This window comes from Cannabis sativa, chromosome 1, assembly GCF_029168945.1.
Source record: "Cannabis sativa cultivar Pink pepper isolate KNU-18-1 chromosome 1, ASM2916894v1, whole genome shotgun sequence".
Classification (NCBI taxonomy): domain Eukaryota; kingdom Viridiplantae; phylum Streptophyta; class Magnoliopsida; order Rosales; family Cannabaceae; genus Cannabis; species Cannabis sativa.
This window is the reverse complement of record NC_083601.1, coordinates 37,776,822-37,848,910: the sequence shown is the minus strand read 5'-3', so window position 1 is coordinate 37,848,910 and position 72,089 is coordinate 37,776,822. Positions and strand designations below refer to the sequence as shown.

General features: G+C 27.9%; 4 protein-coding genes across 7 annotated transcripts in view; 2 read left to right on the top strand and 2 right to left on the bottom strand.

Moving 5' to 3' along the window:
* Nucleotides 1–1,120, bottom strand: part of LOC115706634 (polygalacturonate 4-alpha-galacturonosyltransferase) — a 5,929-nt gene extending 4,809 nt beyond the window's left edge. The window contains exons 1-2 of the mRNA XM_030634345.2: nucleotides 656–1,120; nucleotides 410–573 (exon numbers count right to left, since the gene is read on the bottom strand). Of these exons, the coding sequence (XP_030490205.2) occupies nucleotides 410–560 (151 nt within the window). The 5' untranslated portion in view covers nucleotides 561–573; nucleotides 656–1,120. The remainder of the gene's footprint in view (nucleotides 1–409; nucleotides 574–655) is intronic.
* Nucleotides 1,121–37,850: 36,730 nt separating this feature from the next.
* On the top strand, nucleotides 37,851–50,040 carry LOC115704294 (agamous-like MADS-box protein MADS3). The gene is made up of 9 exons (XM_030631507.2): nucleotides 37,851–38,184; nucleotides 38,331–38,537; nucleotides 41,479–41,557; nucleotides 42,580–42,641; nucleotides 42,903–43,002; nucleotides 47,176–47,217; nucleotides 47,391–47,432; nucleotides 47,552–47,709; nucleotides 47,822–50,040. The coding sequence occupies exons 2-9, from the start codon at nucleotides 38,356–38,358 to the stop codon at nucleotides 47,916–47,918; spliced, it is 762 nt and encodes a 253-aa protein (XP_030487367.1). The 5' UTR covers nucleotides 37,851–38,184; nucleotides 38,331–38,355; the 3' UTR covers nucleotides 47,919–50,040.
* Nucleotides 50,041–52,243: 2,203 nt separating this feature from the next.
* Nucleotides 52,244–54,782, top strand: LOC115706706 (probable fructokinase-7). The gene is made up of 7 exons (XM_030634419.2): nucleotides 52,244–52,665; nucleotides 52,752–52,984; nucleotides 53,074–53,286; nucleotides 53,378–53,575; nucleotides 53,656–53,796; nucleotides 53,919–54,035; nucleotides 54,445–54,782. Exons 1-7 carry the CDS (start codon nucleotides 52,581–52,583, stop codon nucleotides 54,571–54,573), a joined length of 1,116 nt encoding a protein of 371 aa, XP_030490279.2. The 5' UTR covers nucleotides 52,244–52,580; the 3' UTR covers nucleotides 54,574–54,782.
* Nucleotides 54,783–55,480: 698 nt separating this feature from the next.
* Nucleotides 55,481–67,301, bottom strand: LOC115706939 (MADS-box protein SOC1). Of its 4 annotated transcripts, XM_061114429.1 has the most exons (9): nucleotides 66,868–67,174; nucleotides 66,335–66,370; nucleotides 66,023–66,232; nucleotides 58,650–58,731; nucleotides 56,979–57,046; nucleotides 56,760–56,859; nucleotides 56,479–56,520; nucleotides 56,192–56,233; nucleotides 55,481–55,974 (listed from the first exon to the last, which is right to left on the bottom strand). In XM_061114429.1, exons 3-9 carry the CDS (start codon nucleotides 66,202–66,204, stop codon nucleotides 55,783–55,785), a joined length of 708 nt encoding a protein of 235 aa, XP_060970412.1. In that variant the 5' UTR covers nucleotides 66,205–66,232; nucleotides 66,335–66,370; nucleotides 66,868–67,174; the 3' UTR covers nucleotides 55,481–55,782. The 4 variants fall into 4 exon arrangements, with proteins under 4 accessions (XP_060970412.1, XP_060970409.1, XP_030490578.1 ...); XM_061114426.1 differs by lacking the exon at nucleotides 66,335–66,370 and having other exon boundaries at nucleotides 66,023–66,236; nucleotides 67,174–67,301; XM_030634718.2 differs by lacking the exon at nucleotides 66,335–66,370 and having other exon boundaries at nucleotides 66,868–67,064.
* Between the last annotated feature and the right edge of the window lie 4,788 nt (nucleotides 67,302–72,089).

Here is a 72,089-nt window from a genome sequence, read left to right as displayed (position 1 = left end):
AAACTTCAAACCCAATAATCTCAAAATGAACTCAATGCCACCAGGGCAGCCAATCCAGGTTACCCAGAACAAACAAGGCAATCAATCTCTTTCGAAAAAGCCCCACCTAAACACTTTCCAAGTTGAGTATTTCTCAGCTTAGTCCCAAATCAAACCCAGCACGCGTAAAATTCAAATTAGTCTAATATTCAATTCTTACTTCCGAAGAAAATCGTTAATGCTTCCTTAAGCAAAATGAGATTGCAACTGAGACCAGGAATCACTACCCGCATTCAAATCCAAAAAACGTAATTTCAAGAAGGACAATAGGAAACACAGACACCAAATAGAGCAACATAATTGGATCTACAAATCTCATCAACCTAAATCAAAATATTAGGCAGAAAAAAAAAGGAAGTCGAGAACTGACAAGAAGAGGCGTGGAGCCCACGGCCGAAGAAAAAAATCAAGGGCGCGAGAAGCATCGCGAAGAACACAAGAATGACAAAAGGAAATCGAGATCCAGCACCGCCTCGGCCCCTCAGGGCGGCAGCCGCAAGCGTTTGCCGCCTCGAACCCATAGTGGATCAGAACCTGCAATTACAACTGAAAGAATTAAAAAAAGCAAACCAATCTTCAAGAAGAAGACAATTCTAGAAAGAGAAATAAAACTTACCAGTGGAATGAAGACAATAGAGAGAGAGGTAAAGAAAGAAGTGAAGAGTAGAGCAGTAATCGAGAAATGCTAGTCGCAATCGGAATCCATGGGTTCTTCTGAGAATGCAGTTGAGTGATAAAAGAGAGTCAAATAACCAATTGGCCTTCGTCTCTGACTCTATCTCAGATTTCAACTCTCCCTCTTCTCCAACCCAAGAACCACAGTTTAAGCAGAAGAGAGAGAAACAAACACCGATCTTTTTTATTTGCGACTATTTCGCTTTCAGTCCCTTAATTTTCTTTTTTTAATTTTGTTTAATCACGCTAATGATGTTCCTCATAACGGCAATTTGAAAGACGACGTCGTTTTCGTTGTAATTACATGTAAGGCGCCAGCTGAAGTCCACACCACTTGACACTCCACTCTACACACACACTTCTTTCTCTTTTTCTCTACCTTTGCTTTTAAGTTTTAATTTTATCATATCCTCTATAAATAAACTTTAAATAACATAAAATAAAATAAAAGTAATAATGTTTTTTTAAAGGCATTGATCCAATTAAAACCACTCTAGTGCAATTTTTTAAGGAAAAAAAAAACAAACACTAGTGTTTCTAGCTAACATTTTGGTAGGGTCGTATGGTCCTATTAATATAAGCTTACTTGTATCTATTCTATAATTTTACAAGCTCTATAATTATTTTTCTAACTTGTTAATCATCGTTCTATAAATTTGTCGGCAACAATTAATATGGATAATGACCCCTTAATTATCTTTGCTTTTTTCTTTCCTAAATAACTACCTACATAGGCAAGTAAAACAATATAACATTGTTTTCTTTTCTCAAAATAAATAAAAAAAAAAAACATTCTTTTGTTTTTCTTTTTTCCGTGTGCCGACATTTTTCCAATGAAGACAAATTAAATGTTTTATCATTAACTATATTTAATTTTCTTCCTTGTTACCAAATCAATCAAATTTTAGTCTTCTTTTTTTATTACCACGCAAAAAGAAAGAAAAAAAGAACAAAAGCAAAACAATATAAAATTTTAAGAGGAAATAAAAAATAAAAAAATAAAATTATGTCAGCATATACCTAATTCTAAACCCACTACATTCAAAATATTGATGTAGTAAAGGTAAAATATTGTTATTGGGTACCAGTAATATCTAATACCATTACATATGTTGTCTTGCAATTGGCTACCAATATGCTTAAACAATTATGATATTAAATTATATAGAACCAATACTTAATTGAAACAATAACAATACCTATTAAATTATATGGAACCTTCTTTTTTGATAATCAAACTCTGGTGCAGGTGCTTTTTGAACAATATTCTCCTCATTGGATGCTTCATTACACTTTCAACAAGGTCATCTCAATGGCTGAGAATAGGAGTGCGGTACTGGTGTGTTGGACTCCTCGAATTAATAATATGGCAGCCCATGCTCTTGCGAGATGGGATTTGTCTCATGTTTGTAATGGTTTGCTTCGGTTTTGAGAAGTGAGTCCCCATGTGCTCACTAAACTTCTAATTTCGGTTTAATAAAATTATGTTTTTCAGCAACCAAAAAAAATAAAAATAAAATAATAACAATACCTATTTCTCAAAGATAAAACATAAACATTTCAATTGGCTAGTGCCAAATGATACACAATAAGTAAACTAAAGTGGTGTCCACATCATGTGACAAGTCGATACGCAAACCACAATTCAAATCAAAATTTGTTTTAATTAATCTACCAATAAGTGAAGTGTGTGAGCAACTGATATTAGAGAATCCAATAAATATATTTATATACGTTGTAATTGTATATAAAAGAAATTAGAGCATAATCCCTAAATCTTAAAAGTAAAAAATCGACTTTAATTAAAGCTTAAACTAATAAATTTTTCTTCATTGTATTAGACAATAAACATATTACACTAATTACATTTTACTACTCAGAGTCAGAACTGTAATGATACTATAAAAATGTTGTCCATCAGGTGGTTACAGTTTTAAGTGTAAATGACACTTTACTGGCAACCCTTCACTATTACATATATCCATATCACTTATTGAATCATATACTTTGTGGATTTCTACTGCTATAGATTCTGCCACATTTGATTTGTCTTGCTTTCAAGATTTAATTTCAAAAGTTGTTATATCAAGATTTAATTTGGTTTATATTTTTTATTATTTTTTTTATTTATTTAAAGTTGTTATTTCTCATATTAAGAGAAGTACCAATAAAACTGCTAAGGTGACAAAACATACTACAGAGCTGGATATGGTAATTAATTTTGGTCTGGGAATTTTTCCATTCTCATTTTATAAAGGAACAATGTTGATTTATAATAACAATGTTCATTTTATCTGTTAGTTTAGGTCTTATTGTTTAAACTATACAAAGAGAGGAAATTAATACAATTAAAAACAAAACCATTTTCTCTCCATGGTCTTTCTCTTTAATAATAAAAGCACATGAAGGAAGTTTTACTGTTACAGCTATTTTGGACTACATTTTCTCTATAGATTTGAGTCATAATTAGTGTTCATAATTCTTGATTCTTATGGTATGTAAATAAATGAATAAGTTAAAATCAAGGGATACAAGATTGACGATTGTACCTCCCTCCACAATACAATTACTTTCCTCCCTTTCCTTCATGTTCACCTTCACCTTCACAATTTACAAGATTATTTAGGGAAACTTACAAAAAATACTAGAATTTAGGTTAATTTTTACAAAAATACTGTCACACAGAAATTTTTACAAAAATACTGTGTTTTATAAAACACTAGTAAAACACAAAGCAGAACAGCTCAAAACAACAGTAGAACACCAGTAAAACACCAGTAGAACACCAGTGAAAACTTAACACAGTATACTGCAGTATGAAACTTATAAAAAAACACAGTAAAAAAGTAAAAAATACCGTCTGGCAGTATTTTTGTAAAAAAATAGCAAAAGTTAGTACACCATGTAAATTTCTCATTATTTATTCGATGGCCCAATTAATACAGACCCTAATGAGCCTTTTGGGCCCTTAGTATTTCAAACATGCAGCTTAAGCTTTATTTTCATGGGTGCGGTATTACTGCAAAGTGGCAAGTTAGAAATACTTTTTTCTTGTTTTCATTAATCAGAAATATCTTTATATTATATTTTATTAAAAAGTACCAACTTTTGTGAGTGAATTTTCTAATATATTTTTACTCTCTACTTAAGTTTAGCATATAATTTACATCAACTTAAAGGCTATAATAAGAACATCATATATTGTAAAAAATACAAAAATAAAGGTAAAAATTAAAATAATTAAAGTATTGTGGATATACAATATAATTTTGTTGATCAATAATATTGTGGTATTTAAAGAGTGCAAGAGCAAAATGTTATCTTTTTTTTTTGTTTTGTTTTTGTTTTTGTTTTGTTTTTTTTTAAGAAAAAAAAAAGTTGTTTGTGTGTGTGTTTTAACGGACCAACGCCTTTCTCCAAAAATTAAAATAAAATGGACCAAACTCTTTCTCATTGGTCTTTGCTAAGACGAGTTCAACTATTTAATTTTTTGGGCCTTAGGCCCTTTAAAAGTTCTCTTCAAAACTATAAGGAAGAAGAAGTTGAAAAATACCCATTTTTTTACAGGGATAATTACATAAGGTACTATTAGTAAAAAAATTACATTTTTATATTAAAGATTTTTTTACATTTTTACGGTTTTTCATAAATATAACACGAAAACAACAAAACAACTACGTGAAAAATAACATCAAAACAACAATAAAAAATAATACAGATAACAAAAATCACTAACAAATTAACAAGAGTATAACATAAAAAAATCGTATTTTCTGTAAATAAAATCAAAAAAATTGTTAAAATATTTAAAATTTCGTGAAACTGTATTTTTGTAATTTTTTTTTATTGTTTTTGTGTATTTGTGAAATAATCCTTTTTTAATATATTAAGGTGGCGTTTGGTAACACTTTTTTAATCAGTTTTTTGTTTTTAAAAGTAGAAAAGTGAAAATATTTTTCAAAAACATGTTCTATAAAACTGTTTTTTACTTTTCAATTTTATAATTAGAAATCAAAATTTTAAAAACAAAAAGAATCACTTTCAATATTTTTTTAAACAGTTTTTTTTCTTAATCAATCTTTTAGATTAGGACCAGACCCGGACCCAAATCCCCTCCCTACGGCCCTGGCGCTAAACCCGACTTTTGACTTGAACCCGAATCCGACCCCGGACCTAAACCCGACTTAAATAAAATCAAAAAATAAAAATAAAAATAAACTTTATAGAACACACTTTTGTTTTCTATTTTTAAAATTGAAAAACAAAAGTGGTTACAGAACGCATTTTTGTTTTTCAAAAACAAATTTTTTAAAAACAAAAATTTTACTTTCATTTTGTGATTAAAAAATTAAAAAACAAAAGTGTTACCAAACGGCACCTAAGTAAATTTACCTTTAAATATACATCTTTTTATGAGTATTGTACCCAAATTATCCTCACAGACTCGCGTAACTAAGACATAATTTCAAATGTAATAGATTTGTGTTTTTTTGTAGATGGATGAGTAGGTTTGTGGGAAAAGTTGGAGTAAATTTTTTATTAGAGAAGAATGAAAACTATCGTGAAGTGATAGGGGTAAAAGTGGTAGAATAATTGAAAAAAAGAGCTAAACATAATAAATTTTGAAAGAAAGAGTAAAAATTAAAAGTATCAAATTAAAAGAGGTAAATAGTATAATTTCCTCAAACTATATAACATTTACCGACCCAAACAAAAGAAATTAGGGGAGCGAATTAGTTTATATAATAATATAATAAAAGAATAATTTGGGTGTAAAAATTTAAGTTTAACTTTCAGTTATGGATGAATATTTAAATTTAATTTTTTAGGGTAATAAAACTTAAGTTATATTTTTAAAATTTTCGTAGATACCTGACCGTTAAGTGTCAAGTCACATGTCATTTTTTTATTAGTTTATTTAAATAAAAAATAAAAATTTAATGACCTAGCAGACTAATCAAGGACTGTCATGTGGCTATTCACTTAACACTTAATGATTAGGTACTTACAGAAGTTCCAAATATTTAACTTAAGTATTATTATCGTCAAAAATTAAACTTAGGTATTTATCTATAACCAGAATTAAACTTAAGTATTTACGCCTCAAATATTAAAAATAATAATAATATGGTATTACATGACAACAATTAGAAAGAAAAAAAAAAGATTATTTTAGAAATACATAAAACAACAAAAAATTATAAAAATACGGTTGTACAGAATTTTAAATATTTTTACGGTTTTTAATTATTTACAAAAAAATATGCTCTTTTTAAAGTTTTCATGTTATTTATTCTTGTTTTATTGTTGTTGGTTTTTTGTTATTTTGTATATTATTTTTATGTTGTTCGGATATTATTTTTCTGTTACTTTCATGAATTTTTTTTATTATTTTTATAGAACACGGTAAAAATGTATTATATATATTTTTGAACTTAAAAGTGTAAAAATGACCAAAAATAGTATTTTGTTAAATTTTTCAAAAAAAAAAAAGTAAAACTTATTTTGTGTATAAATTTTAAGGGAACGTCCAGCGAGATTGAGGTTCGAGCCGAGAGCAAGGTTTGGTGTTTGCGTCCAAGGTCCATATGCGGGATTATATTCTAAAATATTGATAAATAAAAATACAATAACTATAAATAAAATAAATTGCTTAAATAAATTTAAAAATTAATATTTAAATAATGATTGCAGAATACAATCTTCTTTATGAGCCCAAAAAAAGTGTTCAAATTATTATTATTATTATTATTATTATTATTATTATTATGGCATTAGCTATAATATTATCCACAAGGTTAATTAGAATTTTTGCCCCTAAACTTTGACATGTACCACATCATGCCCCTGAATTTTTAAAGTCATTAAAAATGCCCCCTGAACTATTGAGATTGTTGGATTTAAGGATTTTTTTTCAATTTTAGTAAAAAAGTCTAACATGGATGAAAGTTCAGGGGCATGATTTAATACATGTCAAAGTTCGAGGAGCATGATTTGGTAGATATCAAAGTTCGGGGAGCATGGTTTAAGACATAAAGAATCGCTGAAAAATAGTAAAATTGAATGAAATTAGATAAAAAGTCTTTAAATCCAACAATCTCAATAGTTCATGGGGTATTTTTAACGACCTTAAAAGTTCAGGGGCAAAAATCCTAATTAGCTTAATTTTTATTTGATTTGTTTAGAATAAAATAATTTAAATTTTCTCATATACTTCTATGAGGTTAGTTATAACTACAATAATAATGTTTTTTGAAATCCTTTATAGCAAAGCGGGAAAACGTACCATGCCACGTAGGCTCCTTATAAAATGAAGCTATATTGTTTAAAACTCAATAAAGTAAAATTAAGGGGAAGGGAAAAAAATTACCTGCTTCACTAAAACATAACATATCTATAAAAATTTAATGGTAGCTAATTACGAAAGAGGCAATAAGAAAAGCTTATTGATACAATGATACATACTTTTAGAAGATATGTTGATAATGTTTTTTATCTAATTATTTTTTTTTTTCTAAACTTATGATATTATTGCGTCTTTTAAAATATACAATTTATTAATATTTTTTTCCGATTTTTTATATTTATTGAAATTTAGTCCTTCCATAATTTTAGTTTGAGTATTTTTAAGATACATGTTTATAAAATAAAATAAAATTTAAAAATATATTTTTAGAAATATAATTTAGATTTTCTAAATAAACTTAATTTTTTTCCTTTAAATTTTATTTACTAATTTTTAATAATTTTATTAGGTTTTTTAAATAATTTTTTTTTAAAAAAAGAAATTAGTAGAAAATTATAATTTTTAAAATTAATTTTTTTAAAAAATGGCATAATTTAGTAATAATCAAAGTTCATGAAATTTACGAAGTAAAAATACTAACTTTTTTAACAGCAAAAAAAAAAAATAGAACATTATAAAAGTAGCATGATTATGTACCTCTTATATTTTAAGAGAAATTTTCAATAACAACCATATATTTTAAGAGAAATAATTATATTAAAAACTCATGGGTGAAAATATTAATTATTCTTTTTTTTTAATATACTAATAAGTTGCATTAATATCTTAAACCCGATAATAACCCACCAAAAATTAAATAGCTTTGGGCATCAATTTAAAAAGAAGGTGCATCAAACCACATCAATAAAGGAGAGCACAAACAACTAACCTCCAAGATCACTTGAGGCATATCTATTTTATATAAAGTGTGCCTATATAACTGAAATTCTTAGTTTTTGAGAAATTTATGGGTGACTTTTAATTTTTATTTAATAAAATAATAAAATATTATTTATATATAATAAAATAATAATAAAACAAATCCCATTAATATTTGAACTGATATTTGGGTGACTTTTAATTTTTATTTAATAAAATAATAAAATATTATTTATATATAATAAAATAATAATAAAACAAATTCTATTAATATTTGAACTGATATTTGATGCTAAATATTTGAGAATCACAACACATTTAAAAAAAAAAATAACCCGGGATTTGATACTCTGAGACTCTCAATTAAAAAAAAAAAAGTAATATGCTCATCAAATTTGTATTTATTTTTAAACATGGTGGAAAAATGAATTATCTTTCATATTATTCAACAGAGTAAAACAAGTTTTATATTGGTTTACTATTCAACAACTTTGTCAAGAATTCTTGTAAGTTGTAACCACAAAATTGCCAAGTCAAACCAACACTTTCATTGCAATATTCACAGACTAACTACAAAATTATTTCATAGCATTTACAGAACCGCACACCCCCAATCATCTTTAATATGGACGTATCAGAAGCCAGATCATTAACCTAAATTGGTTAGTTCTATTATATTTTGGAACAAATCGTCTATAATATAAAAACCCATCATACTTGTATCTTGAAACATTCTTCAGGAACCAAGATTTTAAAACACAATTGTTACCTCCTTAAGGTCAACCCATTCCCAAGTCTCATTTGCTGTATTTATATCATAGACCAAAGTATGCCGGCCCTGTAAATAATAAGAAAATCAAACGTAGTTTAAATCTCAAGGCAATAGAGCCTTTTCCGTTAAATCTCAAAGATACATAAATATGCAAGATAAAAAAGCCAATCTAAGAAGTGGGTGCCACGTTAAAGCTAAGGAAACATTAAGCAACTGTTAGGCTTGTTTTACAATTTATGGTGTTTTAAAAGAACATATCGAAACAGAAACACATACAAAAACCTCCACATCATTTAATTTTTTTAAGGTAGTGTTCAACTAAGAGATCTAACGAGTTTCGCCCCTTCGCTAATGACTTCTAAGAGTTCAAATTCCAGTATTGTATAAATCTTCAATTTGTTCTATTTCTTATATTAAATGAAATTTTGCTACTTTTTTTTTTAATTTTCAACTTTATTGTTTATATATTATTAGGGACATTCATAGAAATTAGGGTTTCTTTGAAATATACAATTAATAAGTATTACTTTTTGATCATAGTGTGTTTTCCATGGCTGAAAACCTCAATAATCTCTATCATTTGATATCAAATAAAATAAAATTATCATGATGTATACATTATGGTTATTTAATGAGTAATTAGTGTGTTGAAATTGTCAAGTTGATATTTAGAATTGTTTATAATTGAATTGTTTATTTGTCAAAATTAATATTAAGTATATTTATATGTTTATAAGTTTATCTATTTTCTCTTAGATCAATTATGCTCATATAGCAATAGAATCATACTCATATAGACATGCTATTTAGATTTTGTAATTTAGATCTTCTTAGTCATTATTTAGTTCACTTAAACCTTTTCCGATTATGCTAACTGAAATTTTGTTTCTTTTAGGTACTTCATTACAAAGATCTGTATTACATGTAATGTTTATTTTTGACTATGAGGAGGTGGATTTCTTTATTGGGAAACATATAGCGTGACAAATTATTGTTCATATATTTAATAATTTTTTTTGATTAATGAGATTCATATATATAAATGTGTATATTGAATTCTTTATTCAAATAATTATTTTTTATTTTTACGTGATTATTTATTGTTCTTTATTCAAATAATCTCACCTAATAACTAATAATGTTTTTTCTTTAATTTTTTATTGTATCACTTTCAAATAACATAGCAAAAAACTAGCATAAATAGTATGCGTGCCTCGCACGTAGTTTTTGCTAGTATATGTATATATATTTATAAATTTATGAGCTTGGTATTTGAACCACCATTGGCAAAAAAAAAAAAAAAAAAACGAAGGACACCACCTGGACCACCCCTACTTTATTATTTTTAGTAGGGTAATTTGCGGCTAAACTGTTAGACTATATATATAGTGTATGTAATATAGCATATATATGATATGAAATGCGGAAAATAAACTGTAATCATATCTATAATATATGCAATGAAAGGATCGATGTACCTCCAGCCATTGATCTTTGAGCTTCAATCCCTGCGATAGCTTCAGTATTGGAGTTCGGGCTTCCTCGCTCTCTCAACTCTCTTTAGATGGAATTTCCTGAATGAATTCGAATGAGTGAGGAGCTCGGGGACCGAGACCACATATTTATAGGTGAGATACTCCATCGATATCTGCGCCACATTAATTGTCAGAATATTTTGACAATTAATTCAGGAAATCAAATCAGGTAATGAATATAGAAATCTGACCATATATAGAATATTACATAATTGATTTTATCCAGATTTAATGAATATAAAATATTCATTTATCAGAAAATCAATTATTTATTTATTTCCTTAAATAGAAAATTATTTCCTTAATTAGAAAATAACTTCCGTATATAAAAATATTCTAATATTCTCCCACTTGGTCAGCATTTAAACTAAAATATTCAAACCCAACGTTCCTCATTATATAATAAACATACGAATCATAGCGACATGTCCTCATTATGAATCGAGTATTATCTTCCATGTATTACAATACATTTATTATATAACAATGTACTTTATGTGGCAATGTACTTAAGTGAATAAACCCTAAACCTTATGTTTATTCAGGTCCTCTGAAATTTTTTTTCTCAAATGTAAAATTAAGATGCGCATAAATATGAGAAAAATCAAAATAAGAGTTTCATTAATAATAACTTTATTTGTACAAATTACATAAGGGAACCAAGTCCCATGTTCTCTACATGATCCTTGAATTTATGAGGTGGCAAGCCTTTTGTCATAGGATCGGCAATCATCAATTCAGTGCTAATGTGTTGAATGACCACTTTATTTTCCTTAACACGTTCTCTAATAGCTAAGTACTTAATGTCGATGTGCTTGCTTCGACTTCCACTTTTGTTGTTCTTAGCCATGAAAAACAAGAATTTGAATTGTCACGAGAACATCTTTAGCGGCCTTGCAATGGAATCAACCACTCTAAGGCCGAAATGAAACTCTTTAGCCATACACCATGTGATGTAGCCTCAAAACGAAACGAACTCGGCCTCCATAGTAGAAGTAGCGCAGTCGAAAGTTTGTTTGTTACTCCTCCGAGACACGGCTCCACCGACAAACATAAACACGTAACGAGATGTAGATTTACGTGAATCGGTGCAACCGGCGAAATCGAGTACGAGTAGCCAACTACTTCTAGATTGTCGGTTCGTTTGAACATCGGTTTGTAATCCTTAGTACCACGAAGATACCTCATTACTTTCTTTGCGGCTTTCCAGTGGTCTATCCACAGGGTTACTACCGAAATCTTCCTAACATTCGACGAATAAGCAATGTCGGGTCTTGTGCACACACGAGCATACATTAGGCTTAGGACGAAGCATAAGGAATGTTCTTCATTTGTTCTCTTTCAAAATCATTCTTTGGGCACGGCTCAAATTTAATTTATCACCCTTCATAATTGGAGCAACGCTCGGTGAACAATCTTTCATATGAAATCTTTAAAACTACGGTGATGTAAGCTTCTTGAGATAAACCTAAGATACCTCGGTATCTATCTCTATGAATCTTAATGCCTATGACATTGGATGCTTCACCCATGTCTTTCATCTCAAAGTTCTTTGAAAGAAATTGTTTCACTTCACGTAGCAACCCTTTATCATTGGATGCAAGAAGAATATCGTCCACATATAAAACAAGAAAACGAGATTTTACTCCCACTTTCCTTCGGGTATATGCATTGGTCCATGACATTCTCTTCAAATCCAAAGGAAGAGATGACATCATGAAATTTTAAATACCATTGGCGGGATGCTTGTTTTAATCCATAGATGGACTTGAGCTTGCATGCAAATCCGGACCTTCACTGAGGAGAATCCCGGTTGTTTCATGTATACCCTCCTCTCACAGATCACCATTCGGAAAGCGGTTTTACATCCATCTGCTCCGGCTCTAAAATCAAAATGAGCAACTAATGCCAAGATGACTCTTAGGGAATCTTTCTTTGATACGGGAGAAAAAGTCTACGTATAGTCAATTCCTTCCTCTTGAGTGAATCCTTTAGCAACAAGTCTCGGCTTTGTACCTCTCGGTGTTGCCTAATGAGTCTTTCTTAGTTTTATAGACCCATTTGCGGCCAATGGCTCTCGCCCCATTAGGCAACTTTACAAGTTCCCGGACTTCTGTTGCACCTCATAGAATTCATTTCATCATCCATAGCATTGTACCACAATTTTGATTCTCTTGTTCATAGCTTGTAGAAACGTTTACGGATCATTTCCAATTCCAATATCGGATTCTAATAAATACACAACATAGTCTTTATAAATCCTTGGTTTGATAGGTCTAGTAGATCTTCTTAAGACTTCACCAACGAGCTCTTGGGGAGCGACGGCGGAGTTCGGCGGGTTGTTCAACGGTTGTAGGCAACTCTTGAACATTTTGATCCTCTTTGGATTATCATTACCAACTTGTGGATCTTCGGTGATTGGTAATGGTTGTTCAACATTCGTTTGAACTATAGGAGTGTTAACCATTATCAATCTTGCTTTTGAAGTGGAAGGTTCGAAGGATCTTTCTCGGGACCTAAGTCCTTTGATTGATCACTCCCAGATCAAGGCATTCTCGAAATTTTGCATTCCTTGATTCCACAATTCTTGTGCTATGAGATGGACAATAAAACTTGTAACCTTTAGACTTTTCGGCGTACCCTATAAAAAGAATCGCTTATGGTCCTTGGGTCCAATTTCTTCTCTTGTGGATTATATATTCGACTTCGGATGGACATCCCCAAATGCGTACATGATTCAAACTTGGTTTCCAACCTTTCCATAATTCAAAAGGAGTTTTTGAGGCTTGCCTTTGTTGGAACTCGGTTTAATATGTACACGGATGTCTTTAATGCTTCGATCCACAAGGATTTAGGAAGGTTAGAGTTGCTACTAAGCATACTCCGCACCATGTCCATTAATGTTCGGTTTCTTCTTTCTGCAACACCATTTTGCTCGGGTGTACGGAGCAAGGTGTAATGGGCAACAATCCCATTTTCTTCAAGAAACTTCGCAAATGCACCGGGTGCTTGTCCATCTTACGTGTATCTACCATAATACTCACCTCCTCTGTCTGATCTCACTATCTTAATTTGCTTGTTGCATTGTTTCTCTGCTTGACTTTAAATATCTTAAAGACATCTAATGCTTCACTTTTATTATGAAGTAAGTAGATATACATGTAGCGTGAGTAATCATCTATGAATGAGATGAAGTATTTCGACCATGTGACTCCATATACGGACTACATATATCGGTATGTATGATTTCTAATATTTCGGAACTCCTATGGACACACCGGTTTTGACGGACTTGGAGGTTTGCTTTCCCTTAATGCAATCCACACAGTATCAAAGTCGATAAAATCTAAGGTATTGAGTACCCCATCTTTTACCAACCTTTTAATTCTATCGATAGAGATATGTCCCGATCTAAGGTGCCACGATGTACGGGAATCCTCTTTCATAACACATCTTTTAGTGCCGGCGTGAACATGCATAACATTATTAGTGGTATTATTTTGTAAATTAAAGGCGGTAAAGACCATCGGACAAATACCATTTCAAACACATTCAGATTTATAATATAAATTAAAATATTTGTACGAAAATGTAAAGGAAAAACCAAAGGGTATAAGTCTTGAAGCTTGAAATCAAGTTTCTAGAGAAACTTGGTACATAAAAGGTCTTTTCTAACTTTAAAATAAAACCATTACTTAAAACTAAATTGCATGTTCCAATAGCTTCCACATGTGAGCCCATCTTGTTTCCGGATAAGATGCTTTGCTCACTTGCCACAGCTTCCTTAGATTTTGAATATCTGCAAGGAATTTGTTATGTGAATTGTTGAGCCAGGAATCAATCCACCATGTGTTAAGATTAACATTAGCCATATTAGATTCATAACATACTAAGGAAATTGGATTACCTTTGTCATCCATCCATTTCTTAGTGAAATTTGCCTCCCTTTTAGCATGTCCCTTTTGTTTACAAAAGAAACATTTGATGGAATCTTTCTTTATGGCGGCCTTGGGAGCCATGGGCTTTTTCCCTTTGTTCTTTTTGAATGGCTTGCGTTTCTTAGGTTGAGTGGTCGGGTGAACACTTTCTCCTTGCTCTGTGGGAGCTGGCTTCCTCTTGAACACACATGGTCATCAATTCATTGATAGTCCATTTTCTTTATGTGTGTTGTAGGAAATTTTGAAAGGCCCATCTTGTGGAGGAAGATTGTGAAGGATGTAATGAACCAGGAAGGTATCAGGAATGATAACGTCGAGTTTCTTCAAATGAGCAGTGATGTCCCTCATTTTAGAAATATGTTCTCGAACTCCTTTAACACCGGTGAGTTTTGTGGACGAGAACTCTTGGATGAGGTTGATGAACGAGGATTTATACGAAGTGTCAAAGCTGTTCATCCATAACTTTGATAAAGTCTTTCACCTTCTCGGGTGGCTCCACCGATCCACGCATTCCCATAGGAATTGGACATAATGAACATGATGCGAGAGACGATTAGATTGCTCCCACTTTTCACGCGGTGCAATCTCGGCCGGTGCTAGTATCGGTGATATGGTTGGTTCATCTTTCCTTATTGCATAATCCATGTCGGTGCAAGCTAGGTGGAGCGAGAACTCGTTCCTTCCGGATTTTGAAGTTGTCACTCCTAAGCTCGGGGATTTCTTAGTGATTTCGGCATATTTAGAGGTGGATGAAATAGGCAAGAATAGGATTACAAAAAATTTAGATGTTAAAAGAATTGAGGCTTTAATGAATTCATGTTTTACCAATGTAGAAACATGATGAATATGAAAATTTTATTAAATCTAAAATTGCATGTGGGCTAAATTTTAAATCTAATAAAATTGTATGAACTTTATGATAGATTTAATGAAGTATTTAATTTAGAAATAATGGAGGAATGAAATCTATCTTTAATTAAAATTTGTGATAACACTATTAATTCAAATCCTCATAACTCCACTGTGGGAATAAATTAAGAGAATTTAACTTAATATATTATCCTAATTAATTATAAAAATATAATAAAATCCCTGTGGGGTAAAATTATTATATCCAAATAATTAATTACAAGTTTTGTCCATTAAGGTGAATTTTAATTAATATATAATTTTATATAATTAAAGATGCTACGGCTACTCCCTAATTATAAAAAATTATATTTTCACTTTAGACATTAGGTATTGGGCTCTACCTAAAAGTAATTTCGTTATTAACATAATAGACAATCAGCGAGATTAGTGCTCAGTGTGGTCGTCCAGAAGATCATTAAAAAGCAGATTAAGATATGAGCATTTGTCCCGGGTTCATGTTTTCTTATGTCAAACCACAAAACTACTTACGTTTTATTCATATTTTATTCATTTTATAAAGTTTTATGAATATTTTATGAATAATTTTATGAAGTTTTATGAAACTTAATTGCTAAATAAAATATTCAACCTATCTTAATGTTTGAATATTTCTAAATATATCTAACCTTATAAAAGGAATTTATGTAGAGCATTTAAATCATACAAATCTAAATTAATTGCATTAAACATAAATTTGTCAATTAAATACAAAATAATACAATTAATGTATGATCATTAATTAAATGCAAATTCCTTAATATGAAATTAATGGCAGATTTTTCAAAATTAATTTAGACAATAAATTGCATAAATTTGGTAATATATAATTAAATGCACAAATTAGCACAATTTTTACATGCCTAAATAAATCATGTAATAAATTACCAAATTTAAATAAATTTCCATTTTCAATTTATATACTATATATATGTATTAAACAAAAATGGAAAATTAACTAAATGCAATTTATTGACTAAATTAACACACAAAAATAGGAAAATAATTAATATTCCAAATAAATAAAAAATTTATCAAAAATTCGGAATTATTCCTTTTTTTTTTTTTTTTTTTTTTTTTTTGAAAAATCCATCTTTCAAACGACATGTCGTTTTTGCAAAGAGCTACGACACGTCGTTTTTTCCAAAATTTGAAGGGCGAAAGAATGCAAACGACACGTCGTTTTCACCTTGTGAAAAACGACATGTCGTTTTTCATAACGACATCGAAAATGAAGCCTTTCAAACGACACGTCGATTTTGAAAAACGACACGTCGTTTTCTGGAAAACGACACGTCGTTTTTTGGAAAACGACACGTCGTTTTTGGGCAAACGACACGTCGTTTTTTGACAAACGACACGTCGTTTTTTGACAAACGACATGTCGTTTGTGTCGTCTTCTCCAGCCAAGACCGGTCGAATTTGGCCGTTTTTTACACGCGGGTCCGTCGGGCAGGCCCGAGCCGATCGGAAATTACGTTTCCAGACGACCAAGTGCGTGTTTTCAAATCTAAAATGTTCTAAATCAAATAATAAAGAGATCCACATAGATTTTATGCACGAAAACACGAAAAAATATATACTTTAATATCACGAAACTAATCGAATTAAGAAAAAGTTTTAACTGAAATTTTTTTTCATCTTTAAGTTTTTCAATGGATTTTCAATGCTTAGATCGATCTATAATACTATACGAATATAGTAATGTATATAGAATTCAAAATAAACACCGAAAAATGAAAAAGGAAAAAACAAAACCATGGACCGATCGTGATTATATATACGCATGTATATATATATATATGCATGTATATATCACATAATAAAAAAATGAATATTATGATTATTATTATGTGACAAAACATATATATAATATACGATATATATATAAACATATATAAATATAAAATATATATATATACACGTACGAGCGAGTATGAATGTATGAGTATATAATATATATGTATATATGAACAATAAAAGATATATATATATATATATGTATATATTGATTAAAATGTATATATAATATAAATGGTATGAATATAAATATATATATATATACGAAGCAGAAACAAATATGTATATATATGAACAGTATATGTATGTATATATATATATATGAAACTCAAATAAAATCGAGCGAGATAAATCACTTTCTGATGCAGTATATATATAGTGTATGTAATATAGCATATATATGATATGAAATGCGGAAAATAAGCGTAATCATATACTATAATATATGCAATGAAAGGATCGATGTACCTCCGCCATTGATCTTTGAGCTTCGATCCTGCGATAGGCTTCGGTATTGGAGTTCGGGCTTCCTCGCTCTCTCGGCTCTCTTTAAGATGGAATTCTTTGAATGAATTCGGAATGAGTGAGGAGCTCGGGGGCAGAGACCACTATGTTATAGGTGAGATACTCCATCGAGCTCTGCCACATTAATTGTCAGAATATTTTGACAATTAATTCAGGAAATCAAATCAGGTAATGAATATAGAAATCTGACCATATATAGAATATTACATAATTGATTTTATCCAGATTTAATGAATATAAAATATTCATTTATCAGAAAATCAATTATTTATTTATTTCCTTAAATAGAAAATCATTTCCTTAATTAGAAAATAATTTCTATATATAAAAATATTCTAATATAAACTTCCTAAACTTTTAAGTCTAATACGATCTAACTCTTATACTGGAAAAATTATTGCTGCACTTCCCAACTTCCATAATCGTTTTGCTCTGTCAACTTTAGTCTGTTAAGTGTCAAAGTAGACTATCACTGTGTACACAAGTATACACGTAGTGATTTCATTAGTCTACCTAATTTTAATAATTAAAAATTATAAAAATAACTTAAAATATAAAAAAATTAAAATCAGAAAAATTATTTTCTTCTTCTTTCTTCTACATTCTACTTAGGAACCTAACATCTATTCTAATCAATGTTTGTAAGAAATCTATTAAACCCGTCAATATGGTAATGAAATTAACCATGCATGCATGTTAGGATCTTACCTACTAGTTACCACGAATCCCTTTTCTAGTCATTGTGAGAACTCCCACTGTGTTCTTTAGGTTAGACTGCATACAAAAAAATCTAAATACATACATTTGTTCAAAAATATCTAATCGAAAAACACAGCAAAAGAAATCAACTATACTGTAAAGACTTCATTTTGTTCTCATTGAACAATCAAAAACAAACAAAAATTTCAAATTTTCGTTCTATCGAAGCCTTGCTTAGATCTCTGTCGGAGGTGCTCTGTTTGGCTTCGAGCAGAAAGAAACAGAGAGAGGGACATCGTAGGGAGAGGGAAAGGGCGAGGAAGATTCAGATCTAGGGGCCTTCAAGGGCAGGGAACATTGTGTGAAGTCTATTTTGGCCATAGAGAGCAGCATTCACTACAAAAAATGTCACTTTTACCAGTACAGTTCGCTGCTGTGTTGGTAAAAGTAACTTTTACCAGCGCGCATTTCACAAACTGCACTGGACATTTGCAGTGGCTAAAATCTAACTTTTACCAGCACATTTACGCGCTAGGAAAAGTCTTTTTTGCCAGCGCTTTTCATTTTATGCTGGCAAAAGTTCTAATACCAACATTGATTTGCCAACCCCCTTTTACCAACACATCATAGGTAAATTCTATTTTACCAGCGCAATACTAACTTTTACCAGCACAAAAATGTGCTGACAAAAGTGACATTTCTTGTAGTGATTGTTGCGTTTGGCTCTGAGCAGAGAGAGTCGAGAAAGAAAGGAAGAGAAAGTGGAAAACTCAAGGGAGAACCAAACATTGGGGTCCCCAGAGTCTCGCGAGCTTTTTGGTGTGGTCCTCGTCCGTTGATTGTGTCTTGGATGGTTCACCAAGCCCAGGCAGAGAAGAAAGAAGAATAAGAAAAAAAGGAAAAAATAGAATAAAAATAGAAAAAAAAAATATTTTTTTCTAATTTTTTAGAAATTAGGTGGGCCAATAAAATTTCGCCACGTGTACACTTGTGTACACAGTCCCAGTCTACTGTGGCACTTAACAGACCAAAGTGAACGGAAGGAGTACAGAGCAGAACGATTATGGATATGAGAGTATAGCCATAACTTTTTAAGTATGAAGGTTAGATCGTATCAAATGTAAAAATTAAGGAGTTTGACCGTAAATTATCCTTTTTAGTATTATATTTAGAAGAGAAGATACAAATGGAATAATGCTAAATTGACACAATTTTTGCGGGTTGGAGTTGCTTTAGTATACCATATTTTTTCGGCCATATATTGTTGATTATTTATCTTATTTAACTGTTATTTGATATTTGTTTCGACTACACTTTTGTTGGCTTGTATAAGATAATTTTTTTGGAAGCTCTTTTTTTTTTAATACAAGAATCAATTTTATTGCCGAAAGTCAAACAATACATTAAGGAAGAAATTTCTTCCAACTAAGAAATCTTATTTTCTATCTTAAGTGAATAAACTCATCATGTGTTGCGGTATTACCATTTTACATTACATGTTGTAAATATACACCAAAAAAGACAGATAATAAAGACCTAGCTAATAGATCCAATAAACAATCCCACCCAAAAACACTCTTAGAAAAAGAATAAACTGAAATCACGACAACTTTAGAATCACTCTCTACAAAAAAAAAATAAAAAGACCTAGCAATATGAACAACTTCAGGATCACTCTACTTTTGGAAGCCTTTTTATTATGCTAATATATAATCTTTTGAGTTTTTGTTTCTTCTATTTTTTTTAAGAGCAGATAGTATTTTTGAGTTATAATTAATATAATAAGGAAGAGGTTTCAATAGTTACATTTTTATTGTAACCATCATGGTTACATTTTTTTAAGCCATTGGATTACTATTAAATGGTTGTGATTAATTTGAAAATTAAATAAAAACAAATAATAAATAACTTGTAACCTGAAAGGGACCTAATCATTTATTTCCTTATAAAACTTTAATTAAGATTAATTATATTTTAAAATTAAATTAATTATAATTATTAATTAATTTTTTGTAATTTATTACTATATAAGGATCTTTTAGCAATTTATTTTTCTATACTTAAATTATTTAAAATTTTATAGCAAAACTTTTTATAATTTAAAATTATACACATATAATTTTATAATTTAAATTTTATTATACTTGTAATCTTAATTTTAAATTATTACACTTAATAATTTAATTTTTTTTATTTAAATATTTAAAAAGTAAAAAAAAAGAAATAAGTTGAAGGATTTTTGAGAAAAAAATGACTGCACTTGTTATCGATTGATTAGCTTGAGGCCTCATACTTAGTTCATATAATTGTAACAAAATAATTAAATATCATTTAAAAATAATTAATTATTTGAAAATTTATTATAAGAAGAGAATTTTAATTTGTGTCAAAAGAAGTTTAATTTTTGTAAAAAAATAAATATTATAATTAAATGGCTTAATTATTAAAATAATTCAAGTAAGAATTTAAATATAAATATTAATTGCTAAAAGAGGTCTTGTTAAATATTTAATTAATTATTTTAAGAAAATAGTTAATTATAATTAATTAAATCTAAAAAATGAAGGTCTACCTGTTAGTAACCTGCTATTACAGGTTAAAGAAAAATGTAATTATATGGTTACAATAAAAATGTAACCATTAAATAGTCACCCAATATAATAAATAGTTGCCACCAGATCTAAATGATTTGTGATGTTAAAATTACTTCTAATTCATATTACTAAACAAATGAGATTTATGTTGGATTAAGTAACAGAATACTAATATAATTGAATTAATTTGAGATAATTATACATTTTAGCACATTTTAGCATATATAAAACCTTTTATTTTAAATATTAACTACTAAAAAATATTATTTTACTGTGTAATTACTAATTATTTTATTAAAAATTTATATAATTACTGTATCATATTCAAATACATTTTTTTTTTAAAAAAAATATAGTGTAATTACACAGTTAGTTTTAAAGGTACTTTAAATGTGACAATTTGGACGTGTAGAATAATTAATTAATTTTTCTCCCAATAAAAATAAATTTAATTATTTTAAAATAACTCCTAAAAGTGGAGTTTTTCCATTATGTCCTCTCCCAATTTTGCAAGATAGTCAAGTAATTTTTTCTGGGGCTGTACTTCTGTTAATGCTAAAGTTTTAGTTTTCTTTTTTGCTTAATATTTTAATTAGATACAATCTCTCTTATATAGTTTCCAATTTTAGAAAGTATTTTATGCTGTTTTCACACGCCACATTGAAAACGCAATATGAGATTCTGTTTCTTGCCTAATTAATATATTTGTCTAAATGAAGAAAACAGCAATATAAATTAATTTTTTTTGAGATAATATATATAAATTAGGTTTAACTAACTAGATTAATTCATTTTAGAATTTAGTAGTGATAAACATAGGTTAGTAGTTTTAGATTTCTTTACAACGTGAAAGTTTCAAATTCGAATCTCTCTCTAAAGTTAAAAAAAAAAAATCATTTTAGAATTTTTTCGAAATTATTTTTGTACTGTGAGCAACCACCGACTAGGATCGAGGCAATGTTATTGTATGGAAATTGTGTTAAAACAATGGCCAAATCACTATAATTACTACCTAAGTATTTTATGTAAAGGAAAAACGAAAAGAAAAAACAAAAAAGTGAAAATGAAACTGTTACGGGGGTTTTAATGAAATCATATTAACTTATAAAATGAAGTTTTATTCTATGACATGGGGGATGGATGGAGCACATCCAGTTACTATTTAGCTAAATACTTCATGATCAGAAAGTAGATTTATTTTTTGTCTTTAATGTGTGTCAAAAAAATAAAAAACAAACCCAATAAACTTGTGTAACAACAATCAATTCTAATTTCTAAAAACACTTAATAGATTTTTTTAAAAAAAGTTTGGACCACTTGTTTATAATAATACCTATGAGTTTTTGACCTAATAGTGTATAGTTGTCTTGTGCAATGGTTACCCATTTGATAAGGAGACAAACGAAAAACACCAAGAGAGAATCCCCATTTGACTGCACAACTATTTGTCCCATCTTACTCATATATTTTACTCCAACAAAGAAAACAGAAGCCAGTGCCTTAGAAAATTTCAATTAGGGTAATATTATGTATATTATATTACAATTTTTTATTTTTTTTAAAAAAACTTTGATAGTAATGGACACAGTGAATATGGTGGTGGGGGCAAAATAAAAAGGGAGATTTACATTTAAAGCGCAAAAACACAACAATCAAAGATTACTCTAAACGGAAAGTTAGAAAAATTAGGGAGTGATGATGGTGAAAACTGAAAAGATAAAGCCACGAGCTGTGGGGGAAGTTTTTGGGCTAAATTGGGTTACTTTTCTTGTGCAGAAACACCAATTAAATAAATAAATATAAAATCGAAAGAAATATAACGGTCCCATTTGATGTGGCAGTGATCAATTAAGGGTTACAGCTTTTTGAGTTAACACAATAAATTAAAGGCTATTTTCTTGGTGCCTATCATTTTCAAACCTTTAATTCATACTTATAACCACTTTGTACTTACTCCTTTTTTATTATATTTTTCTTGAGCTAGCTAGGGAGTGCTTCTATAGTCAATAACAAAATTAAACTCACATAAATGTAATATATAATTTTAAAATTGTTTTGGGCTGTAAGGTTAAGAATTGAATTCCTGGAGAGTACATGCATGCATGTCCATGATAAGAGAATAGTATATATCTTATGTTTTTCCTGGAGAGAGAGATCCCACTAATTAATTAAATTTTAACGCAAAGGGATATTAATAATTATGGCACAAAAAAAAATATCTATATTTACCAATGAAGTAATAATATCAATATTATTTCGTGAACAATTAATAATCAGTTACAACTATCACTCGTGAAATAACACCTTTAATTACATTAATTGATTTAGTGTTAGTTCACAACTAACTTTTACCTTTTTTATTACTGATAGTTGAGATAATTGTAATTTATATATAGATAAATTATTATGTATATATATTTTCCATTTTATGATTACTGGCGCAAAACACACTTTTTTTTTAATATATATTACTTTGTTTGATCAAAAGAAAAAAAAAATCTTTGTACTGTTGATTTACGCCAGTACAAAATAAACACACCAAAAAAAATGAATTTTAATTAATTTTAATCAGAAAAAATCGGCAAAAGTCTCATCAATATTCTTAATAATATTCACACATGCATGTATATTTTTAAGTCCAAACATGATAAATCTAAATAATCTCCAACATAAGTTTCACTATAAGAAGGTAAACTTCTAAGTTATATATATGATAATGTCATGAGATCAGTGAATTATTTGGAAACTCTTATGATTTATCATGATATTTCTTTCCTTCTTATGTATATTGGGTTTTCATTCAAACACTTTACTAATTAATATATATATATAGTATATATATATTTTTTCTCAAAGTTTTCTATTTTTATTTGATATCAACCACTCTCCCATTAATTATGACAAGCTATATGTATATATAAGTAAAAATGACAAAAATATATTTGTATAAATAGTAACATGTCTACAATCACACTATCAGCATGATGAAAAATTGAAAATGGGCCTGCAAGGAAAAATGAACCAAATGTGCCAATATGTACTGTATCATATATATAGTTTCTAAAAATTAATTTTTGAGGCATTTGGAAATAATAATAATTGCAATAGAAAAGATACATATAAATTAATATACATACCATGTTCCAAGGAAGATAGGGGACCATAAATGATGGTGACAATTTAGCAAACAAAGAGTAAAACGTATTAGTTTAATGTACGTACAAAAAAGTAAAGCATAGCGGCAGCCCAGTTTAGAATTTGTAAAATATATACATGTGGTCCTAAACATAAATAAATTCATAGAATTTGTCCAATAAACGAGTGCCACGTTGAATCATGAATTGCATCTATATGTACATACCCATTTTGGTCACACAACTTTTGAGTTTCAAGATTTAGTGCTCTCCCATTTGCAACTAAAAATATTAATGATGTGCATATATGATCGATATATACTTTGAATAATTTAATTTATTTGTACTTGTTTGGACCCTAAAACTTTAATTTATATGGTCTTGGCCGTAATCCTTTTTTTAAAAGAAAAACAAGTAGAGGAGATTCCACGACACATATGTATTTATTTATATAAATATATATGATCTCTGAGTAATGTTACATATCATACACTTACTGTGGATCAGAAAAATTAAATAATTCTTTAGAGGCTAATAACTACATTAATTAAAAAAGAATTTGTCAGGGAGTATTTTTATTGTTAAATTTGTGATACATTGACATATTTTAACATATTTGTAAAAAAAATGTTTATGTGATGATGTGCTAAAAAATATGTTAAATTTGTTGCACGCTACAAATTGTATCAAATTAGATTGCGTAAATAATTTAAGTCAAAGTTTAAATCTCACCACTAACTTATTTAACTTTTTCTCGTATCTTTCCTTTTTTTTTTTTAGAAAAAAAAAAAAAATTAGGCCCCTCACTATATATACCATAGTATTCTCTAACATTAATAAATAGGTGATGATGATCATAATGAAAAGACAGTAACGATTTCGTTTATTCGGTAGAGAAGTACATACATATACCAATATTATATTTATTTATATATAATACATCAAGAACCGACATATGAACAGAGCGATGTGATTGATACCAAATTGGTGAACAGCTAACAAGAGAAGAGACATGTCATATTAATATATATTTCACACACTCTCTTCATGCATTTGAAGTAGTAAAATATATTACTACGGAAAATTTGATAATTTATCTCTGATTTACTTTCTATATTTCATTGTGGTATGATTAAAGTATCTACAATACTTGTAATATTATTAATTTGGCATCAAATTTATTAATATTGGTGTAACATCAAATATAATATTACAATAATAAAGCATTGCTATTATTAAGTATTAGGGTGTAGCACTAATTTAAATTTTGAGGTGACATATTGTAAAGAATTAGTGTTATCTCATAATTCATTAAATTAAATTATGTAACAAGACTTTATACTTAATTATATCCATTGCAGTATGACATATTAGGTCATTAGCCTAATATTGCCTAATATTTTACTTACAGATCTTATATTTATGTATACTATTAATAAATAAGTTACAATTATAGTTTTTAGAATTATTTAAAACAAAAAAATTATGTACCAATAATTAGTGTAAATTTATAATCCAACATTCTAAGTTATGTGCACTAATTTAGTATGGTTTATTGTATGTTTAAAGTATAATAGTGTGAAGATTATACAAATGGGCATCTTGCAATTATTATATGTAAACGTATTATATATATATATATATCAAAAAGTTGTTTTACAAGTTACCACTAGCAAGCCTTTTCATTTAATTTTATTGTTTTTCTTTATTTAATTTTTCTACTATTGCTTATTCAAGCATTAATCTACAGGGTATATGAAATTAAATTTCTCTTAATTAATAATTTATTAAAAAAAAAATTAATTTAATTCCCTTAAAAAGCATAAAACCTTTTCTACCTTTTATCAACCCGACCTTCTTTAACTTTATATATAGTCTCTTTTGGAGTAAATAGATACTTTATATTTTTCTTATATTTAATCATATTATTCATCCAAAAATATTATTATGAGGATTCAAGTAGAGTATAATAGTCGTAATTAATAATTTAATACTTAGATTAATTAATAGCATTAATTAAATTATGGTTTGCTTAATATATCAATTATTACCCAATTAAGTAATCTTGTTTAAGCATATATATATATATTTTTAAATTTTCCTTATATTTTCATTAAAATTTAAAAAAGTCGATTTAAATTTTACTTGAAAAATAACATGATGTACGTATGTGATTTTTAATTTTTTTTAAATTGAAACGTTTGATAAATATATTTTTAAACTATACAAGTTAGGATTCGATTCCAAATCCTATACATGCACCCTAATATTAAGTGGTCATGATCACTTGAGTTAATCTCAAGTAATTATATCATCTTTAGCAAGCTAGAAAGGTTTAAATTTAACTAACAATTGTGATAAGGTTTAAATTTAACAAACAATTGTGATTTATCATATATAATCTTACATTACACCAAATTAATTAGTTAGTGGATTTTCTAGAGAATCTCTCTATATGATTAATAAAAAGAAAATATATTTATGTTATGAGCAGTCATTTCGAACCTCCGAAAAGAAAAGTGACTGAGGATCAATTGCATTATATGATCCCAATTCCATGCATTTGTCATTCAAATGAAAGCAAGCTTCACTCGATCATTTTTGCTTTATATATAAAAGTACTTGGAAATTAAATTAATCTTAGTGCCATATTACAGTTTCGTTGACAAAATATATATAGAAGGCCACACGTTCCCATAATATACAAAATTGTCATATATATATAAATATAATTTATATATAGTACGCTAACATATAAACATATCCCACCCCGACATGTGGGAGGCCATTCTCATTATTTCATTACATTACTGCCCCTTGATGAGACCTCTCCTCCCATACTCTATCATCATATATAATAATGCTATATATATAATTATAGGGCAAGACTATGGTAGGACTTAGCATAAGTTCCTTACCGGTAGGGAAGCTTTTTTGATCATTGATTTTAGATCATGTGGTTATTAAGATATAAGGTTTATACTTTTACAATAAGACTGCTTGTATACAATTAAAACTTTATACATATTATAATAATATTTAATTATATATTTATTTTAAAAATAAAATAATAATTTAAAAAAATATTAATTTTTAATTTGAATTTTTTTTTTTTTTTTAAGTTCTCTTATATAAATCTTCACAATTTCCGCACCAATATCACTATTGTTCTATTTTTTTTTCTATTAAACTAGTGTGTTCTTTTTTTCTTTTTCCTTTCATTTTATTTATTTTTTTTTTGCTAAGAAATTTTATGTTCTTTTATTCATCAATAAATTTTAAAGGATTTTTTTTTTACCTCAAGTCATTTTTTATATCAATTTTGACTGTTATATTACGTTGTCTTTTTATTATTATTATTATTATTATTATTATTATTATTATTATTATTATTATTATTATTATTATTATTATTATTATTATTAATAATATTTTGACAAAGTGATTTGTTACACTTAAAAATTTACAATAAAAACATCAGTAATTAGAGCGAAAATTTCTATTTTTCTTTTATTTTATTGATTAATGGATTTTATGAGTTTCTACACTTAACATTTTTTTTTGTTGTCTTTATATATAAATATGTATTTTCTTTGTATTTTTTTTATTTAAATATCTATATGATGTGAGCAAACTTTCTCTACCCAAAACCAAAATAATTAAAAGGTGTGTTACTTCACAATAAAGGACTATGGAAAACTATAGGGAGCAGCCAACGAATATAGTAGCTGTTAATAAATAAAATAATGAGAGTGAAAGTAATGAAATAATTAATAATCACATCCATTAAAAAAAAAATTAAAGAAAATAATCACCTACACTTGTGCCAACTAGGACTGAACATTTTGTCTGGATTTGATCCGGACCCGACCAACTCGCTCGGACCCGACCCGCTCAACCAAATTTTTTTAAAAAAACCCATTATGTTCGGGCGAGTCGGGTTTAACCCGGTACACCATCGGACGGGTTTGCGGGTTTATTTTTTATGGTTACCTGGTTTCGGATTGAACCCGAACCGGCCCGCCAACCCGATCACTTTTTATTTTTTATTTTTATTACATATATAATATATTAAAAAAAACTCTAAAATCAAATTATTTTATTTTTATTACATAGATAATATATTAAAAATAACAATATATAATATATTATATATAGTTTGGAACTTGACTTTTGTATTGTAGATTTGAAATTAATACATTTTTTATTTTATTTTAATCTAACGAATATAGATTATGGCGTTATAAGTTTATAACTTATATGCTTAGTTTAATATATAAAAAAAATTACATAAAATTTGATTTTTTTTTTTAAAAAAAAATAATAAAATAATGGGTTGACGGTTGACCAAGCCAACTCGGTCATTGTAAAAGTACCATCTATTTTATAATTTCATGGTTCTATTAAATGTGTTTTACTTTTTAGCTGAATTATTAAATGAGTTAAGTCCTAATTTATAACATCTTAGGATAGTGATTATAGTTGGAGAGTAAATTTTAGAATCTTATTTTGTATTTAAACTTATAAACTCATATAAATTAGTGAATAATCTATATTATTATATTATATTATGGTTTTAACAGTGTTGTATTTTTTTTTTTTGGTTCATTTAAGCATATATCGTCATATACTTTTATCATTCATTTTGAAATTTATCTTGATCTATCTTTTTGTATTACTACATTATATTTTCATAAAATTTGTTGTTACAACTTCATACTTTCAACTTTTTTTTTTCTTTTCTTTTTTGGGTTAGTGACAGTTAAAATGATAATTTATTTTTTAAGAGTTAAATACATAATTACATTAATAATAGAAATAATAAATTCTTATGATTTCATAATGGGGTATATAATATAATGGGTAATATACAATTAATATGACAATATCTACAGCTGCACATTGTGTCAATTAAAAAAATAAAAAATCTTATCATTGTATTTTAATAAAATGTGTAAGAAAAATAAACTAAATATATGTATTCAAATCGCATAGCAACACACATACAATAAAAAAAATATCAGGAAGTAACTAAAAATATATACCATAAAAAAATATACATGAATAAAAACAACTAAAAATAATTGTTGAACAAAAAATATTCTGAAAATCACATAAAAATAACAAAATAAATGCACATATATATAACTAAAAAATTGTGTGGAATAAATTAAAAATATACACTATAGAAAATACACATAAACTAAACAATAATTGTACAAAAAAATACATAAAAATAATTATAAAAAACAAAAAGATAGCTATAAATCAATAAAAAAAAATAACAAGACATCAAATCTTGTTAAAATATGCAAGTCATTCATAAATCAATTTCGAATAAATTACCAAACATCCAAAAAATAATACTTTTATTAATCATGTAAAAGAGAGAAAAATATAAGAGGAGTGCTCTTAATTTTTTTCTAAGATAGGGAAACAGTGTTAAAAAAAATATGAGAACAAATGTGAAAGTGTAAGAATCATATTTTAGTAAAGGTTAAAAGAAATTAGTTAAGATTTTTTATAAAATATGGTTAATTAAAACAAATAGTATGAAATAGTTTGAGTGTAAATATTTATGTAAAAAAAAAATAGAAAAAGAAATATAATAAGTGTTTGTATTTTTTGTTTTAAAAAATAATAATAAAATAAAATTTTGTGAGAGAGTGAAAAAGTGTTAGAAAAAAAAATATAAAAATGTACACTTATTATATATTTTTATATACATAAAGGTAGAAAGAATTAGTGTGGAGAGAGAGTTGGAAAATAAAAAAGATAAACATAGAGAAGAAAAAGAGAAAAAAAAAAGGTCAGTTAAGAAAAAAAAGTCAATAAAAAGAAAAATTCAAAGAGATATAAGAAAGAAAAAAAAGTTTTTATAGAAACTTTAATAAATAAAAAAGAGTAAAAAAGAAAAAAAAAATAGGTAGATAAAGTATAAATGTGAAAATTCTTTTGTCAAAATATAAATATAAACTTTGGACAAAAGTTAGTATATGGTGTAAATATCCCTATTTATTTCAGAAATTGGTTTTTGATTTAGTTAATTCAAGAAACGAGTTTTTTTAGTAATTTCAAAAACCGGTTTTTGATTTACTTAATTTAAGGAACCGATTATTGATTTAGTTATTTCATATAACTAGTTTTGTGTGTTAGTTTTTTTTAGTTGCTTTATGGAACTATTTTTTGTCTTAAATTTTTAATTACTTCATAAACATAACCAGTTTATTTGTTTCATATTCTAACATCCAAAAAAAAACTCAGATATCTAATTCTAGTGACAATAAAAATTCTGATGCCTTTTTTGACAGTGATAAAAACTCCAATGACTTTTATGATAATTTTTCTGATGACTGTAAAAAACTGTGGTGACTTTTTTAGCGATGATAGTTACTTCGGTGACTATTCTAGTGATAATGGTTGTTCCAACGATTTTTTTGACAATAATAACTGCTACAACAATTTTTTGGTGATATTTTTTCTTAAAAATCTTGTTAAATTTATTTATAATATTTTGTTGGGATATTTTATTATTTATTATTTTTTGAAAAAAAAAAATTTGCATGTAATTATAAATTATATTTTATTACAAATAAAAAAAAAATACACACAGCATGAATTACGAATTACTCTAACATAAGTTAGAATAAACTATTTTGAAAGTTTCAAAAATAAAAATAATAATAAAAAAAATAAAATAATATGGACATGATCTCATACACCTCATTGAAAAGATTCTATTTATATTTCATTTTTTCTATATTTTGATTGGTTTATTTTACTTCCCTATGGTATGAGGACAAAACTATAAGTCCTACCTTAGATCTTCCCTATAATTATATAATATATCCTCATACTACAACTACCTTTTAAGATCGAATAAATATATTCCGACATGCTCATCGAAGTATAAATATTTACATATGTACACTCATAGTCACCCAACTATATATATAAGATTTTTTTTAAGGTGGGGAATAATTTACTTTAATCTCTATATGTTAAGAAATTATTTTTAAGGATTTCTCTATTTTTATACTTCAAAATATATATTTTTTTTTATACTTTTACGAAATTTCACACAAAATTTTTTATAGTAATTTACGAGGCAATTTAAATCGCAATTAAAATCCACATAGCAACTTACATAAAAATTACCGAAGCAATCCAAACCATAAATTTAAAAAATAATATATGGAATAATTCTCCTTATTTTTATGTATTTTATTAAATAGATTTAGAATAATTTTATAGTATTGAATTTATTGAATTATTTTTATTTTTTTATATTAAAATTTCTCTACTTGACTTTTTAGGATCAATTAGTAATTTGTTAAAAAATCTTCTTCTGATATAGAATGATTTCTCTAGTAGTCTGATTTCTAGCCATATATATTGCTTCAAGGTTGTTATTGATTGGCCAATTATTTTAAAAAAAATTGATGTTGAATGAAGCTATGGTAACTTTTGTGATAATTTTTCATTATTGACGATCACTATAAAAAAATTTATTTTTAGTCACAACAAAACTTGTGATTAAAATTGAAAAAGTTGTGACTAATAATTATAAATTATCATTTTTATGTTGTGATTAAAAAGTCCGTGGCTAAAAGTATTGGTCACAAAAATTACAATTTATTATGACTAAATGTGTTTTTAGTCACAATACTTGTTGTGACTAAAACTACATTAGTGTCAATTTGCATTTAAATACTATGTCTTAGTCATAAGTAACTTTTTGTTGCGACTAAAAGTCATATTAATTTAGTCACAAAAAATTTATGTTATGACTAAAAAATTGTCATTAAAAGTAGTTATTTTTTGTTGTGGACGCTAACAGCCACCATGTGAGATTTCACCTCGTTGGCGCCAATATGTGAGACATTCAATATTTTGTTCTTAGTGGTGAAATTCACACTAAGAAATAATACTTTTATTTTCTATTTTAAAAAATGAGAGCTTTCCCTACTAGCAAATAGGTCATTGATCCAACAAATTTGATTAAGGTGGCATCATGAATTAGATCAGGTGCAAACACTTGGCTTGTCGAAGGGAGTGCAAATTATTGTACGTTATCATTATAACAGGAATGATACCATTTGGAAAACCAGAAGTTAGAGGTTAAAAAAGAAAAGTTGCAAAAAGTTATGAAAAATACTTGTAATAGGCTAGTTTTTTAAATGCCGAGAAGATGAATAAGAAGACCTATTATTATATAATGAATTTTTTAGTATTTGTAATTATAATTAGTTTATTTGTGCATTATATAATTAATCTGATTCATCAATAAAAAAAGACTTTTGTCTGCATATGAGTTGTGTTAAGTTTTTTCTTTTTTTTTTTCTTTCTAAGAAATTATCTAGTGAAGTTTTCTTAAAAATTGTGAAGAATGGGGTTTGTTAAAGAAACTCAGATCAAAGACCCAAAAAAAAATCCTTGATTCTTTATATCCAATATTCGTCGTATTGCAGTGGTGTGGGATTTTATTAAGTAAACCCACATTAAAGAGTATTATTGTGAAGAAAATCTTGATCAAAGTGTCTTTTTTGTTGTTAGGTTAGAACACAAATAATAAGAAGTGTGAATTGCTAATAATCATCTATGATTAAATCTACTAAATTAGATGTGCACTTTTATTCATAACCAATTGATCATGTGGGTCTTTATTATATTAAATGCCCTACTAATAGGTCTTTTTTGAATTCACCATTTTAGAAAGCAATATATATGTAGCTAGCCTAGCTAGGGCTTTATTATACTTACTTATAAATTCACATATTCTATAATTAAGAAGAGCAATATAGGTAGAAAGCGGAGATCATGCATATTCTTTTAAGTTTCTTATTATTTACTATATATATTTGATTATACAACCTTTTGAATTACATGCATATCTTTCTGATACCTTCTCAAACAAAATTAATGATCAGATGGATGAGTACAGTGGCGGACCTAATGGAGAATAAGGTGGAACTTTTACTTATTATGATCATTTTTTTTTCATAACGTATACAAAAAAATTAAATTAGAAATTAATTATGTAGAATAAAATAGGTATATATATATATATGAATTCTGCACACATTTTATTGAAATCTTGAGTCCGCCAATAGATAGGTAATATAAATTTCATTATTACTCTCAATTATATGCACTATCAACTCAAACATGCAACCTCAAATCTGCAAATTGCGCGAAAATGTACTATTTCAATCTCAAACATCAAATGTAAATCATAAATCTTGATGTAATTGTCTGTTAACAACCTTATTAATGATCCGATTACCTAACTAATTAGTTATTAATTTCTTTTAATTAGTTAGTTATTGTACAACCGTTTTCTGTATTTGAGCATCTTTGTAAGTGCTGTGCAGAGTTTTTTTTTTAATAAAAAAACACTCTATTGAGTAATGCTTCTTCCATTATTTTTATTCCCTCTTCTCTGAATTTTCTTTCTAAGCTTTTGTATCTGAATTTGCATGTCTAACCATTTCCATTTTGATAGACCGGCCATTTGTAATTGTTGAAACATAATTGCCTACATATATTTATTGAAATCAGTTGATATAGGATGAAAGTTTTATGAACTACTTAATTAGTTTGATTGGTGGACCAATAATTTTTCGACGTTATATTTTCGAGAATGATTAAATTGAAAGTATGTAGTTTATATTTTATTGTGATTAAGTTTATTTGTTTAATAACAATAATATTTTGTTGGCTTAATTTTTTAAGCATGTTTAGTAATACTATTAAGTAGTACATAATTAATTTTACTGACTTATTTTTTAAGCATCACGATATCAATAAAATTGAGGGCTGATGATATTATGTTATTTTAGATTGATCACATATTAAACATAATTCTTTATCACACTACTAAACTTATTGATTATGTTGATTTAATACTTTGATATTTGTTATTATTGATGTCTTTTGTTGATTTAAAAATAATATGATTGTCATAGTTCAATATCCAAGGATAAATTAGATCAGTATGTTGACATGCTATCAAAGAACTATCATTTTTAAAGTGGCTACAAATATTTTCCTGTTATTTAATCCATGAGTCATTTTTAAATAAACTTATTTTGACATATAATATATATGTATAAAAATTAGTGTAGTCCAAGTGGAGAATACTAGATTTTTATTTGGGCTTACATTAACTTTTATTGGTTTTGTTGCCTCGAATTTTTCCCAAAATACGTGGCAGCGACTGCGTACGACACGTAGATCACAAAGAACACCCACTCACAGAAATTGGTTAAGTCATAGACAGAGCAGTGCATCTCACAGAGTGAGCCTCCTGGAGAGAAGCATAAAGCACACCTTTACTCTCCGTGAGCTGGAAATGTAACAATGCATCTTTGGGAGGAAATCAGGAGATCGTTGGAGCAGTCATTTTGAATTTAATACTGCATGGAGGAAAACGTATCAGAACCTCCATAAGTGGATTTGACAGATAGCGTAAGTCTCTTTTACAACGATTACACGATAATCGACAAGTCTAGTGACGACTCCATTATGAAGACTCACATCAATCAAGGAAGGATAAAAGATTATATTCACCTAATCCCTAAGATACTTACGACATAGGTCATGTATTTTCTATTTTGTATCTGCTAGGATTTTGTGCCCTTAAGGGGCTAACACTTAAAGACAAGTGATCCCTTTTTAAGGATTCTCCCAAAAAATACTATAAATACCCCAAACATAGAACGTAAAAGGGGTCGATCGATCAATTAAAGAATCGAAGGGAGTAAAGAGGAGAGAGAGAGAGAGAGATTCACTAAGAACATTCTCTGTAATAACACTCTCATAAATAAAAGAAACTCGTGGACTACAGTTCATTAATGCCCGAACCACGTAAAAATCGCCTGCATTAAAGCTTCCATATAGCTCTTCCCATTCTTTCATTTAATCGGTTGCCGAAAACCTCGGTCAACAAGTTGATTGGATAATTTTTTGTTGTATTAACCCATATTGTTAGTGATTATTTGTGATTATTAGTTGATGAGCTTCACATCTGTGTGTAAAGTCTCTAGTTGAAGGAGAAGTGTGGATTTTTCTAGTTAACTGAAGCATTTGATGAGCAGGTTCAGTCCAACTAAGGTTATGTAGCTAAGTTCCCTCCATAACTCTATAAATATAAATTGTCTCAATATCAAATTGTTGTAATTATTATGAATTAATCAGGTACGCATACTTAATTATTTGTTATTATTGTGTTCTATATTATATACAAATTTTGTAACAAGTATGACTTTAAATAGCATGTGTGGTTCGATTATCTGTTCATTTCATTGGCTTGATTGCCCCTAGGTCGATTATTTGGAGATTGAATCTTTCCCTAGCTATGTAATAGTAATAAAAACTAATTGATATTGTTTTATTTACAATAAGTCATAGCCTATCGTAAATTGTTATGCGTCTCTTTCATTAATTATAAAAAAATTAATGGAGTTCAAGTTAATTGATGTTAATTCATTTAATTATCTTTCACATAATTCATCACCAAATAAAAAATGTTATATACTATTTATAGCATATGCAAATGAAAAGTAACATACTTTCCTCCCAATCCAAAAAGAAGTCGCAGTTAGATAATTATATAAGAGTAGATTCAGTAAATAATAAGTACCATACATAAAATATGTCACATGTACTATATAGTGACTGGGTAGCAGCATAGGCTTTTCACCGTCCATCGATCATCAAACTATATAAATTTTACTAGTATCATGTATATAGTATTTGTTTGTACTATATAGGCATATGCACTACCAGTGTTGTCAATAGTACCTTATTCGATTGGAAGTGGAACAATATAATTTATATAAACGGAAAAGACTTTAATTACTTTACCTACTACTATATATACACATAAAATTATATCAATATAATAGGCAAAACTTCTCCATACTTTATCTTCTTTTCCCGACCTGGCTAAATTAAACCCAATAACCAGTACATATGTGTGCATATTTTTTCTTGGAAATATAATCATGTTTGATAAGGTTTTTTTTTTTTATTATTATTATTTTCTTTTTAAAAGGGGACTTATTATTGATATGTAATTTCATAATTTAATTTTTCTTCAAAGAGAATTTTCGTACGTAATTGAATTTTTTATATTTATCTTGCTCATCACTTTTGACATAATCTTTATATTTATCCCTTTATATATATTTTGTCCACATATGTTACACAAGATTAGTTATTTATTTTGTTTTTTGAACAAAAATTATTTTTTAGTTTCGTTTTTCTCATTATAATCAATTGTTAATAAAGTATTATTTTTTTACTATATATCATACTACTATTTTAAAATTGAGAGATTATATATATAGCTTAAAGAAAAGGTAGATTTTTTGTACTCGTGCTTTTATATCACATATATATAATTTAAATATAGATTATTAATAATATATGTATAAAAAATATGCACTAAAGTATATGACATGCATGTTTTATAAAATAATAGCAAGTCTCATTTTGTGAAGAAAAGCAAATATTATGTAATTGTGTAAATTTTTGTTGCATATTTAAGTACACACATCTTGTTATTCATATACATATAATATGTTTTATAAAAAAATAAAGAATTATTGTAACATATTTGGCAATAGTCATGTTTATTGTTACCCTTAAATTAAAAATATTTACTTTTATTTTCATTTATTTTTATTTTAATATATGGTCATGTTTATTCTAATTAATTCGTAAAACGTACGAAGGGGCATTTTTATCAAATTGATGCTTTTTGTATATCAAAATTAGCATCAGGGGCATATAATTTTAACGTTATTTTTAATAAAATATATATGCTTCTAAAGCTTAACTTATTAAATGTAAGATTCAAAAGAACAAAAAAAAAAAAAAAAAGCACAATAAAACTCCAGCATACAAACGACATATATTTATAGCTAGAAAATGTTTGGTGGACAAAAAAGCTTTCTATTCAAATTGTAGAAATTATAAGATATAAGACACATGCAAGTCTCAACAAAAGTTGACTAAATTAGCTAATATGACATGGGATATTTGACTAATCATCATCACTTGCGCAGACCAATGCTAATATCTTCCTGTACTTGCTTTTACCGCGTCTAATATAATTAATACCAAAGCATCATGTAACTACGAACTACCGTATTACTTTTTCATCTCACAGATTACTATACTGTTATACATATATAAAAACATACATATAAGTAATATATATCTGACTCTTTTTTTCAACAATACTATCTTCACTTATTAAGCGTTTTACCATCATGTTACTAGTACTATGTATGCATGTATCCACTCACTCGCTCCTCCTCCATATCAGATATATATATACACAAAAAACACATGATGATAATTTCAACCATTGATCTATATTATATACATACGAGCTGATCACGATATAAATATGTAATTTGTTTATTTGAACTAAATATATATACATGCAATTAATATACGACCAACAAACTCATTCAAACTTTTCATTTCTTAAATTAAACAGAGATATAAATAATATTTTATGGTTTTGAAAATGGTATGTAGCTCTTAGCAAAAAATTAAAACAGAAAAAAAAAAGAATTAAAGTAATATTTTCAATTATTAAATTAAAAGATAGAGAAAGAGGAGGGGGGATAATTAATTAGGTGTACTATAAATTAGAGTAATTAAAGATTTAGCTAAGCTAATTAATTTGTGATGAACATGAAATCTAATCAATTACATGACAAAAATAGAAAATTGCAGACCTACCAGTGGTAGCATGAGTATTCGACTTAATTAGTAGTACTCAATGGCGATAGCGATGGATATCGTAGAAAGAGAGAGCGTGACACTCACACTTTCACATAAGCGAGTAGTGTAATGAGATAATATTATATGTACAGTGAATCTTTTTATACCCTTAACTCTGAAGGCAAGTCTGCTATTTTCTTACTCTGCAAACAGAAAAACCACGAAAAAAATTAAAAAGAGCTACCTAGCTAGCTTTTTTTTTTCTTTTAATTGGGTAATGAATTTATAATTAATTATATATTTACTAAAATAAAACTGGAAAATAAAGAAAGGAGGAACAAAGAAGAGTTTGTTGGGTTTTTCCATTTTGTTGTAATAAGAGGATATCATATATTCCATTGTTCACACTTTCTCTCTCTCTTTTTTTCTCTTTCTCTCTCTTTATATACTTGCCCCATCAAATATATATAAAAGAAAGATATATATCATCATTTTCTATATAAACTCCACCTCTCTAACTCACAGTTCTCTATCACTCATCAAACTATATAGAGTTATATAGCTAGCCATTTGTTCAAAGTACAACTCCATTTTTGTGCCAACCCAGAACCACCAATTTCCCAATTAAACAGAAAAATAAAAAAGAGAAAGGAAAGGTAAGAAAAGAAAGATAAATTTTTCTTCTTTGATATAAAAAAGGAATGATATTTTATCTATTACTGAAATTATCTTAAATTGGTTATAATAATAATAATAATTATATTAATAATATGATGCATGTGTGTTTTGATGTGATGATCAGAAAATAATTAATATAAAGATAAGAAATGGGAAGAGGGAGAGTAGAGTTGAAGAGAATAGAAAACAAGATCAACAGGCAAGTTACTTTCTCAAAGAGAAGAAATGGTTTGCTCAAGAAAGCTTATGAGCTCTCTGTCCTTTGTGATGCTGAAGTTGCCCTTATCGTCTTCTCTAGTCGAGGCAAGCTCTATGAGTTTGGAAGCGCTGGGTAAATACATATATACTACTCACAAACATTTCATTTTTCATTTTTATTTTTCTATAATATATACCCCAAGCCCTAGCCAGATCTGCTGAGATTTTTTTGACCTATACTTCAAACTCTCTTTCTTCCTCTTTTGAGTCTACTTGTTATAAATTAATATACCATTTTCATTATTAGTGATAAATTTACAACAGTTTATCATAAATATATCTGTTGATCATCATATATAAGAAATATTTTCTAGTTCGTTCTTTTTTTTTTGGTGATAAATCTGATGTGTTCATCAAAAACAACTTTACAAACTAACAGCACTTTTTATTTCATAAAAAGTTATAATCTTTTGAAACGAAGCTCTTGCTTCCTGCAGATCTGCTTCACAATAAGAACATGATTTATCATATTATTTTAATTAATTACCCCAAATTTGCATTTTGGCCTTTTTTTTTTCGTTCTTGAATATTTTTGTCCCTTTTGAATTTTTTCTCTTCTTCATGATCTTCTGATGTGTGAGCAACTTTTTTTCTTCTCGCCATGTTTAAACATTGCATTTTTTCAGCTATATATAATCCCAGTTTTTTATATATGGTGGTGATATATCTTGTATCTGACTATAGCTAGGTTTATGTTTAATAATGGTTTTGTTTTAATTAATTAATTATTTGACTTTGCTTCTTAGCGCGCGGCTTAAAAATCTTCTTTCATTTACTCAAAAAAAAAAAATCTTCTTTCATGATTATCTTTATCGTGCTAATTTGAAGTACTAATAACGAGTTAAATTGCGTTTTAGGGATACTAATAGAATAGTATCTCTAACGATTATATGTCTGTTTGATCGTGCTCGATATTTTCTTATCGAAAATAATTAAATAAATCTCCAACATATATGCCTCATTTTCTGGTAGTTTTATTACTAGAGTATATATAATTATATATTATTTTAATTGGTATATCTCTCTTCTCGATTCCCTATTATATTATTATATATATTATTTAAATTTACATGCAATTAATTAATTATAATCCTTTTCTTGATCTGCAACAAAAAGAAGAAGAAGAAAAATGTTAGCGTATATATGGAATGACCTAGCAAAGCTAGAGAGAGCTGTACTGTCTGACTCTGTAAATGTTGCTCCCTTTTGTTTTTTTTATTCAGTCTGTGGACGCGGATAGTACTCAATCATTTTACGTGCTTTAATTTCCCGGCCTCCATTGATCTCATTTTTTTTATTATTGGATCGATCATGGTTTTTGTGGTGTTAAATAATACATATATATGGGATGTATTATCAGAAGTGAAAGAAAGAGAGAGAGAGAAATTGATCCAACCACAGATGGACACGTAGGACGTTCCATCATAATATGTTTAGTATTTGAAACCTTATATTTCATCAGTCACCACTGCTAGTATAGCTTTCTCTCTCTCCTCTCTCTACTGGGTTTTGCATATTCGTTTTTGATCATATGATTTGGGGTGGGTGATGGAACAGTAGTACTTGAGCTCTTTTGTTTTTTCATGATCAAAACCCTTTTCTCATTAATATATTGGCATTTCTTCAGCTTTGTCCTCTTTCTTTCATTTTGGATCCCAAGAATATCTCTTGGTTTTATCAGTGTTCCTCGTACAGTACTCCTCACCTCAACCTCATCAATCATTCGATTCATGTCATGATCTCTAGCTAGCTCGTGTTCTTCTTTAATTTTAGAAACACAAAAAAACCCACTAGTTTCTTGGACTCTCTCTCTCACATCAAAGCTGCAAACACTCACTCATGATATGATTTGGATCTTACCAATTCATATATTTGCTCTAATTAATTTCATTTATCTATTTATTCTGCCATTTTATTACATAATAATCTCTCCAAAAAGATGCGTGTATATATAATATTATGTACATGTACATGGCAAATCCTATGCATATACTCAAATGGGTGGTAGTCTAGAGCTCAGTAGTTTTGGGAATATATTGTTACCTTAATTTCTTCAAAATATGTGTTTGAAATATAAAATATGGGATTGGATAAAAGTAGAATGAAACAAATTAAGAGACGTGGGAATTTGGAGATGTTGATCAAACAAAGGTTTAATTAATTAGTACTCAATTATATTTTCAGTTATCAGGAATTTAAATCACTGCTGGCTCAGTTTGATATTCATTAACCAATACTTAATTAGTGTAAGTAGTAAAAAATAATGATTTCTCTCTGAGCTGCCATAGTAGTCAAAGTCTGAAAAATATGACGGTTTCAGTCTCTGTGTCCATTCAGGATTCAGCTTTCATATTTTTCCTTCTCCATACTCTGAAATTGAATGTTCTTTTCAACTAATAATTAATAATCTTCTCTCTCCATGTCTATACAAGTATGTATCTATGCATAATGCATGTATGTATGTATGTATATTGCCTTTTCCACATTGTGATATTCATCTATGTATATTTTCAAATTGAAATTATTTGGATATTATCTCTTGTTGTCCCACATAGTATGATAATTTAATCTCATTAGAAAACTTATAACTAATTAATTTTGTCCTTTTCAAATCTATTAAATATTTCATCTTTATATCATTGTTTTTTTTTTTTATCTATTATTTGTCGTTGGCAAATTACTACATACTCTTTTCTGTTATATATTATTTAGTGCAGTCCAATTTCGCTACGTACTTTCCAAATATGACCAAGAGAAAAAGTTGTTCTCCTTTTAAATGTATATATGTGTATGTATATTTTTGAGAAAAATATGAATATATATTATAATTTTGTATATAATGGTTGGTTCTTGTCTACCAATATATATAAAGTGTTATATACTAAGAAGGTATTGATCTATTTGATTAACTAGAGGCATTTTACTGATCATCTTATTTAGAATTTCATATATATGATGTATATATATAGCTCTTGATAATTATAAGTTGGTTTTTATTTATCTTTGATTTGCAGTATAACTAAAACACTTGAGCGATACCAGCGTTGTTCCTTCACTCCTCATGATAATAGTAGTGTTGAACGCGAGACACAGGTATATTAATTCTCCAACTATCATCAAATATATATATATAAACACATACATATAAATATATATATTGTGTTTAAAGACGCATTTGTAAAAGCACGGTGGTGTAATTATATTTGTGTGTAATTGGAGATAATTATAAAATTTGATAAGTTAGTAATTACAGTAATTTTATAATTTGAGGTAATATTGAGAGATTCTCTAATTAAACTCTCTAATTATTATCTACGAAAGTTGAGTACGTAATTTTACTCGAGTTACTGAAATTTTCCATTTTAAACATTAGTTATTAAAAAAAATATTATTTTTCCTTATAATTATTAATTATTTTTTTAAAATAAAATATTAAGAATTTGTATATAATTAACATCTCATTTTTAAACTACCTTATATTTTAAAATACAGTATAATTGCTAAATTGTATAATTACTATATACTATTTAATAATTATACAGTTACTTTCAAAACAGAAAATACAAAATACGAACCATGATATATATATGCGTGCATTATGTATCATTATTCTTTCTATAGCCTATTATATTGATCAAACAAAACATTCTCAGTGATATATTATTTTTATACAAATATATAAATGCATATACATTTTCAATATATAGTTAAGTTCTGAACTTATTAGAGCCAGAAATTTATTATATGTATATACATAGAAAATTCCTAGCTGGTTACGCCAGCCCCCAGTTATTTATATATATATAGTGAGTAAGGAATGGATTTGAGTCATATTTTATTTCTGTGAGTTGTTTGAAATTTAGATATAATATGATAATGGAGTGTATAGTACACACTACACACTTTTAATTAATTTATTGGGGAAATAGAGCTAGCTTGTAGGAGCGTAATTTCTTTAAATAGATATCGATCTCTTGTTCAATAAATAAATAGCTAGCATTTTGAAGTTCGATAATAATCTTTAAGAGGTAGTGGCTAGTGTTTATGTTATAGTAACAAACATCGTTTATTATTCTAATAAACATTTTTGAATTGTGATCAATCTACCAATGCAGAGCTGGTACCACGAAATTACAAAATTAAAGACCAAATATGAGTCTCTCGAGCGTACTCAAAGGTGTTATATACATACACATATATATAAATATTAGTTAGTCTCTAAACATCAGCATTATGTTGTTCTATATATACAGATCTATGCATATGTTCTTGAACATCTATTACATGTAGCTATTTGTTTAAAATTAATGTATTAGTAAGTGGATTTTGTATCTTTTTTTTAAAAAAAAAAAATAAAAAGAAATAAATGTACACGAGATTCTCTAGCTAATATAAATTTAATTACTAATTTTTAGTTGAGTAAATTATCTATTTTAAGGCATTTGCTTGGTGAAGATCTCGGACCTCTTAATGTGAAAGAGTTGCAAAATCTTGAAAAACAACTTGAAGGATCTCTTGCACAAGTTAGACAAAAGAAGGTATATATATGCATCTTATATACATGTAATGATATTGTTATATTATTTATAATAATATAATATTTAGATTGAATATGTGTAATAAACTAATAATATGTAACATATGACTATATTAGTTGTCATCTTTTTGTAACATTTGGGGAGTTGTTACTATGAGTAACCTCCACCATTATCACCAACATTAAGAGTGTAAAAGATGTTACACACCTTTATTTGAAATTCTTAATGCTATAGGAGTTATGGTGTGTGTAAGAGTTACATTTGAGTCCATAACATCTATAGGGGTTATGAGTTTGAATTTCAAATGGTGATATCCTAAACACTATATAAAGGAGGTCTATGGTGCTCATTTGGGAGTAAGAGATGTCAAGTTTTCTATCAAAAAAAGCACTTTGCTAGAAAACCCTAAGGCTTGATAATTCCCAAAGCTATTTCCTAGAGAGTTCCCTTAGTGCTTAGAGATAGGGGGAAATAAGCTTTTGGACAAAGGTGTAATACCTTGTTCAAGTCATGGTGATCCCCACTATTCTACACTCAAGGTTGTGAGTGAGTATATATATATTATTCTCTTATTATATATTTATATTATTTTACATGTGTTGTAATCTATCTTCTTCTACCTTTCTTATATATATAACATATATAGTGTATATATATTGTATATTATGTTGTTGTAACATTTATTTAATCTCTTTGTTGGTCCTTGTATTGTATTACAATAGAGTTGTAATATCTTGATTTTCTTCCATTGTAATAAAATCTCTAACAATCAAAAGCTTATCCCTTATCAATGGAAGAGGTTATAAATCAAGATTTTGAGAATACAAGGATAAGGGATTTTGTGAAAACCATTCATGGGTGAGCATGGTGGTTTATATTTTTTGATTTACCATTTTATATGATAGTAATATATATGATATATATATGAGTTATATATATGTGATCATGTGTTTATATCATATTATATATATGATATTTGAAATTTATATCATATTATTGTATGTATATATGTGAGATATATAATATATAATATGTATATATGAGTAATATATATTATATATATGTAGAGCATGTGATATAATATATATTAGTGAGATTAAATATGTAGAAATAATTATTTCTATGAATTTATATGAGACATGCATATATAATATATGTTATATACATATCATGTATATTAAAGTGTATATATGTTATATATGTGTGAGGTATGTAACATATATAGTTGTGTAATTAATATATGTATATGTATTATGTGTATATGATATATATATGTATATTATAATATATATATATGTTATATATATATATGAGATATGTAACATATATATTGTGAATTTAATATTGATATTATGTGTATGTTACATATGAGATGTTGATTAGTAACATACATATTATATTAATATATGAGTTACATAGCATGATAATAATGTTGATAGTAATAAAATAGTGTTTATTATTATTGTGAGAATTATTATCATCTATTTTGTGAATAAAGAATATTTTAAATTCTTTTTCAATTTGGTGGTGAACATCTCACTTTATGAGATAATAAAATATGACTTTTGAGAAATTACATCTTTTATTGGATTATAAGAGATAATCATCTCATCTTATGAGATAAGAAAAGTGAACTATATGAGAGTTACACTTATGAGAATTGTCTTGTCATAGCAAGAACAAATGGATTAAAAGTGGATCCAAATTTGTGAAATGAGCCATAAATTAGAAGAGTAATTTTGGACTCAAAAGTTTATGAATTAATGTGGATTCAAAAAATAGTGAAGCAATTTTGAATCTTAAATAATCAAAGTTGTAAACAAAATTGATGAGAATTTTGTTAACTTTGGTATAATTTTAGGCTAATCTCAATAAGGAGATAAGCTTAAAATTATGGTAAAAATAAGCACATTATTTGATGAGTAGTAATGTGAGTTATTTGACATTTTAGTTTTGTTGAGAAAACTAAAAATGTCAAATGATATTTTTTAAGGTGACCTTAAAAAGTCATTTCAAGAGGAAAATACACAAAAGTGATATTTTTTATATACACTTTATGCTAGACATGTGGGGGTGAGCCACAAATTTAATCAAAATGTGTTGAGACATTGTTGATTAATTTATTTGATTTTGAATTCAAATTTTAAATCAAGTTTGGCTATGTGCATAAGTGAAAATATTGACATATTTGGTGTCAAATTTTGGTGAAAATAATTTCAAGAAGGAAATTAAATTTAAGAAAAATTATAGAGACAAAGTGGTCTTCTATATTTCAAAATCAAGATATTGTCTTGATAATGAAATGTGAAAGTGTGGGGGTGTATACTCCAATATGAGAAAGTTTAGACATACTTGGTGTCTAAAAATAAAATATGAGAATTTAGACATGTTTGGTGTCTATATTGGTGTATTTTTGATATGTTTGGTATCAAAATTATTGAGAATTTGAGTTGTGTGAAAATTAATCTTTTATGATTGAATTTTCAAAGCTTAAGTACTTAAGGAGAAAAGTGGTCACAAAGTGAACACTATATTTTGGCATGCATGATTCACATGGAATCAATAGTGAGAGGTTATAACAAATCGCTTAATCTCCGTACAAGATTAAAGCATGAATTTTCGAGGGATGGGACCTAAACTCCCTTAGTGTTTCTCTCATTGATGGTAACCTATCTTAACACTAGTAAACATCTAGTCTTAAGTTCAATAGGTAATAACAAGTCAATAGAGTGAATATTGTACTCAATTGTCCCATCTATGGATGAGTACATGTTGTGAAAATTGAGGGTTAAAACCGAAAGGTTTTTTAATGGAGCTTAAGCTTAAGAAAACTCACTTAAGCTTAAGAAGTGTCTAACGAGTGGTGAGACACTAAAAATCCACCTATATGGACTAGAGGTGGTGCCGCCTCTTATGAGAATTGGGAGTTATTCTCTAGAGAGTCCATGAATTGGAATTTTGCACATGGCCATTAACGGTGCAAGAGCGAGACATGCGGTCTCAAGTGAGCATTAGCGAGGGTGTGTGTGTTATCACCGGTTTGTATTAAAGGAATAATGGTTCAATGCTACGGCAACCAAAATTTCATCAAACTTTGTGGTAACTACACTAAGGTAAAATTCAAGTCGAAAGACATTTTACCTAATGCACCTAAGCAAGATTTCTTTAGAAGTGTGTATTTAGTCAATCAAAGTGGGGGAATGTTATATTTTGATATAATATTTTTGATTGATTAAATAAATGTTACAAATGTTACAAGTTTATTACTAAAGAGATAATATTTAATCTAGTGGGGGATTGTTATATTATTTATAATAATATAATATTTAGATTGAATATGTGTAATAAACTAATAATATGTAACATATGACTATATTAGTTGTCATCTTTTTGTAACATTTGGGGAGTTGTTACTATGAGTAACCTCCACCATTATCACCAACATTAAGAGTGTAAAAGATGTTACACACCTTTATTTGAAATTCTTAATGCTATAGGAGTTATGGTGTGTGTAAGAGTTACATTTGAGTCCATAACATCTATAGGGGTTATGAGTTTGAATTTCAAATGGTGATATCCTAAACACTATATAAAGGAGGTCTATGGTGCTCATTTGGGAGTAAGAGATGTCAAGTTTTCTATCAAAAAAAGCACTTTGCTAGAAAACCCTAAGGCTTGATAATTCCCAAAGCTATTTCCTAGAGAGTTCCCTTAGTGCTTAGAGATAGGGGGAAATAAGTTTTTGGACAAAGGTGTAATACCTTGTTCAAGTCATGGTGATCCCCAGTATTCTACACTCAAGGTTGTGAGTGAGTATATATATATTATTCTCTTATTATATATTTATATTGTTTTACATGTGTTGTAATCTATTTTCTTCTACCTTTCTTATATATAATATATAGTGTATATATATTGTATATTATGTTGTTGTAACATTTATTTAATCTCTTTGTTGGTCCTTGTATTGTATTACAATAGAGTTGTAATATCTTGATTTTCTTCCATTGTAATAAAATCTCTAACAGATATATATGTTGGAATTTAACTTCTTTATTAATTCCTTTTTCCCTTTTGATATATAAATATATATATATATATAAATATATATATAAATCAAATGCAACACATTCATCTCAATATTATATACACCTTAAAAACATTTATTCACAGATGCAGATTATGATTGAACAAATGGAAGACCTGCGTAAAAAGGTGCGCGCGTTCTGTGTGGCCATATATATATGTATATATATATATATATGTATTCGTGATCTAATTAGCTACTTTTGATATTGTTTTTATTAATGAATAATAATCATTGGATATTCTGATTGATCATCGAATGATTGATATCCTTGTGATGGTTCTCTGCTTCAATTTGGCAGGAGCGTCAACTTGGAGACCTTAACAAGCAGCTTAAGATTAAGGTTATTATATATGTTTATATGTAATTGGCAAAATGTCCTCTGTTTTTGACGTGTAGTTAAGATATATATTATATAATAGGTAGTGTGTGATATGTATTTGTTTTGTTTGATTTGGTCAGCTTGACGCAGAAGGACAAAACCTGAAAGCCATTCAAAATCAAAACATATGGAACAGTAACTTGGCGTCTGGAAGCACCAGCTTTGCTTTGCATACTTCTTCTCAGAGCAACATCACAATGGACTGCCACCACCTTTCGGAACCCATTTTACAAATAGGGTAAATAAAGTGACAATTAATATATATGATAGTTATATAGTGTTGCCAAACAAACAGCCAAAGGAAACTATAATTTAAGTTTGTGACTCTGTTGTTTCATTTTTGAAAACAGATATCATCAGTATGTCCCAGCTGAAGGGACTTCTCATAGTATACCAAAGACCATGTCTGGTTCTGAGACTAACTTCATGCAAGGATGGGTGCTTTGAGTGAGTACTGCCACTATATATTTGGACCTTATAATTAATTAAAGAAACAGTATAACTTTAATTAAATCAACTTATGGTGTTTGTAATACTTAATTTCATTTCTCATCTTCTACCGATCGACTCATTATTTCTACTAATTGCAAGGCAGGAGTTATTAGCCCTTTCGGTTTTTATCTGTGATATGTAATTCCAATAATATATTACATATATATTTATATCATATGTAAATGTGTGCAGTATATTTATATCTATGTGATGCTCTAAGTGTCCCTTTATGGTGATATAAGTTTTCATGATAAAAATGATATTGGAACATATCTTACTTAAGGTACTCTTTTTTGTGATTTTTTTTTTTAAACAAAATCTTAAAATTACATGTAAACAAAATATTATATTCCTCATCATCACACCCATATATTTTTTGTTCATAAAAGGTAATAATATTAGGTCGTTCAAAAATCAACACTATACCCCCACATAATATATATATACCATATCCATTCATAAGATACAAATTACAAATTAAGCTAGTAATATACATAGGGGAAATCCCTCCCCTTGAAAGTTCATCAAACTGCTGTTAGCTAGATATTCTAGCATCCTTTGAAGCTTGTCAACAAATTGAACAACATCATTATTAACAAAAGTAAAGGAAACATCTACCAGTCAGGGGGTCTTCCACTAGACAATGTGCGAACCACTCGTAGAGAGTCAGTAAGAATGATCAGATTGTCCCATTGATGATCATAGCCCAAAGCAAGACTATTTTTAAAGCCTCCAATTTAGCTGACCAAAGGCTAGTATTGCACCACCAAATCTTTCATCTTTAAAACATCCATCAATAAAAAAAAAATTTCTTTGCAAGAGAAGTATGCAGTGTTCTATTTGTTAGAGGTCTCTGGTAATAAGGAGTGGAAGTGTAAAGTTGCATCTCCAAGAATCTCCCCACAACTTCCTAAACTAGATTTCCTATAATCACATAGTTAGAAAAATTATGGTAAACACACTATTCTTCCATTTCCAAATAACTTCCATCAAAGGAAAGGCTGTTATGTTAAGAACTTGTAAACGAGATAAGGCATTTCAGATGAAATCAACCCACAAAAGTAAAGGTCCACCAAAACCAAAAAGCATGCAGTCGCAACAGAGCATCAAAACAAATAAATGAAAAGGGTTTTCCTCATAAACATGATAAAATAAACACTTCTTATCATCACGAAAAGAATACTTATCTTTGGTAGAAAGAACGCCAGAGACAATCCTCCAAATCATCATGCTCTATCTTGGATTGTCACCAACTCCAAATATCCTGAGTAGTGGTAAATTTATTCTTTTGATCTTCTAGATAGGCACTTTTGATAGAAAAAAGACCAGAAAGGGAGGCTTTCCAAATCACAGTATCAACATCTATTTGAGAAAGAATTTAATTGTTCCTACTTTTTCCCCAGTTCTTCCCCAAAAAGAAATTGGAGAAAGTCTTAGTTTCAAGTTCTGGATCTTCTAAAAAGGAGATTCCAGGTATTTTACTTCGAATAGATTACATAATCTCCCACAATTCTTCATATTCCATCCACGGGATCCAAAGCTGTCACCAAAGATCAATATATTCACTAGTGGCAATGATAGTCCAGGCTCCATCAAGAACGATCTTTCTAGCCTCAAGAATATCATTCCACAAAAAATTATCAGAGTCTATAGGCTGAACACTCAAAAATAATTCATAGGGGAAATATATATGTGGCTTTGAGGGAGATAGTCAAGGGTCTATTGGAGTTTGAAGTCAAGAAACAAGCAATTAGCCAAAAGAGCTAGATATCTTCCATACGTCTAAAACTCAAACCTTCACAAGATTTGAGTTGACAGAGGTGATCCCAAGATTTTGCAGCCAGAAATCTATTTTATCCAAAGTTCCATTCAACCAGTATCTCCTGATTGAAGCATCCAATTCTCGGTAGGAAGTAATTAGAATTTTAACGGTAGACATAGAGTAGGTTGGGATAGCAAGAGCAATAGAGTTTATAGACACCATTCTCCCAATAGTAGACATAGTCTTCATTTTCCATCCTTCCAATCACTGACAAAGTTTTGATTTCAGGAAATCGAAATCCTTTTTTCTTTTCTTAGTAAAAATAAAGGTGTTGACCCCGCTTTTAGCCAACGAGGGGAGTCTTTAAAGCATTTGGATTTAATAAAGGTTCGGCCCTTTGATGATAGTAATAGCCTACTCCCCTTTTTATTATATTATTTTGATAATTATTAAGATCACAAGAGTCCGACTAAGTGAGTTTCTTAACAATCTCGAAAAAACTTACAAATATTTTAGCAGCATAAGAGCTCTTTTGAAAGTCGAAAAAAGGATCCTTCCTCAGCGAAATGACTCCTCTATTTATAAAGAAAATACAAGATGCAATGTTTGAAAATAGAATTCGAGAAACTAACTATTAAATCCCACGATTCTCTTAATCAGATAAACCAATCCCATAGAAATATGGATTCTAATTAAGCTATAATTGTGGAGAAATTTAAGGAAAATATCTTTGGGATCTTCAATTACCGCATTCTTCTGTACGGAGAATGGAACTCAGCTAGACATATCTAATCTTCTAGAAGAAGTGCGAGGCATAGAACTTGCTCGGATGATACTTGTTGAAGAACTATTCTTAACTAACATGGCCTTGAATCGTTGTGGACGAAACCTTAAGCGAGTATACCCCGTTTAGGTAGAAATATGCTTGATGCGTGTTACCCAGTTGAGTGCCATGTCACCTTGTAAAAATTGGGATAACATTTGTCCTCCAAGTCTGTGTGGGAACAACAGCTCGTACGTGGACTTCTTCGGATTACAGGTCGATTAGACGGGTGACACGAGTCTGCTCCCACGTGACGTCCTGGGTATAACACGACCTTCCCGAAGCATGCATATCCCCTCACGTCACTTTAGTATCTCCATCATTTAATGCTTTGTCTAGAAAATTATACATTGGATATCGTGTAGACAGTTATGGGGAAACAGGCTTCTGTCGGTTATACTTCATGATGAGCTTTAATTGTCTTCTTTTGGGGAGGGAAGTGAAATTTAAAACTAAATTACTAACTTTCCTTTCGAGTAGCATATAAAAGAAAAACTAAATTCCATTTCCACCTTTTTTAGCCATTTTCAAAACCAAAAATCTAGGCGCAAGAATTTTCTTCAAAGTTCTTAAGCTTTCAAGCTCCGTTTAAGTGATCGCACGAAGTTTCAAGTGCTCGACGATCACAGTGAGTAAGTCTTTGCCTTATTCTTCCTTTACATTTCTGTCTATGATTGCTCTGCTGCAAACTTTTAAATCCCCAAATTAATGATTGAAATCTCAAAATCAAAATCTTTCATAATAAATAGATGAGAATCGAGCTTTAATGGGTTCGGCGATGATAGCTGTGGTAGTGGGCATTACAAAAAAAAAAAAAAAAATACTATCAAACTTTTAGTCACAAAAAAAAGTTACTTGTGACTAAACATGGTATATGAATACAAGTAGTCACTAATTTAGTTTTAGTCACAATAAGTATTGTGACTAAAAATACTTTTAGTCACAACAAATTGTAATTTTTGTGACTAATATTTTAGCCACAGACTTTTTAGTCACGACATAAGAATGACAATTTATAATTAGTCACAACTTTTTTACTTTTAGTCATAAGTTTTGTTGTGACTAAAAGTAAGATTTTTTGTAGTGGGGGTAGTGATGCAGTGGTGGTTGTAGATTAGGATTAAAGAAGAAAAAATAATAATAAAAAAAATAACGGTGATGCTGGGAATATAGGTACTTGGGCAGTGAGCAAGTACATGGAGAAGAAGAAGAAAAAATAAGTTTTTTTAGGGTAAATACCATTTTCGATTCCGTGTTTTGTAAAAGTTACTAATTGGACCATCTATTTTGTTAAATGACAAAATGAACCTTGTATTTTCTAAAATTTTACAAATAGGACCATCTAGAGATGTTATGACAAAACTGGTTACTTTTTTTATCTGTTCGTGTTAGAAATTGTCTAAAATTTGGTTATATTAAAAAATATATAAACTTGTTGAAATTGAGTTTAGAGTCCTATTTTTACCATTTTAGAAAATATAGGCTCTATTTTGTCATTTAACAAAATAGAGGATTCAATTGATAATTTTTATAAAACATAGAATCCAAAATGGTATTTACTATATTTTATGATTTTATATAATTTATTTATATTTTTTTAAATAAAATTTTGGTGTGACCAATAAATTTTTGACATGTGTTAATTTTTAGAACAAGAAATGGAATTGTTGCCATTTTTTGAGATTGGTTCATCTAACTCAATTTTTGAGAGACTTATGGCGTAATTTTGTTTTCTCATTTTTTTGTTTTTTTCTTTTACACTTAGTAGTTTGTAGAATTGTCTCGCTCAAACACATTTGTAAGCACAGCTTGTTTAATAGTTATTTTTATTTATTTATTTGTAAGGTTTTAAATTGTAAGTTGGTTTTAAATTGAAAATTTGAATATACTGTTACGACGAATTCTAAGTTTTATTTTTATTTTTTCACATAAAAATAGGAATTCATAACAAATCCACTTTCTTTAAGAACAAACTAGCAGCCAATTTACACTCTCACTACACTTCTACGTTCAATTTCATTCATATCCAAATATGTCAGGAGGTTGTAGTTGCTTTCCTGTAACTCTTGATCGTTCTCGTAAAAGTAGTTTCAAATCATCCAAGTCGTCTAAGAGTGGTAATCATATTAAATTTACTTTGTACAGTATTAATATAATGAAATGATTACATAAGCTATTATACTAAAAGTGTTTTGGCATTCAGGTTCGCCCAAAGTGAATTCATATGAGGCAAGAATCGAGATCAAAACCAAAACCAAAACCATTGAAAGTTCATTGGTTGTTTGTTTTGGTGAGATGTTGATTGATTTTGTGCCAACGGTTTCTGGAGTTTCTCTTGCAGAAGCCGAAGCTTTCAAGAACGCTCCTGGTGGAGCTCCTGCTAATGTTGCTGTTGGGATTTCCAGACTAGGAGCCTCATCGGCTTTCATTGGCAAGGTCTTTTGAAAATATTTTACTTCTTTTTTCTTTTGTCCAATCCAATATGGTAATATTACATTACTAACAATCCATTTTCTAATTGTTAGGTTGGTGATGATGAATTTGGACACATGCTTGCTAATATTTTGGAAGAGAACAAAGTGGACAATTCAGGCGTAGTGTTTGACTCAAATGCCAGGACTGCATTGGCATTTGTTACCCTGACTCATGAGGGTGAAAGAGAATTCTTGTTTTTCAGGAATCCAAGTGCTGATATGCTTCTGACCGAAGCAGAACTCAATGTAAATTTAATAAAAAAGGTACTCGTGTAATGATGTTCTGTTTAATTGGGATGTGTTTCTTTTTATTTTCGTGTCTCGTATCAAAAAAATTTCATTTGAATCTCTGCAGGCAGGTATATTTCACTATGGGTCAATAAGTTTGATTGATGAGCCCTGTAGATCAGCTCATTATGCTGCTATGAAAATGGCTAAAGCTTCAGGTTGTCTCCTCTCTTATGACCCGAATTTGAGATTACCTCTATGGCCATCTTCAGAGTCTGCTAGAGAAGGCATTAAGAGCATTTGGGACCAAGCTGACATAATTAAGGTAAATTCTATGGGGGATTTTTCCCTGAAATTATCACTTAATTATATCTACAACTGACATATATTTGATGGAAACTGCAGATTAATAAGGAAGAAATTGAATTCTTGACTGAAGGTGATGATCCTTGTGATGATACTATGGTGAGGGAGAAACTATTTCACCCTAATCTTAAGCTTTTGATTGTAACTGAAGGCACACAAGGGTGCAGATATTACACGAAGGTTAGTATTTAATGAGTGCCTTAATTTGTCTGCTTGGTAGTTAATGGCTCTATATGTTAATCAATTTCTTTCATTTATAACCAGTCCAGAATAGCCTAATTTTTCTGCACCAATATTTGCAGGAGTTTAATGGGCATGTTCCTGGAGTTAAAGTTACTCCAGTTGATACCACTGGTGCTGGTGATGGTTTTGTAGCTGGAGTACTGAGCATTTTGGCTTCTGACTTGAATCTGTACAAGGTAAATCACTTCTCTTTTTTCATTTAAAGTACTATAACATAGCTTATATATGTGTGTTTTTCTTCCATTATAGCAACATGTTATCTTTAGATTCAGCATTAAACATTACAAAAAATTCATTTCATATCATCAATGGTAAGTCAGAAAGCATTACTTAAATTCCAGAAAAATAAGATTCTAGTTATTAAGTCCATATATATACCTATCTATCTGTATACATCAGACATTAATTGTCCTACACAAATTATCCTTAAATCACTAAGAAAACAGAAAATAAATTAAAGTCTGATTTGGATTGGAAAACAATGCTTGATCCTAATTATGTGTAGTATCATCATTTATTAGTTTAATTAATCTTCATTTCCAGTTCAAGCTAAAGTTTATAGTGCATTGTCTTTTTCATGTGCAGGACGAAAAGAAGTTAAGGGAAGCTCTCCTATTTGGGAATGCATGTGGTGCGCTGACTGTGACAGACAGAGGAGCCATACCTGCACTGCCCACAAGAGAGGCTGTCCTTCAAATTCTTGAAAAAAATTAAGCATGTGAACGAGTTACATGATTGAGTAACTTGGAGAGCTTTGTTCTTTTTCTCTTTCTTTTTTGTTTAGGAACAAACTAGGATTTTTGAGAGAATCATTGCTAATCTCTCACTAAATAAATCTGTCACATTGTGCAACAGATATTATATTTAGCTTCTGAACAAATTAGTGTTTACTTTTTTTATGTTTATTGAGATTACTTTCCAAAGTTCAATCTTGCCAGTCTTATAGATATGTTTTGTGCAAAGTTTGTGAAATTTAGAATAAGTACTAAATATTAGTAACACAATAATAACTATTCACAACATTATATGGCAATTCATTTAACATACACATGCTTACTTGCTTTGACTGAATAAACACGAAAACATGTTCAATAAACAACTAGTTGGGATACTCCGATCGATTTACAAGAAATCTCTCTTCACAAAATCAGAATGAGTTACTAAAGTAGTACTGCTTATCATTGTCTCGTTTCATCAACAATATCAGACTAATTATTAAAAATAAATAATTAAAAGTTAAAATATTTATAAAGCAAATAGTTTTTCTTTTTCTTTTTTTTTTGTTGTTGATGAAACAAATTGTGTTTTTTAAGAAAATATAAATATAAATATATATCATGAGCTGTGTAACCAATTGATAATCTCATATTTTTATCACACCAACTAAATATATATTTTTTTTTCTTTGCCCTATTTTTTTTTTTTTTGAAGTAAATCTTTCTAACCTGGCATTTCCACTGAAATGAGAATTGGTAAAAGACAGTACCATATTGTTACCAAACCAGTACTGGTGCCACTATTTTTGTGGAAAATTAGTAGAACCCCTTAGCCCAAGCTAGCTAACCTGACCTCCACATACATATATAACAATAACGCAGAAATAGTATTTTGGATGCTGAAATGAATGGAACCATAGAATTTCATCAACAGAATGCATTGCGTTAATTATATATGTAGTCAGTTAGTAGTTTCTGATGATGATCGCAATATCATGGATCTTACAATTAGTACACGTATTGCCATTTCAAAATGCTATAGTTTATTATTATATACTTGCAGTGCAAGAATATATATAAATATATATAGAGACATAATTATATGGAGGTAGAATAATTATAATAATAATCTTACAGGTTATATATATGTGGAAAAAACTTAAAGCGCAGTATTCTCAGCAAGCTTATCTTAATTTTAAGCTTATGATCATTTCTTTGGAAGTAGACGCTTTAATCTTGTTTCTGGTAGCCCAATGAATAGTTCAGTCTCCACATCTGAACTGGGATTACTTTCTGTGTTGTTCAAGTCCTCTATCTGCTTATGGTTATTATTATTATTATTATTATTATTATTATTATTATTATTATTTGATGCTTGAACCATCGGTTTAATACCATACTGCAAAAAAATCAAACAAACAAAAATGATTAGATGTGCCAAATTAAACTGTATAAGTAAATATGTACATATTATTAAATGGCAATGGTAATTAGTAATGGAAAGACTCATGTATATAGAAAGGTCCTTTTAATTGGAATTTATAATGACCACAAATTCTATTCAACTGGAGCATAATAATGCAAATAATTATAATTATAAACAACCAGTTACCTACCTTCTCAGAAAGCCTTGCATTTTCAGATGTTAGGGCTTTTTCCTGAATTTTATTAGAATATAAAATGGACACAAGAAAACATAATGTTTAGATTCTTCTTTCGGTGAAAAAATAAATAAATAAAAGAAAAAGGCAAGCACTAATAAAATATACAACAACTCATATTAATTTCATATTTTCTCCATTAATTCTTTATTATTCCACAAGCAAATTACTAAATCATTATCTCGAGATAGAGTGAAAAGAATAAACATATATATATGTAGAGGCTGTCTCATTTTAATTACCTTTTCCTTAAGTATCTCAATCTGGTCTTTGAAAACTTGATTCTGAAATATATAAGATAAATACAAAAATGAGTTTTTCATTTAAAAATGAGTGACTAATTTACTGTCAAAGATGATGTTATCATAGTGTGCTTTTATACACTATTCAAAATATGATAGTGTTGACTATATATATATATCAATCTCTGAATTAGAGTTGAGGCAATTAACAATAATCAGCAGTAATAACAAGATATACATAAATAAATTTTTGTATATGGCTTTGTGATGTATATATTAACCTTTCTTGCTCGAATTTTTGTTACACTCTTCTCCAACTGTTGTTCTACTTGTTGTAGTTCTTCAAGGGAGCATGAACCCAGACCTTCTCCCAAAAATTTCCTGAGGCATTAGTTTCCCAATTCAAAGTTTTATATAATATTATACATGTATATTTATATATATGCCTTTATTATTAAATGAGTACAAGAAAATCAAGTCATTGAGCTTAATTAGCTAACCGTTTGGAGATTTCAAGAAGCTCTATCTTCTTCATCATGGCAGTTGCTTCTTGTTTCAAATGCTGCAACTTTAGAATTTACCATTTATACAAGTCAGACTCAACAAAATAATGTGCCATTTACCATTTAACAGCATATATATTCTCCAACCCAAACACACCTCTTCAACTATAACACCAAAATTGTATAATATTTTTAGCACTATATTAATTTTCTTTTCTAACAATATAACACACACACAAAATATATACTCTAATAAAATACATCAAATAATTATATACATTATTAATATTAAACGTCAAAAGCTCATTTTGCTGCTTCCACTAAATTTACTGGGATATATTAGACATGATCACCAAATATATAGGATAGGTTTTAGTATTTGGTTGGAATGTTTTTTTTTTTAACACAAAAATTATATTTTACAGTCTCTATTTCATTTCATTAAAGAACTTTAGTTTGTAAAGAAAATAAATTAAAAATAGCTTTATTGATAGTTTGATGTTTCATCTTATATACAGCAGTTAACCCACTTTTACAATTGGAGTACAACTAATTAATTAGAGTTATAATTATAGGCTAATTAAATGGTATCTAAAAATGTTCATAAGAAATTCTAGAGTAAATATTCTACAGATATCTAGAGTAATGTACTCTACAAATGTCTAAGAAGTAGCCTTAATTAAAGTAGGCTAGAAATATATTATATATATATATCTGTTGAAATGGCATGGGCAGGAAAATTACAGAGGTTGTTTGACTTTACAGTTTAAAAATTGTTTTCTGTTTTTTAAAACTGAAAACAGTTTTTAAGAACTATTAGGAGTCGTTTGGCAAAATTTTTTAAAAATTGTTTTTTAAAAATTGAGTTTTAAAAAACTAGAAAACAGAAAACATCAAAATGCTATTTTCAATCTTCAAAAACAATTTTTTTTTATCTAACATATTATATTTTATATTTTGCTCACATACTCGGATCCTAGACCCAAAATCATACCCAAACCTAGACCCGGATGGTGCTAAAATATTGATTTTTTTTCATAAGAAAAAATCTAAAAACAGTTTTTAAAAATATGTGCCAAACACCATAAAATTTTTAAAATAACAAAAAACTGTTTTCTATTCTCACTTTTAAAAACACAATTTCAAAAACTGAAAACTGAAAACACAGCCAAATAAGCTCATAGTTTTGTTAGAGTTTCTTGTTGTTTTTCAAATCAAATCTTATGTGCCAGTATTGTTTTCACTGAGTTTATGTTTATGTTGTTAGACAATTTGTCTTCTTAATAAAATTTTATTTCTATTCAAAATAAATAAATAAATCAAATAAATATATATTTTATTAATTCTTTTTAACTATGCTATAAAATTTAGCACTTCAAAAAGCAATATATAGATTCACTTCAAAAGTGTCATTAATTAGAAATCTAATTATTAACAGCATTGCTATGATACATTTATAGTGTTTAGCACTACGATTAACTGTCGTCTTATAATTGATTAGTGATTTCTTATAATATTTTTAAAGTAAAACAAGTTAAATCTGATAATAAATTACACTAATAACGATATTATACTTTAATTTGTTTTACTAGTGCAAGTAATAACGATATTACATATCAATCAATTAATTAATTTTATTAAAAGAAGCAATAATTAATAAGGGAGAACCTGCATGGTTTGTTCAACAGATTTGTTGTGAGTTTGATTGTCCTTAGTGTGCTTCCTATAACGTTCTATCGTAGCTTGCATGCTGAGAAAATCAAAACACGTTATAATATCAGTAATATCCTATATATATTTATATACCACATGTAAAATGAAAAACATCTATAAAAGTAGAAAAATTATTGTTTTAAAAATATATTAGACTAAGCATGCATATGCAACTAAAGCCAGGAAAGTAAATCAGCAACCTAGCTTGAATTATAAGTACGTACTGCAAGGATAAACTAGACAAAAACGCCAAGAATCAGACAATAACAAATTATTTGGCCTCGACAAAGAAAATCTACTAAAAGTAATTATATAACTATTGGACTTCTAGCAAGATATGGCAGATAATATAATTATGTATCGTCACAAGTGAAAATTTATGGAAATATAAACAATTTATGATGACACTGGAAATTTCTAGTAACATAAAATCCAAGTGATCATAGCTCAAGGTTATATAAAGACTAAATTTCATCTCCCTCCTAGGACTAACTTATCACTATTTGTATAAAAAAGTCTTAGATAATGTTTGGGAACTTAATATACCAAATATATAAGATGCATGAATTATTTCAATTTATTACTAATTAATTTTTGAAATATAACTTCATACATCTTCCCATACACCTCACTCTATTCTACATTCTCCACAACAATTGTATTCTTAACATAGAACTAAACAACAAAACTCTGACAAGCATTCGATTCACATTCAAAATCCAATCAAGAAAAAAATTGTTTATAATTTGGAGATAGTGAGTCAAAAAGAGTCACTTGAGTTCGAACTCCACTATCTTGAGAAAGGTATTTGGGAGTCTCTTATTAATAATGTCTGGAAACTTAATATCATATATATATAAGTTACATGAGTTGTTACTTCACTATTCATATATTTTACAATACACCTCATGTCTCTACTACTTCCGCATTCTAAATTTGGATTAAGTCTTTTAAAAACTAAATATAACAGATATCTATGTAGCCTAAGCCTATACTAAATCCTAATATGGATCACAAATTAAGCCTATCAACTATGGTTAAAACCATATTATTATATGAAAAGTAAGAAAATTAATGAACTATAACTAATTAACAACAGAAACGTACGGTAACTAATTACTTGAAATATGCATGAACTTCAAATGAACATATCACTGAAACACGTCATATCATATGCAGCTTAATTATTGTAGAAAGAATAATGACTGCTTAAGTAGCTTGGACATAATATTCCAGAATATAAAATTAATAAGGTCTTTTTATAATAAGGAACCGATTTATGTATGTGATTATATGTAGCTTGTTTTGTTCAGATGAAATTAAAAGGTTCAAACAAACCAATTACGGCCTCCTAGCTATGCAAAAACTTAGAATATACAATATCAAATCATTTTTTGTACATGTTTTTCATTTAATGGTTGAAATGGATCGCAGTACGTCCTATATATAACTTAGACCATACTCAAAGAGCACAAAAGAAGATTGACTATGCTATATATATTTATTTATATATCTATAAATATATATATGTTTGGTAAGGAATAAAAGTAAAAATGAATGGAGAGCAAAACACATTTTCTGTGTTATTAATTTGATATTATCAAATTGGAAAATAGAGAGGAAATTAATCATTGAAATTACAATATTATCCTTACTAATATAATTATATATTATATTTATATAATTATTTTCTCTTTCCTTGTGGAGGGATGAAAAATAATGGGTTGGCCTATCTCTATCATACCAAACAAAGGATTCCAAACTCTCTTTTAATATGTTTCCCTCTATCCCTTCTCCATCCACCTTTCAGTCTTCTCTATCAAGCATAATGTTAAATAATTATTAAACAAACCGAATTAGTAAAATTAGTCAACCTAATGACTACGACTATTTCTAAACAAGGATAGACTGGTTTTGGAAATTTCAAACAAGTAGAAAACAGAAGAAGAAGAAGAACACTAAACATAATCTTGACAAATAAAGTATTTATTAATTTTTTTCATGAGACAACACTAGAGTAATAAACATTGTAGAAGTAATGATGCATTGCATAATTCAAGTGTACTACTATTTAGAACTTATGTGTGATGATATGACACTACAAAAAATCTTATTTTTAGTCATAACAAAATTTTTGACTAATGATGAAAAAATTGTGGCTAATTATAAATTATTATTATTGTGTTGTGACTAAAAGGTATGTGGCTAAAAGTGTTAGTCGCAAAAATTACAATTTGTTGTGACTAAATGTATTTTTAATCATAATATTTGTTATAACTAAAACTAAATTAGTGACAACTTACAACTAAATATTATGTTTTAATCACAAGTAATTTTTTGTTGTGACTAAAAGTCACACACTACAAGAAATGTCACTTTTACCAGTACAGTTCGTTATTGCGCTGGTAAAAGTTGCATTTCGCAAACTGCACTAGCAAAGAGGTCAAAGTTTTACCAGCGTACATTTGCAGTGGCTAAAATCTAACTTTTACCAGCGCATTTACGCGATGGGAAAAATCATTTTTTCCAGCGCTTTTCATTTTATGCTGACAAAAGTTCTAATACCAATATTGATTTGCCAACCCCATTTTGCCAACACATCACAAGTAAATTCTATTTTACCAGCGCAATACCAACTTTTGCCAGCACAAAAATGTACTAGCAAAAGTGACTTTTCTTGTAGTGACATTTAGTCACAAAATTTTTATATTGTGACTAAAAGGTTGTCACTAAAAATAACTGTTGTTTTTTGTAGTGTGAAAAGAAAAATATATAAAATGAAAACATATAGCATCAACATTTATAAAAGCAAACCTCTTGCTAAAATTAATAACAATCATAATCCTCCAAATCAAAAGGGTTACAGAAATAAATAAAAATAAAAAATCCTATATTAAAAATAAATTGTGTTAAGTAGCAATAATTTATTTTTATTTTTTTAAAAAATAAAATAAATATTTAGTTATATATTCATGATCATTATTAAAAATGTCGAAAAGGAGATTTAACTCATCTCATATACCCTTGAATCTTAAGTCATGAGGACCTTAATATGCTAACAAAAGGTTTATGGCTTGCTTCTTATACATATTAGTTTCCTAGCAATTCTTTTCAATATCTTATTGTAATTAACCAAATATTTATAAGAATAATCAACTAATTAAGTGGAGGAAGTAAGGATGATTTCTCTTGTAACAATACAATAAGATAATTTACACATATACAACACAATTTGTAGGGTCAAATAATTTATTATATATTTTTCCAATTATTATTAAAATTTACTATAAAATGGTTACTCATATGGTACAAGTGAATTGTGGATATCTAATTAATTAGTATATTAATACATATTTTTCCTAAATATAAATATCATTATTGTCATTTTTCCTAGATATATATAATAAAATATACAAATTAATTTCTCTTAATTAATTAATCGGAGAATTCATAATTGAAAACTGAATAAAGGATAGTACATGCTCCAAAAGTAGGAGTGCACATTCCCTTGTATTATATACTTATAATTTTGTCTCTCCACATTCTTGATTCTCACATTACTCTCTCTCGATCGTACGTGACTGTCTCTCTCCTCATTCCCTATATATCAAACATAATATTATTTGTTTTATAAAATAATGCTAAAACCGATCGAAACAATAATATTTAAGATGTTGTGTATATATGACACATTGTATTAAACTAGCATTGACATATAATACACACCTAATTATAAAGAGAAATATTAATACGTTTTAGTCATGTTTAGTACCTTTCAAAATATTTATAAGTGTAATTAAATATCGATTTCATATAATTAAATATAATAATTTTTAAAAAAATACCGTTAATCAATCAAAAGGTATCACCTCTAAATAGTACTAAAGACATTAGTGCCTAATAACAATAATGCTCAATTATAAACTAGCATGATAGCATCCCTTCCCCAGTGAGAAATAAAGTAGCTGGTGTTCATTAACACTTGAGTGTATATTATAAATGTATCTATACCTACTCTGCTCTTAAATTAAAGCTATTTTAGTTTCTAAATCTGATAAGAAAAATTAAATAAACATTGGATCCTGGGCAACGAATTAAGAAAAGGAGGTCCTACCGATGATGATGAGGCACACGGTTTACATTACATGCAATAATCAACCTAACTATATATATGTCTAAAAAAGTTAAGACCGACCAATAATGTCATATTAATTTTCAACCTCTTCTTACTTCAACATCCAATAACCCTATTAGTCCTCCGTACAAATAGGATGATCGAAGCTAAATCCCAACAAATTAGGAAATATAGTTTATATGATGAACTCTACTAAGTGCCTATATTTCATATTTAATATTTATATATATATGTCTTTTTCGCTCGACTGTCTATGAAAAACCAGTTAGTAATTAAGCCCTGGTCATTAAGGAGACATATATTTCTTCTCTAGTAGTTTTCTAAATTCATATATATATATATATATACATATATTATATAAGGAAATTAAATTACAATTAAAGACATGCTCTTTTATTTTTTTTTTTGAGAGAAAAGACATGCTCTTTATGAGATGTTCTAATAAATTATATAAAATAGAAATAAGATGCTGTTTTTAGTAGTACGGACGATAGCACATCTACCTCTGCAAACAAGGTAAAGTAGACATGGTATTCTAGTACACAAATTAACAAGGTAAAGTAGTAGAATATTAGTTCTTTTAATATTTTTACACCCTAACAGTACATTCTTTAAAAGAATGTTTCAGTACATCCTTATTTGTTAAAGTGTTTAAGAAATTTTTTATACTTGTAAATTTTTAAAAACTTAATAATTCATCGTATCAAAATAAAGTTCATGCAATTTTTTATCAAGCATATAGAAAAAAAAAATAGTCATGCAATAAATTAAATATTTAAACCTTATTTTTAGTATTATAAATTATTCAAAAAATTTAAAAAATTTACAAGTAGCTTTAAATAACTACAATTTACATTATTATAAAAATAAAAATATTCCTTTAAGTGAGTATCTATAAAATTACCCTAAATTAAATATATATGCTATACATACTATAATATTATACATATTATAATGATTCAATAAATACTTGATCATTTATAATTGATTATCAAGAAGAGCAAGAGAGGTGACTAATATTGACATAATAATTAAAATCTTCATGAAATCAATAATAATAGAGAAAAGTACACTCAAAAAAAATAAATAGAGAAAAGAGTTAGTTAGTGTGGATTTTGATTAGAAATAATTAAAATATAAAAATTAAAATAGAAATAGAATAAAAATAGGAATCAAATTAAATTAAATTTAAAATACATAAAAAATTAATAAAATATTATTTAATTTTTTCTCGTTGTGCATTGTATTGATTTTTCTTTTCATTTTAAAATATAAGAATCATTCCACCAAAATAATTGAATATTATTACAATGACATTTCAATACTTTAAAAATCAAGCAAATAAAGAAATAGAATAAAATATATATTTTTTTTTTCATTTCATTACCTCCAACCAAACACTCCCAAAATTCAATTCAAAACTTCAAATAATTAATGAAAAAGAAAATGCTTAATAATTCATCACCTTTGTGTTGCTTTTAATTATTACAGTTTACATGTGCAAGTACTGTATTAAAAATAATCTAAACCAAACAATTCCAACAAATCTATACAGCTTATAAAGTCCTTTATATTTAGTTTTTTGGTTTAGAGATAATGTGTTATTATTTCATGATGTTCAAATAATATAATGCATGCATATTAATTACCTGCATATGAAGTGAGAACATATTTAGTAAAAATGTTTATAAGGAGCCAAAACTATGGTACTAGTTAATTTCTATATTGAGGTCTATCCATTTTCTTATTATTATTATTGTTATTATATTAGAAGATAGTAAATACCAAAGTAAATATCCTAAATTGGTCAGACACACAACTTATAATAGTATAGCTATAAGAAATAAATCTTGGCCCAGTACAACTGACTCCCCCAAAAACACTATATATAGTTCAATTCACCCCTTCAATGTTAATTATTGTTCTTCAACATCTCAGTAAACTATAATAACTAAAACAAACAACCTAAAAACTTACAAAGTGAAAAAATTAAATCAATAAATTATCCATTAGACAAAGTATTTTACTTTCACAGAATGTATTTCGTGATGTACGGCAGTCGTTAGATGGGTGAGTTATTTGATTTGATAGGGCTGAGGTTGATCTAGGGGTAATTAGGGTTAAAAAATGGTAACGTACTCTGAGACCTATCTAATGTACCCTAAGACCCATCTAATATACCACGAAATACATTCTGTAAAAATACATTACAAGACAAAATTGTGTCCCTATATATTGTTATAGTATTCACCCTTGTAAGGTTTCAGTACATAATATTGGTTATTACCCCAAATGATCAATATATTATCCCACTGACATTTAATAAACATCTGTTTTAATCTAGTCATTTCACAAACTGACCACAGTATTGGCAATATACACATATATCTCTACACATTTACTTATAAGATCAGTCAATGAAGGAAAAAAGTACTTTTCATTTTTTTTCTACTTTTGTATATGTAGCGAAATAAATTACCGTACAAGTAGATAATTACTATGAGCTGTAAATTTGATGGAATCACAAAAACGAGCTACAGTACGTTTATTAAACTTCTGGCCAAGGAAAGAATCATAATATATATATATAAATAAATATAGTGGTTAAAATTAAATATATGAGATGTTGCGACAATTCTATATTTACACTACAAACTTGCAACTTCAATTATATACAGCTAAAATTAATTATGATTTACATCTTTGAAAAATTAAAAGCATTCCATTCAATAAAATCGTGCTAATGAAAAAGACAAATTAATATAAAGTAAGAGAGTTAGATGATGAAACCTTGAATTCTATTTGTTATTTCTACTTCTTCTTCTTTATTTTTCTTTTCCTTCTGATTAATAATATTGACTACTACATTTGATTCTTTGAATTAACGGATCTAGGATTTGGTTTTTATATTCCATGAAACGTACCAAAAAAAATATAATAGTCAAAATAAAGAAAAGACTACTTACATGAAATTTAATTATGAAGTCATGCATGAAATTAAAATATATATATTGTAAAAGATTAGAGAAGGAACAAAATAGCTACATTAAGATCAGGATCATGATGATGCAATGTAACAAATTAATTACTATGCATATTTAAGGATAAGAGAAACATATACATACATTCACACAAATATATATATATATATAAATATATATAGCTGGGGTGTGTATTATTGATATCATCTTACCTGGAACTAGCAAATTCATTGAGTTTTCCTCTTGGGGAGAAGATTATAAGAGCCACCTCAGCATCACAAAGAACTGAGAGCTCAAAGGCCTTCTTCAGAAGCCCATTTCTCCTTTTAGAAAACGTCACTTGACGGCTTGTGGCATTCTCTATGCGCCTCATTTGAGTCTTCCCTCTCACCATTTTTCTTGATCGACCAGCAATTAATTTTCTTTAAAAAAATGAAAAAAAAAATTACAAAACAAATACAAAAATGAATGAATATAAATATATAATGTTAAAAGAGTTGAAATTTAGAGGAATGAAATCATACCCAGATGGGCAAAACTTATAAAACCCTGAAAGGCTTCTACTTTATGTGAAAGAAGAAGAAGAAGAAGAAGAAGAAGAAGAAGAAGAAGAAGTGAATCAGGTTTGAGTAAGTTAACTATAGCTAGTTGTTATCTATATAAATTATCTTAATTCAAAGATTGCTCTCGACACAAAAGAAGAAGAAGAAGAAGAAGAAGAAGAAGAAGAAGAAGAAGAAGAAATTATATGAATAAATAAAGTAAAAACAAAAATGTGAGATAATTAAGGGATAAGACTTAATTGGGAGAAAAAGGCATGTCTTACCAAATTGGCAAAAAAGAAAAGATACCCAGATAGCCTTTTGAGAAGAAAAGCCTAAATAGGAATTTGCAAAATAAAGACATACGGAAGAAACCTATTGTTTTTCCTTCCGACCACCACAATACATATATGTATATATAGTATAATTGTATTATATATCTGTATATATAAGAGCTGTGTGAGTTTATTATAAATGAATTAAAGAAAACTGCAAAGACAAATTCACAAACACACCTTGTTCAGCTCCAACGATTCTTAGTATGCTAAAAATGGAAAGATCTAAACTTGAAGATAATGAAACCAGAATTTTACCAAATAGGAAAATAATAACCCCCAATAAAAGAGCAATAAACAAATAAGAGAAGTGAGAAACCAGCAGGGGAAAGTATCATTTGGATTATTATTATTATAATTTTCCAAAAGAGAAACAATAATAATAATAAACAAAAATGAACAAGAGTATAGAAAGAAAACAAACAATTAAATTAGGAAAAAAGATTGGCAAGTTGATTGACTTGGTTTGGATCACAAAACCTACCTTTTTTTCTTTCTTTCTTTCTTTCTTTCTTTGTTGTGTATTAGTCTCACTCACACACACCCCTTTCCTCTCTTCCCCTCTTTCTTTAGTTGGATAAATTTCTCGAAACCCCACCCTAGAAAAGTAGCAACTAAAATTTCAATTATTATAATTTATTACTACTGTGGCTGTGACCAAGTATAGTGATAATTAAAATAAAAATAATAATAATAATATACAGAGAAACAAACCTAATAATTTGTTTTGCTTGTTTTGGTAAAAATTCCAGAATCTACACCAACAAAAAGAAGACTCGATAGAATTTAGAAAAAAATATATATATTTTTCTTACATAACCAAAAAAAAAAAAGTAAAAAAGAAAAAGGTATTATATATGTGTGGTGGCGAGGGATTGTTTTGGGTGCCGTTCCTGTTACTGTCCTTTAACTTCTTTTGTTACTTCTATTTTAGTAAAATGTCATTATATTATTGATAATGGTGGTGTTGCATAATGTCAAAAGAAAATGGAAAGAAAGAAACTTTAAAAAGGAGCAAGTGAGATAATATGACTGAGTTCAAATCCTAAATGAAAGAGTAAAATTGGGAAGTGACGTACAATAGATAGGAACACATCAACATCGTCCGTACTATATGGTACACGAACGAACCAATGGAGAGCTGAAAACACACTACACCTATTATCATTAATTTTCCTGTGTCTCTGAACTCAGTGAGTGGTGCTTAGCCTGACACATCTTTTATGTGAGGCGCGTTAGATACACTCACCTACTTTACATCACTTCTTCTTCTCCTCTTTTTTTTAATAAATATTCGCATAATTCTATACTAGTCTGGTCTCTCCTTAAAAAACTGTTTTGATATATATTTTTAAATAATTAATAATTTTTCTTATTGAACTTTAACATGTACTAAATTGTGTCTCTTGAACTTTTTTGGCCATTAGAAATTCTCCTCGAACTATTGAGATTGCTAAATTTAAGGACTTTTATCTAATTTCATTCTATTATACTGTTTCAGTGATTGTTTATGTACTAAACTATGCTCTCCAGACTTTGATATCTACCAAATCATGCCCCTCAAATTTTGATATGTACTAAATCATGCCCCTTGAACTTTCATCCATGTTAGAATTTTTTTACTAAAATTAGACAAAAGTCCTTAAATTTAACAATCTCAATAGTTCGGGGGAATTTTTAACGGCCAAAAAAATTCAGAAGTATGATTTAGTACATGTCAAAGTTCGGAGGAAAAATTACTAATTAGCCTATATTTTTTACCATGATCCATCTTATAATTAGTTTAGTAATTTTTTATAATATTTATTAAAGTAAATAAATAGAACTTTGGATCAATAGTAATATTACACTTAGGTGCTAGTCATTGTGGATATGCCTGATCTAGTATTTCTTTATTTAGAATCATTTATAAATTTTTAAAAAATTCTAAATATTTTATAATATTAAAATAAAATAAAAAACAAAATTGTTGCACATGTAATTATTTTTTTTTATACTCAAAGAATTGTTTGAAGTTTATTTTTTACATGATAAAATATTGAAAATTTATATATGACCTTAAATAAGTACAAATGGAATTATAAAAAATTAAACTAAAAAATTATTATTTATGATAAAATAGGTGGGGAAACGTTTTTGGTTAGTTATTTGGTAAAATTGCAATGATTTTCTATACTTTCTTCTTAATGATCGATGTTTTTAGTTTTCGTTGTCTATATTATTTTGTAAGAGCTTATTATTAGTTTTAAAATTTTTCATTCTAAATTTTATTATATTAACTATATATGAGTATATTTTATTATTACTATTAAAAGTATTAGTTATTTGTTATTAAGAGCGTTTCAGCTATTGATTATTAAAGTTCTAAAGTTATTTAAGTTATTAATATTTGGCAAATTTTCTCATTTTTCATATGGTATAATTATTGTTACTATTTATCAATATTGTTTATTTATAGTGAAAATATATTATAAAATTTGTAACCATGTTTATTTATTTAATTATTATGATTATTTTTTCCTTTTTAGTGTTAATATATATTTTGTTTATTTGTAATTAAAATATTTTATTTTCTTTTAGGGAGTCAATCATCATAAGTACAAATTTTTCATTTTTATGCTGTTAAAAGTCTCCTCTTGCCCAAAGTTGTTTATTGCTGATTTTTTTTGTTACCTTTGTAGAGAGTAATGATGAAGTTGTTGATCAATTCAATCCATTCATTTTATGAGGATGTCTCTAAATGGGAATTCTTTATTAAATTTACTAGATTTATGTTATCTGTCTTTCTAAGCGAATATCTTTAACGGCTAATGTGAAATGGTAATATTGTAACACGTGGGCCAATTAACAAGATATGTACTATAAATGAAAAATAAAATTTCTTTGATAAAAGAAATTTTTTTTTATTTAATAACCAATATATTATTTAACTTTCATAATAAAATTAATTATTATATTAAAAGAAAATAAAAAGAAGAAAAAATGTACCTAATCAATTTAGGGAGTGTAGACATATAAATTTTTCTGCAAATATTTTCTCAATTTTACAGGTTCCATTTTTGTTCTCTTCTCTGGTCACATCAATTTGCTGGTTTGTGGGGTTTTTAATTTTCCTTGTTTTGGCATTGAACTAGCTTGGAGCTTTAAAGTTCTCTTCACTAGCCATTGACCTGACACATCATCAACATGTGATCATTGTTATTGTCATTCTAACTAAAGTAATTGTCATTAGTAGGCATGAGACTTAATATCTAACAAATAATTAATATATAATATACTATAATAATTAATAAATTAAATTGTGTGATACTTTTTTTTTGAGATAATTATATTTATCTTCCAAGTTCTTTTTCTTATTATTATTATTTTTTAAAAAAAGCCTTTGAAGTATTAATTATTCATCGTAATTACAATAATAAACAGACAGGACATAATACCAAATCAATGAAAGCTACAAAAACTATAGCAAGATAATATCATGTATACATTATTAGTAAATAAGAAAGATACCCATTTGTTGGAAAATAATAATTTAACAAAATACATAGATAAAATTGTGGGGCCACATAAAAATCTTGACAAAATAAGGAGAATGTAATTCCCTCCACCAGTCCTTATAAATCTGTGGGGCCACATAATTATGTATATTTCATCATCTTTTTTTATTAATTTTAAAAGAAAAAGGAAAAAACTTAATATTACCTCTAAAAATATTATTTAGGGGTTTATTTATTTATTTATTTATTTATTTTTTGAATAAAAGCTGAAACTTTATTTATAACCATTCTTGCACAATTACATCAATAAAGTTACTCGGAAGAGAATCAAACGAATAACTACGTTCAGCATTTAACCATAAAAGTCGGGCAAGACCATGAGCGACACGATTAGCAGAACGTTTAACAAAACGTAAATAAACATTGATTAAATCTGAAAACATTGATTAACTTTTTTATTTTTATACTTCAAAACAGTTTTGTTTTTGTATTTTTACAAAATTCTATATAAAAATTTCTATTGCAACTAGCGCAACCTAAACTGAAATAAAAAATCATATAAAAACCCTATTACAACTAGTGTTGTATGCACTTTATTAGAAACTCAAACTGTAAATATAAAAAAAAAAAATTAAAAAAAACAGTATATAAAGTAATTTCCCCATATATTATTTAATTACCTACAAGAATTTTAGAGTTTTGATTTTCTTTTATAGGATTTAAGCGTGTGAATAATAATAATAATAATAATAATAATATGAAATTATATTACCATTTTTATAAGTTAAACGATGTGCTATATTTAGTGTGATTTATTGAAAAAAAAATAACATTAGAGAATCATAAGCTAATGTATTTGTGCATCACTTTCTTAATAGCCGCCCCTTTTTTTTCCAATTTAGCTCGGCCCCTACCAAATATAGTTGAGTTTTCAAAACCATACTAAATAATAAGATTGTAAATATTAATTGTAATTACCATTACACTAAATTAAACATTGCTACAATTACTTTTAATGGTGATATCAATATTGTTAAAATATAGTTTTTTATGTGGTAATTAGAATTACTCATGATTAATAGTACAGTTATTTACAATCGGCGGTAGAATATCCTCGAATTAGGATAGTTCATCGCCTAACCGAAGGGTATGTTTTGTCAAACTATAAACTGCAAAATTCTCATCGCGAGTCACATGAGACAAAACTGTCCTAAAAAATTTGGACACTAAACCTATAACATCCTCAAACAGCACTCTCAGCTTGTTAAAAAATAATACTTTTTTGTTGATAATTGTTACCAGATAAAATGAATCTGAACAAACCACTCTAATTGAGTCCTACAAAAAGAGCCAAAATTTCGGCTTAAAAACACCTAATTGAATTAAATTAAACTAACTACAAAAACTCAACTAAAACCTAATGAAATCTATAGCTAAATATGTTATTCTTTGGCTAGAAGCAACAAACTAAGAACTTAAAACAAAACACAAAAACTTAATGAAGAAAAACTTTATACAAAACATAACCAACTCAAAACAAAAGAGTAAAAATTAAGAAATTTATACCAAGTAAAACAGTAACCAAAGTGCAAAAAAAATAGGAAAAGAAAAAGACAAAAATAAATCACCTAGTAAACTTAATCAAATAACTAAATATTATTAGAAACACATGAAGAACTAAATTAAAACACAGCTTAATTCAACAAAACCCAAACCAAAATATAAAATAATGGAACAAAAAATGTAAGAAAACTAGTCAAAGGTGTTACTCTTTGACTAGTTCAAACCATCTAAAAACTCAAAAGAAAGCACTTATCTAAAAAATAAAATATAACTCAAGGCATCAAACTTTAAAATCTAATATAATAGTAATTAAGACCTGAATATATTTGGCTCAATATGCAT

What these genes read in the sequence shown, in the direction of transcription:
- LOC115704294 (XM_030631507.2), top strand. Translation starts at nt 38,356, where the DNA reads ATGGGAAGAGGGAGAGTAGAGTTGAAGAGAATAGAAAACAAGATCAAC. An exon ending in GTGTTGAACGCGAGACACAG is followed by an intron (nt 41,558 to 42,579) that starts GTATATTAATTC and finishes CTACCAATGCAG; the next exon opens with AGCTGGTACCACGAAATTAC. An exon ending in GAACCCATTTTACAAATAGG is followed by an intron (nt 47,710 to 47,821) that starts GTAAATAAAGTG and finishes TTTTGAAAACAG; the next exon opens with ATATCATCAGTATGTCCCAG.
- LOC115706706 (XM_030634419.2), top strand. Translation starts at nt 52,581, where the DNA reads ATGTCAGGAGGTTGTAGTTGCTTTCCTGTAACTCTTGATCGTTCTCGT. An exon ending in ATGTAAATTTAATAAAAAAG is followed by an intron (nt 53,287 to 53,377) that starts GTACTCGTGTAA and finishes GAATCTCTGCAG; the next exon opens with GCAGGTATATTTCACTATGG. An exon ending in CTGACTTGAATCTGTACAAG is followed by an intron (nt 54,036 to 54,444) that starts GTAAATCACTTC and finishes TTTCATGTGCAG; the next exon opens with GACGAAAAGAAGTTAAGGGA.
- LOC115706939 (XM_061114426.1), bottom strand. Translation starts at nt 66,204, where the DNA reads ATGGTGAGAGGGAAGACTCAAATGAGGCGCATAGAGAATGCCACAAGC. An exon ending in CAAAAATTCGAGCAAGAAAG is followed by an intron (nt 56,521 to 56,759) that starts GTTAATATATAC and finishes TATATATTTCAG; the next exon opens with AATCAAGTTTTCAAAGACCA. An exon ending in TTGAGATACTTAAGGAAAAG is followed by an intron (nt 56,234 to 56,478) that starts GTAATTAAAATG and finishes AATAAAATTCAG; the next exon opens with GAAAAAGCCCTAACATCTGA.